Below are 69,969 nucleotides of genomic sequence, written 5' to 3'. Positions count from 1 at the left end.
TTTAACTACGTGCGTAAAATAAGGTATAACAGAGGTAACTTACAGGTAGCTGCATCAAACATTTCAGCATAGTTAAAAAAAAAAAGATTACTTGCAAAATTACAAAATAAAAGTCTACCCTAAGTAAGGTTATGTATATATGTATGAATCTGCTTTAATTTTTCCTTCTGAAATGTAAGGAGTTTATAATCTTTTTAAATGTATATATTTCTTTCGCGGTGCTGGGTTGAACTATCTGATAGTCTAAAAATGTCCTACTTGCTGTGAGGAAGACATGCAGCAGCTTTATGTTCCTCTTTTATGTCAGCCCTTGCACATTCCAAAGATAAAGAGTTCTAATCAAGAGGAATTTTAGTTTAAATAATTTTTCTGATGTGTGATTAATATCTACTAAAGTAGGTCTAAGCCAAGCTATGACCCTTAGCTTAAATTTCATATCACGTTATTCAGAAATGGTTCTGTTGAAATAGTGGAAGACCACTGGAAAATACAAATGTCTCTGTTTTATCTGAAATCTTATAACCTGATTCCCTTTCCCATCTCCTGTTAACCTGCATGGTGTTTTTTTCTGCAGTGCTCAGAAGAACCTTGTTTAATTTTGAGATTGTTTTTTTGATTGTGGACACGTGCTCTGACTGTAGGATGTTGTTTTTACTATTGCCAAATCCTTGTGTCTGCTGTTTTTTTTTTCAAAATAATGACATAAATGCCTATATTTGATGCATCTGCAGCATTTGCACCAGTGCTTCTGAGAGCTCAGGTTTTCATCTCTATGTAGAAAAATAAAGATCAGATCCGCCATCAGAGCTTTAGCATTCATGTTCTCAGCTTAAAGCACAGCAGCTGTTGATGTAACTGTCAGGATTATGAATAAAGTTTTGTTAAATGTAAGAATTCCTGAAACTATCGAATACATAATAAAATGATCTGATAAAAAGGAGCTACTCCAGAACCCCATGAGGGAGAGACGGACATGATAACTGAAGGATTATTGTTTTAAGCCAAGTCCTCCTCCGTTTAGTGTTTTATCTTGTTTTTAGATGCCTTGTTTTTACAGAAAGAAAAAGCGGATGTGAGGAACAGATATTTTTACTTCTTTTCCCCTGAAGGTCTCAAAATGACTCATAGTTTCCTTTCGTTTAGTTTAGTTTTTCACAGTTTGCAGAGTGAGATCCTATTTGGAGCAGCTATTAGATCAGATAACGAATGCTGCCTATTAATAAACTGTAAAATGTATTTTTGTCTACAAAAAGGCAAAAAAAAATAAACTATCCACTTATAACATGTTGATAATAGCTCAGAGTAGGAAGTGATGAATTGGAGACAGAGCTTATTTGTTATGAAAAAAAAATTAAATATAAATTTCCAGCTGGAATGAAACAGTTTAACTTTATGGTCAATGTAAGTAGTAGAATAAGCCCCCCCCCCATCCTCCTCTTAGCTCAAGAGGAAGTTTCTTAAAAACAAAGCTTCGAGACATGAAGCTTTATTGGGGCTGAAGAATCTGAAAAGATCAATTTAAATGTAGTTCCGATGAATTTTGTCCCATCTTGATTTGTTAGAATACAACTTCCTATAAAAAGGGGAAGCTACAGATTGAGTAAAATTTTGCAGTTCTGTCTAGGCCTCCTTGAATTTTAACGATTGCAGATGATATTGTGGTTTACACTGAAATCAGAAAGCAATAGAAATGAAAACTGGAGATTTAGAGGTGTGCTTTGGGCAGAAGAGATGTTAAACATGTAAGAAAAATCAGAAGATTCATGTCTGAATGTGAATGTGGATGGATTTAGGTGTGTTAACGATTCAAAGTGATGGGCAGTGCAGGAAAATGCTGAAGAAGAGGGAGCAGACAGGATGGATGGATGGATGGAGAGCAACACCAGCAGAATTTCACAATAAAAGGACAATTAAATTAAATCAATACTAAAACAGTGGCTGATTTAAAGGGTGAAATGGTTTCAACAAGTAAAACTGAGGTTTAAGATTATATTAGATGTAAGGTTAATGATTAGGACTTATAGGGAGGAGGACAAAATGATAACCATGGATTTATCAATCATGAACACTAAAAGATGTCGCTGAAAAAGATGTGTTGAACTAAACTTTTACTGCCACATTGGTGATAACTGTCTCTAGGAGCTTCTCCTCCCATTTGGCTAAATACTGGTGACAGCAAACAAACTACTAAATGTTATAGAATTAATATGCAGGTAACAATAATAATAAATTCATTTTTAACACTGCAGGATCTCTATTATTGTGTGATGATGAGATTTATATGAACATGGTCACATTTATTAAAATTTACTGGCATGTTTTTGTGTTTTAATTAGAGTTTTATACGATACAAACCGATCCAATGGTCCAAACCATGAAAAGGAGAATTAATATCTGAGGAGAAACCTCTCAGACTGTCAGGGATTGAAGGTGTGGACATTTTTTACATTGAAGGTCTCATTCAGATCCTTTGGTTGCATTTGGGATCTTTGTGGAACTAGAAGGCCTTATTGAAGTACAGGACATTTATTTTGGTTTTGTTAAAATGATCTGTTCTTCAAAAAGCACCAGATTTCCCTTAGGTAGAAGCCATAGAGGTAAAAACATTGATCTTTTTTTTATGAAAATAGAAGCCGGAACAACATGTGAACTACCCCAAGACGTGGGTGAAGTACTCTACATCAGCGGTCCCCAACCACCGGGTCATTTGGTACCGGGCCACACAGAAAAAAAAAAAAAAAAAAAAATATATATATATATATATATATATATATATATATATATATATATATATATATATATATATAAAAATTTATAGACGATTAGAGTCTGAGTGATGTTTTATTTTGAAAAATATAAAAAATTGCGGTATTCTCTCCCAATTACATCAGTCGGTGCTACGGAGCAGACTGGACATCAGGAGCACACTTCGTCTGTCATTTCCTCCGATGACGCCTAGATGGGACCGGCTTGTTGTTTTATTTCTATGCTGTTTGTATTTGATTTTATGCCAGTCGTATCAATTTACCTTTAAATACCCGTCTACCTTTGCAGACCGCCCGTCTTAACATCCATTTAGTTTGGTTGGTTCTCTCCAGGTCAGATCCTGTCAATCCCTTGTTGGTGAAAGGAGGTAACCTATGACCCTGCCCCAGTGAGAAGGTTACCACCCAGGACTTTCCCATCAGGTCCTAGACTCTGACCACCGGTGGTTTTCAACGCGTTGCTCCACTAGTCAACAAGTGGAAATGTTGGGATCCGGCTCACGGCACCAGGCTGTTAGGGTTACTGATAACGCCCCCTTATCCTAGAAAGGAAGCAACACAAAAATGCTTCTGCAGAAGAGAGTGGACCCAGACAGATCATTTCACTCCCCGAATGTCTGTGGTTAACTCTGTAAGAAGATTTCTGTCTTCTGCTTTTATTTTTTGTTTTGAAAGGACAATCAGGAGGGGTCAGAAAATTACACATAATAAAGCATGACAGTTCCTTGTGTAGTTTTATCGTGGGTATTGATCTCCCTCTGACAAACATTTTCTCACCCTGTTTGAATTTAAAACAACACAACATTCCTAGTGTTAGGACTCCAGTCTGTGTGGTCTGTGTTTTTGTGTGTTTGTCTTCCTTCCCCCACCAGGCGGCGCCTGGTTTTGATTCTCCTCCTCACACACCTGTAAGGGGTTACCTCGTTAACGGAGTGTTTTTAAGCTGCTGAGTGCCACTACCTCGACGCCAGAGTGTTTGCCAGTTTTGGATACTCTAACCAAGCTGAGGAAGTCATCCTGCAAACTGGGTTTATTGGACCTTCTCTCCCTGGAAGGATCACTGAGCTTCAAACTGAGCTGAGGATACAAACCGGAGGTTTGGATCCACTTTTCCTCGAGGAAACGTTTGAGCTTCACACTGAGAAAGGGATTCATCTGCAGAACAGTCCGTTCACGTACCACAGGAAATCTGAGTGGCATTCAGTCTTTCTCCGTTCATCTACAACCACGTTCTGGGTAACCCTGTCCGCCCTCCTCCGTATGAGACACATTCCTCACCTACTGGAGTCTAAGAGTATACCTAATCTCTGGAAACGTGAGTGCGCCAACCTTTCCTCCTCTTCAAGTTCGAGAATAAATTGTCCCACTGAACCTGAACTAACTGCAGTGTCTTCCCCTCACCTTTCAGTTCCGTTTGAGCAGTGTTCAGAGCAACACTGGAATACCCACAAAACTTCTCAATAAACCAGTTAAACCTTTTCCCTTGTCTCTCTGGATTGGTTTATCTGCATGTGGGTTTGAGCTCTTGATAAAATCATGACACCTAGCCGGGCAAATGTCTGTAAGTTAATACCAATAAAATGATTACCTTTACTTTTTTCTAACAGAAGCGATGCCCCTTTATTGCATCTAGAGTTGTGAGTGAAACACTGCCTCACAAAGGCTCTTTGTGTTTATGCATAGTTTATACAGGAAGCTTTGGTTGGTTGTTTGCTGTGAGTCTCCAAGTTCTGATCTGGTTCCCCTCTATTTGCATCTCGGGTGAAGGTGCTGCTAGAACCTCAAAGATATCATCAGGGAGATTAGTCCAGAGACCTGTCTCAAAAAGCAGTTGTTACATACTCTGAGTTTGTTAAAACTCTGAAAAAGGTGGTGTAAGTTAGTAATCTACCACTGCATGCATAACAACTATAAAAGGCATAAACGAGAGTCCTTATTCGATGAGTTACCGTGACAGCAGACGAGAGGAAGTTTCTTTAACATGAAGTTGTGAAACAAGAGAGTGACAGAAGCATTTTTTACTTAGAAATTCACTTAGGTAAAAGAAGAAACGGATGGTGAGTTTGGGTACTTTTGTTTCTAGAAAATAAACATTAAAATAAACAATTCTTTCTGGGGGGGTTTATGTTAAAAATGTCTAATGGTAGAAGATAAACTACTTTAAGTGGGTAAGTCATGCTGGTCTTCAGATGCTACAGAGACCCTTAGATGTCTGTTTTTCCTTAATGTTAACTATACTGTTATACATAGATGAGGAAATGTTATTTGTGTACTGCTTTCTCTGTATTCCTGTTGCCTTATGTAGACATGATGTGGTCTGAAGATGGATGCGGGAAAATGTGAACTTAGACTTTAGGTCTGATGGAGTCTGTTGGAGATTAGGGAGGGTAATTTTAGGATATATACAGTAGGAGTGTAAACTAAGTTAGGGGTTTCTTTCATTCTGCTTATGGAAGAGGACCAACTTAAGGTACAAGAATTGTTTCCCTGTATGATTTCTTCATTTTCAAATGTTCTGTTATACATAATTGGAATAAATTATTCTAAAACTTAAAATGCTTTTTTTCCTTTTTGCATTACATGGAGATTACTCCCTGCTGAATAAAGGACTGTGTTCAAACGGTTCCCAAGATGAGACGAAACTTTGAAAAAGGTAAGAACATGAATTTAATTCATTTCAAAGGTACTTTATTAATCCTACACAGGAATTAAATGTAAATTAAAATGTGGCAAATCCGCAGGAAGAAGGTGAAGTCAAAACGGGGTTGTCAAATAAATAAACAAATAACCAGACCAAACATTCACTTCTTTCTTTAATCATCTAACATGTGAACTTAAAGAAAACACATGGACCCAACTACTGTTATATCAGAGTAGCACAGGGTTGTTGTTTTTTTGTATTAAGTATTAAGATACAGATAGCATCCTCCATTTGTTATAACCAGAGTAGCAAGACAGTTATAAGAAAGTAGAACATAAAGATATTTTTGTTGTAGGGAAAAGTATTCAGAAAACGAGATACTTAGGTGAAGTACGAATATCAATAAAACTACTTAGTTACTCAAAATGTAATTCAACAACAGAATGAAGAAGTTTGTTTGAGGAAGAATATTTCTTGATGTTTTCCAATTGAGACAGTTCTTTAGCAAAAAGTTTTAAAACTTTAAAACTATTTCAACTTCCTGTAACTTGCAGCTGCATCCGAAAACAAATAAATCTTGAATCCGTATACTCCAGCATCAAATATCTTCTTGATTAATGACTTGTACGTAATTGCTTAAAATTACCTAAACGTGTTATTAGAAGAAAACACTGAAAAGACCAGAACTCAGTTATATCTTGACAGTAGATTTATTTTAGTTCATCAGATAATCACAACCACTAGAGACAAGGGTGGACTGGGACCAATACAATCGGCCCTGTCATTTTGGACTAGACTGGGCAACCACATTTTTTTTTATGTACTGATTGGTATACCAACTGTGCAATACCAACTGTCATGATTGGTTTAATATCAAACCCACATGCAGAACACAACGGAGGCTGGGTAAAAGTTTAAGTCCATTAGATCATTCAGATTCTACCTTGACTGGGTCCGGGCTTCTCTTTGAGAGAGAGGGAACTGTTGGGTCCAGAGACTGTTGGTTCAGCAGAGTACACGAGCAGCTGCAGCGTCTAGCTTCTGACTTTGAATGGCAGACCTTGATCAGAGTTTCTAGCTCTTCACAGAGAGCAGCAGGGGATATCCACATAGGAATCTTCAGGTTTGGCTCACCAGGGCAGATTGGCAGGTTAAGCTCACCCAGAGCTTCAGGCTAGAGACAGGTGTCCTGTGAGGCAAAAACAGAGGAGAGTTAGAATCTGTTCTCTCACTAGAGACAACTAAGATTCTTTCAGTATCAGAGGCTCTGGTTGCTAACCAAACTAAGGTCAACACTGCTGCGTCGAAGGAAGGTCTGGCAGCTGGTTATAAAGGGGAGGTCTCCTGATGAGTAGATGCGTCTTAGGTGTGCTGGAGGGCTCCAGCCCCAGGAGACCCACGGCGCACTCTGCCGGAGACAGATGGTAACTCTCCAGATCCCAACAGTAACTCCAGTCCTAACAGAAAACAACATAAAACAGAAGAGGATCCTCGGCGCCCTCTGGTGGGCAAGCCTGAGGATCCCAACAGAGCCCCCCCCTCAAGGGCGGATTCCAGACGCCCTCTGAATAAGTCCATGAAAAAGGAACAAACAAAAAACAACCCACCCAGGGCGGGCCGAGGGGGCACTAGGGCAAGGAGGGCCAGAAACAACAAAAATAGAGTCCAAAAAACAACCCACCCAGGGTGGGCGGAGGGGGAAACAGGCCATGAGGGCAAAAAACAAAAACTGAGTCCAGAACAAAAAACGATTCACTTACGGTGGATGAAAGCAAAAGAAATCCCAGACGATTTCTTAGGCAAAGTCTCAGGTGGCCGGCCGTGGGACCGGCAGCGGGACAGAGTCTCAGGTGGCCGGCCGTGGGACCGGCAGCAGGACAGAGTCTCAGGTGGCCGGCCGTGGGGCCGGCAGCGGGGCAGAGTCTCAGGTGGCCGGCCGTGGGACCGGCAGCGGGGCCGGAGGCATGGCAGAAGTTCTGGAGGTCGGTCGTTGGGACGGAGGCGAGGCCGATTCTCAGGTGGCCTGCCGCTGGGCCGGAGGCGAGACAGATGCTCAGGGGGCCGACCTCGGGGCAGAAGGCGAGGCTGACGCTCTGGAGGCCTACCGCAGGGCTGGAGACGAAGCAGCGTCTTAGGGGGACCACCGCCGGGCCGGAGGCATGGCAGAGGTTCTGGAGGCCGGCCGAGGGTCCGGCACGGAGCAGAGTCTTAGGTCTCAGGTGGCCGGCCGTGGGGCCGGCAGCGGGGCAGAGTCTCAGGTGGCCGGCCGTGGGACCGGCAGCGGGGCCGGAGGCATGGCAGAAGTTCTGGAGGTCGTCGTTGCGACGGAGGCGAAGCTGACGCTCTGGGGGTCTGCCGCGGGGTCGGAGGCGAAGCTGACGCTCCGGGGGTCTGCCGTGGGGCCGGAGGCGAAGCTGACGCTCTGGGGGCCGGCCGCGGGGACGGAGGCGAAGCAGCTTCTCAGGAGGATGACGCCCCAATTTCAGTAGGTACCCCCACAGGGTACCCCGTCCCCTCTTCAGCGGCTCAGGAACAGGCTCTGTAGCGACCGCCGACTGCGGCTCTGGAACAGACTCTGAGGAGACCGCCGACTGCGGCTCTGGAACAGGCTCTGAGGAGACCGCCGACTGCGGCTCCTGGACTGGAACAGGCTCTGAGGAGACCGCCGACTGCGGCTCCTGGACTGGAACAGGGGAGCCCGCCGACTGCGGCTACGGATCAGGAACAGGATAGCCCGCCGATTGCGGCTCCGGATCAGGAACAGGGGAGCCCGCCGATTGCGGCTCCGGATCAGGAACAGGGGAGCCCGCTGATTGCGGCTCCGGATCAGGAACAGGGGAGCCCGCCAATTGCGGCTCCGGATCAGGAACAGGGGAGCCCGCCGATTGCGGCTCCGGGTCAGGAACAGAGGAGCCCGCCGATTGCGGCTCCGGGTCAGGAACAGAGGGGACCACGGACTGTGGTTCAGGAACAGGCTCATAGGAGACCGCCACCTGCGGCTCGTGGACAGGAACAGAGGAGCCCGCCGATTGCGGCTCCACGTCAGGAACAAGGGAGACCACCCACTGTGGCTCCACATCTGGAACAGGGAAGACCTTCGACTGTGGCTCCACCGCAGGAACAGGGGAGACCACCGACTGTGGCTCCACCTCAGGAACAGGGGAGACCACCGACTGTGGCTCCACTTCAGGAACAGGGGAGACCACCGACTGTGGCTCTACCTCAGGAACAGGGGAGACCACCGACTGTGGCTCCACCTCAGGAACAGGGGAGACCACCGACTGTGGCTCCACCTCAGGAACAGAGGAGACCACCGACTGTGGCCCCGAATCAGGAACAGAGGAGACCACTGACTGTGGCTCCAAAGCCAGCATGGAGGAAACCGTCCATGGAGGCACATGTTCAGTCTCTGAGGTGGCTTGAAGTGCCTGCAGAGGGTCCTTGGCGGTGTGAAGTGCCTGCAGAGAGACCCTAGGAGGCATAAAACCACATATCTCGAATTCTGACACTTCTTTAAAAGTCTGCTCAGGGGTCTCTGGACGGCACAGAGCTAACTCAGGGGTCTCTAGACGGCACAGAGCTGACTCAGGGGTCTCTAGAGGGCACAGGGCTAACTCAGGGGTCTCTAGACGACACAGAGCTAACTCAGGGGTCTTTAGACGGCTAAGAACTGGCTCGGGGGTCTCTAGACGGCTCAGAGCTGGTTCAGGGGTCTCCAAACGGCTCAGAGCTGGCTTACGGCGACGCCGTTTCTTACGTCTGGGTTCTATGGAAACTGGACTAATTGGTTCAGAGGCTGAGTGAGACAAAAGGTTAACTGGAGTGTTAGCGGGTTCCGGTGCGGGTCTAGTTGGTTTATGAAGAGGTGACAAGAAGGGAAACAGATCATCTCTATGCCCGTAGTAGAAGTTCCAGAGTTCAGACTCATGGGAAATGGGGGCTCTGACTGCTTGGGTTGTGAGTTGTGGTTTGATTTTAAGTTTCTTAATGGACGGTGCTAACTGACGATCATGTAAGTGGTGGCAGAACTGGACTGAACTGGGCAGAAGCGGACTGAACAGGGCAGTACAGAGCTGTACAGGACAGGGCTGAGCAGGACTGGGCTGGGCTGGGCTGGACTGGACTGGACAGGACTGGACAGGACTGGTTTCCTAGATCTGGGCTTGATTCTTGCTCGTAGTCTGTTATCGAGATAAATGGCTGTGTAAATGAGTTCTTCCAGGGTCGCAGGTTCATTAATAGAAGCCAGTTTGTCTCTAATTTCTTCATTTAAGGATTTGAGGTAGATGTTTTTTACTATAGAATCACTCCAACCCGAAGCAGCGGCTCTGACCCGGAAGTCTATAGAAAATTCTTCGACGGTTCTATTTCCTTGTTCTATGTTAGACAGACCATGAGACTCAGCAGATTTACCGGAAAAAACTAGAGTGAATTTGTTTAAAAACTGTTCAAAAGTACAGGTAATAATGGATCCAGGAGAAAAACGGGTCTCTTTCCATTCTCGGGCTTTACCAGATAATTGTGAGAGAATAAAAACTTTGAGAGAATCTTTCTCTCATCGTCAGGGAAACAGGACGGATTTAATTCAAAAAATAATTTGCACTGCCAGAGAAAACTCTTACATTTACTAGATTCACCGGAAAACAGTGAAGGACGGAAAACAGGAAGTGACGGAACTGGTTCTGACCTTGGAGGCCGGTTTGGCTCCGGAACCGGAAGTTGAGCTGGCGCCATCTTGTGATTCCCCCGAAGCCTTGAAACGTTTGTTTTCTTTGACTCAGAATTGGTTTTTAACTCGCGGAGGGTCGTGTTCCTGGGTGTGATCAGCTTGCTTCTTGGTTAAGCTTCGTGGGGTGTCTGCTGGGTTTGGTGTTTGGCCGCAGTGTTCTGTCAAGATTGGTTTAATATCAAACCCACATGCAGAACACAACGGAGGCTGGGTAAAAGTTTAACAGAGTTTATTGAAGGTTCTGAAACACAAGATAATGTACAGGATCTGGAACTGGTCCAGGCTGGTTCACTGAAGTCTGCAGAGATGATAGTTTGATTAGCTTGGGCAGGCAGATGAGTAATGAGTCCATTAGATAATTCAGATTCTACCTTGACTGGGTCCGGGCTTCTCTTTGAGAGAGAGGGAACTGTTGGGTCCAGAGACTGTTGGTTCAGCAGAGTACACGAGCAGCTGCAGCGTCTAGCTTCTGACTTTGAATGGCAGACCTTGATCAGAGTTTCTAGCTCTTCACAGAGAGCAGCAGGGGAAATCCACATAGGAATCTTCAGGTTTGGCTCTCCAGGGCAGATTGGCAGGTTAAGCTCACCCAGAGCTTCAGGCTAGAGACAGGTTTCCTGTGAGGCAAAAACAGAGGAGAGTTAGAATCTGTTCTCTCACTAGAGACAACTAAGATTCTTTCAGTATCAGAGGCTCTGGTTGCTAACCAAACTAAGGTCAACACTGCGGCGTCGAAGGAAGGTCTGGCAGCTGGTTATAAAGGGGAGGTCTCCTGATGAGTAGATGCGTCTCAGGTGTGCTGGAGGGCTCCAGCCCCAGGAGACCCACGGCGGACTCTGCCGGAGACAGATGGTAACTCTCCAGATCCCAACAGTAACTCCAGTCCTAACAGAAAACAACATAAAACAGAAGAGGATCCTCGGCGCCCTCTGGTGGGCAAGCCTGAGGATCCCAACACCAACTGTGCAATACCAATTGTGCAATACCTTGAGGCCAGGTTAATGAAAATAGTGAGAGCGGACACTTATAATATTTCCAAAATCTTAATTTGTTAGCACTGTAAAATGTAAACTCCCCCACAGCACAGCAACAATTCTTAGATCAGGGAGAGAGGGAGAGGGAGAGAGAGGTCACAGTCAATCACACATATTATCATGTTATATCATCATAAGAAGTTATTGTAAGTTCTTTATCAGATCTATTCAGTGTTTCAGATAGTGTAGGGTAACATTGGACCACTGGGCACTCAATGTATAAAAATATGTAACAGGATGTTACCTCTTTAGTAAATATGACTTCACTTTTACGGTCAGATGTTAGTGGTATTTAAAAAAAAAAAAAAAAAAGGTTGTAACACTTTACAACAACCATTGTTTATAATTGAGCCTCCTAAATAATCCTAGACGAGGAGAAGCAGGTTTGAGGTCTATCTAGATCTGCAAGCGTGCTGAGTTTTCTTCTAACAACACTGTGAGTCTGACTCCAGGTTATGAAGTGGTTCTCCTCTTAATGCCCCTCAGCTGAAGCTGCTGCATCTCAACATGAAAACCCAACAAGAACCTCAAGGCTGCGAATAGAAAGAATAGTCCTGCTGGTTCTGGGCTTCCTGCTGGCTGCTGCTCTCATTGTCATCTACAGACTCGGTGATTCTATCCTCCTGATGTTTTTGTTTTCTCAAAATAGTTTGATGATGTCAGAAAGAAAAATACAGAGGATGAGCTGTAGATCATGATGAAGCTTTTTATTTAACTCTATTATCTGCTGTTCTTTCCTCCTAACAGCTTTCCAGATGATACAAACAAATCAAGCGGTCCAAACTCTGAAAGAGGAGAATGAAGTTCTGAGGAGAAACCTCTCAGGTGAGATTCTCAGAGTTGGAATGTTCACTATAAAACATGTTTTATCGTAGACAGCTACATAGACTGGATCTGGCTCACTTAAAGGGTACTTCTTGTTACAAAGGAGATCATCCTCTTCACTGTTGCCACATGCTTTTCAGTATGATGGATTTCTGCACTCCCTTAAATCAGTAATTCTCAAAGCTGTTTCTCAAGCATCACTACCCTGCATGTTTTAGATGTCTCTCTGTTGCAGCACACCTGATTGAAATAATTGCATGGCCTCCTTAGCAGCCTTCGAGTGCTGCAGAAGTCCGTCTCATTAATAAGCATAAGCCAGGTATGTGGCAGTGAGGAGAAATCTAAAACATGCAGGGCAGTGGTGCACGAGGACCAGGATTGAGAACCACTGTCTTAGATGACTTCTTGTCATGTTCGGATTAATGTGTCTAACCCACATGCAGAACACTCGGAGGCAGAAGAAAAGTTCAAAGATTTATTTACAATAAATGTACAAAGTTTGATCAGATCCAGGAGGGGACTTGACTGGTCATGAGGGGGTTCAATAAATGTACACAGTTTGATCAGATCCAAGAGGGGGCTTGACTGGTCACGAGTGGGTTCACTGCTGAGGAGGACAGAGTGATTAGTGGAGGTCCAGGTGTCTTGCAGGTTGAGAGTGTTCAGGTCAGTACCTGTTCAGGAGTGGAGCAAAGCTGCAGAGGGGGGGAACTTTGAGGGTCCAGAGGTTGTCGGCCGGCTGAGGGCAGAGGCGGAGGCAGAGCTTACAGAGTGCAGGGAGATCACAGATTGAGTTTCCCACCAGTAATTTTCTGAGAGCGGGCAGGCAGATACTTGACAGAGACAGCTCTCCAGAGTTCTACTAAGAACGAGCAGACAGATCACCGGCAGAGAAACTCTCCAGAGTTTCAGGTATTCAGGCAGGATCAACCTGGGAAGCAGAGAGGAGAAAACGGGATCAGGTTTGGTTCACAAAAGTCAGAGATCACAGACAGGCAGGTTGGCTCAGGCTTGCTAACCGTTACTGGAAAACACTCTGGCACTGGAGTGAAGCCCTCCGCCTCCTTAAGTACAGATCTCCTGATGAGCAGATGGGAGACAGGTGGCGTGGTCGGCTCAGGCTCCAGGAGATCTTGTACGCCCTCTGGTGGAGAAAGTGGACAAACCTCCAGATCCCAACACTTCTACTCAGTTATAATCATACGATGATCATGTTCTAATTTATCTAGAGATGAGTCAGACTGTAACTGGATTCGACTTGAACCATTTTATTGAACTTCATTGATACTATAAAAAACGGAGTTTATATCTATGGAGTTGACTTAATTACACCAGTTTTTCTTGTAAAGTACCTTTGAATTATATTTGTTGTAATTTATAATTATTGCATTATAAATAAACCACATTTAATTAATATCATTGAATTTTAAAATTGGACTCTAGTTAAAACCTGCATTGTTTTGCAGGTTTTTGAAGATAATAAAATTTAAGGGTGCCTTCTTCTTCATATACAGCGTTGACACCTTGGACAAGGTCATTAAATAAGAGGAAGTCCGTTTTTGAAGGTGACACCTCACCCACAGGAAAAAAAAACTCAGTAAATAGATTAAATGGTTAGCGCTTCATTTGAATAGGTTTATTGAGTTAAAATGATTATTTTTTTAAATGAAAAATAAATGAAGAAAAATAAAATAAAAACATGTGTGCTATGTTGCTTTCAGAGATATTAAAAAATATTTTTTTTCGTCATCCAGGTGAAATATCCCCCTATTAAGCTGCAACTTCAGTCACAATTATATAGCTTACTTTTGAAACTTTTTTTTTTAAATCAGTCATTTGTGGCTTGGTTTTTCAGTCAATGACGTTGTCATCCCAGCAGACGTCAGTGCTGCTATTTCAGTATATCAAGTTATTGCACAACATATTATGGCATTCCCTTGCTGTCATCAAATAAGAAAGCAGGTATGTTTACCTTATTTAGTGGCTGTAATGATTGTTACACAATACCCAGCATTTTCTCAACCCCTAGATCCTTCCTTTGGATCTACCGTTTACCTGTGGCAAACCCAGGAACTGCTGTCGGCACTTCACAATAAACGCTTAGGTTAAGCATAACATTACAGACGGCTGCTAAATTGTTCTCTATGTACAATGACTGAATTGGCCTGGAAATGGCCATCTGTTTTTGGAAAAGCATCAGAAGCATTAAAAAAGTAGATCAAATTGGTTCAAGTACGTTCGGCTTTCCTTCCTGTAGGAGTGGCAGCGTGCGAGAGGGCTGGCCCTCCTTAAATCTGTCATTATTTTACAAAGTTCAGACCCAAATGCAGAAAACCAAAACAGAGACCAGGGAAAAGGTTTAACAGGGTTTATTGAAGAGGTTAAACTGAGGGAAGACTCAACCGGAACTGTAAAGTGAGGGGAAGACACAGCGGTTAGTTCAGCCTCAGTGGGAAATTTGAGTTGTTTGACTCGTTTCCAGATAAGTTGTTGAATCCATGAGTCCTGTTTGTGTGCCGTGGTTCCAGTGTTTGTCTGATTCAATGGAGGGCGGAACAGGGTTTACCCAGAATGCGGTTGTTAGTTGGGGAACGGAGAAACTGACTGCCACTCAGATTTCCTGCGGTACTTGAACGGGTCGTAGTGGAGAATAATCCCTTTCACAGTGCGAAGCTCAAACGATCCAAACCTCCTGTTTGAACCCCAGCTCAGTTTGAAGCTCAGTTGATCCTTCCAGGGAGAGAAGGTCCGAGAAAACAAGTTTGCAGGATGACTTCCTGTCGAGAGGCAAAGACAAAAACAAAGTTAAACTCAGGTTGACAAAAACTCAGTTTGACTCAGCAAAACTCAGCTAGGCTAGAGTACCTAAAACTGGCAAACACTCTGGCGTCGAGGTAGTGGCAGTCAGCAGCTTAAGAACACTCTGTTTAACGAGGAAACCATCAGCAGGTGTGTGAGGAGGCGGACCAGAACCAGGCGCCTCCTGGTGGATGAAGGGAGACAAACACAGAAACACAAAGACTGTCATGGTTGGTTTAGGAATTAAACCCACATGTAGAACACCACTTGGAGACTGATATAAAGTTCAACAGAGTTTATTAAAGGTTGCACAAAGATAACATGCACTGGATTCAGGTAAACTGGTCCAGGCGGGATTCTCAGGCATCTGCAGAGACGGATAGTTTGATTAGCCAGGTTAACAGATGAATCGTTGCTTTTCAGATGTTTCTGAGAATACCTTGAAGAGGTCCAGGCTTTCCTTTCTGAGAGGGGGAACCGGTTGGGTCCAGAGACTGTTGGTAGAGCAGAGTGCTCAGCAGCAGCAGCGTCTAGCTTCTGACTTTCCAGTGACAGACCTTGGTTGGGGTGATTAGCTCTTTCCCTAAGAGCAGCAGGTGGATTCCAGAGTGAGATCTTCAGGTTTGGCTCTCTAGGGCAGGCTGGCAGGTAACAGGCTAAGCTCATCCAGAGCTTCAGACAAGAGACAAGTTTCCTGTGAGCGAGAAGACAGAAACTGGTTAGAATAGGGTTTCTCCTTAGAGACAAAGATTCTAGTAGTTCAGAGGCTCAGGTTCGCTAACCAAACTTGGTCAACACTGCGGCGTTGAAGGAAGGTCTGGCTGCTGATTATAAAGGCAGGTCTCCTGATGGGCTGGTGAACGTCAGCTGTGCTGGAGGGCTCCAGCCCAGGAGATCCACAGCGCACTCTGCTGGAGAAGGGTGGTAAATCTCCAGATCCCAACAAAGACAGGAGTCCTGACAAAATCATACCGGCCCCAACCCTCTCCGGCCAAAGCACCTACCTGTGACAGCAAATAACTCAAGGAGCTCAAGAATTATTACAATAATAACTACCTAAATGATTCATGCAGTATATATGTCTGTCATGCTCATCCTTGTGACGTTCGGCATATGGTGTAATTTTCTATTTCTTCAAACTGTAAAATCCTTGTAACAAACTAAATTATAATAAAACTAAAAAGCTTTTTTAAAACAAAAGTACGATGTTCCACTTATATTTGGCAAATTTATGTTTGAATATTTTGCAAAAATATGTTGGAGTACATGATAGGCTTTTATCATCTAAAGGCTAACATTTCTCATCTTACGTGCATTGTTGCTAGGTCTGGATGGTTCCCAATCTGGCTGTTTAGGATGGCCGTCTATGGGTAAAAAATGTTTTTCTTTAGATTTATGGCCTAAGAGATCAATAGACTTTGGTTCAAATTGGGTGAGATTTCGTATATCCAGGCGGTTTATGAACATTTTTTGCAGGGGGATTTCATAAGTTGACCAGCGTAGATAATAATATAAATGCCAGGGCTGAAAACCGTTCCCAGTCCGAGCCTGCACAAAACTACAACCAGGCCTACGATTCTTACTTGCTTGCCAGGATGCAATTTCACAGGAAAAGTCACCTTAAATTTTTTTTTTCTCTTCTCATATTCTAGAAAACAAAGGAATGTCCCTTATTTCTGTTCATGAACAAAGAGTTTGATTTGTCTGAAGTTGAAAACTTTTTTTTTCACAGAAATAAATCAATGAAGCCCATGTTCTCCACCTCCAAAAGTAAAAATTAAGTCTGGGATTTAATCTTTGTCCCATTTCTGTCCTCTAATGATGTTATATTGACATTGATGGAATCGACAGATACAGGAAGTTAGATTGTAACTGCAGGAAAGAAGACGCCTCCCGCTCTCTCCAAATAACACAAACATCTACAGAGATTTCTTCCTCCTGACTCAGTGAGGTCTTTGTTCTGATCTGTTTACAGATTATACATGTTGGAAATGTGAAGCAGGCTGGGAGCTACATGGAGTAAACTGTTATTATTTATCCACTAATAAATCCTCCTGGGAGAACGGCAGACGTTTGTGCAAAGACCTGAGAGGAGACCTGGTGAAGATAGACAGCAGAGATGAGCAGGTATGAAACACTGCTGCAGATTCATTTTCATGGTTAACTTTTTGAAGAACTGGTGTGGACATGTCCGAGCCAACTTTGGCCTGGTGGGGACAGTCACCACCAATCATTTCAATACATAGACCTTGGCAATATGGGAACAATTTTGCTGCTTTTGAAATAGGATATTCACTAATGTATTTTTCTAGATGGATTGATGGGTGGATGAATGAAACTGAAATTTTGTACAGACTAGGGAGGCATGATATATTGCTGTTAGCATTGGCAATTGGCTGTCATTCATCCTTTTTTATATACATTAATGTCTAACTACCTATAAGTCAGGAAGGTTTACCAGATGGGATCTTGTTAGATGCAGATAGTCTTAACAGGTCCAGTAACAGTAGCACAATGTAGTGATGTTAGGCTCATGCAGTCTGGTTGTTCCGGCTTCGAACTTTTTGAAGCAGAAGTGTCTTTGTGATGTGGTATGAGCACACCCCCAGTCAACCCCAGTGACCACTGCGAACGAGGCCTCATTAATATTAGCCTGCATGGGCCCAAAAGTGTTATTAATATCAATTAGAAAAAAAAAAAAAAGAAAAAATATAAATATATATATATATATATATATATATATATATATATATATATATATATATATATATATATATATATATATATATATATATATATATATATATATATATATATGTATGTATGTATGTATGTATGTGTTGGGATATTTTACTTGTAGATTATGAATATTAATTTAGTAGAACTGGAGTTGTACTTAATTATCTAAATCATTCAAAATCAAGGGTAAAATCAATTTAATGTTCTTAGTTGAATAATTATAACTATAACCAGTTTACTCACCTGGATTTTAGGCCTCTTACACTTAGAGTGGCTTCTGGACTGGCTGTTAAAATCCAGTTATTCTCACCAGTTTAGTGACTTAGGCTGGGTGATTTCACCGCTGTTTCCTGAAGTGGGCAAGAACAGATCTGGTGAAGGTTTCCCCTTGCTCAGTGTGACTCGAATTATTCCTTCCAAGGGGGGTAGAAGGACCAGGCTTGTCCAGTGGATCAGGAGGGCATCCCAATACTGGCAGACACTCTGGCGTCGAGGTGGTGACAGTCCGCAGCTCAAGTACTCCTCTGGTAATGACCCAACGAGCCGCACGTGTGCAGTGTGGCCCAACGAGAACAGGGCACCACCTGGTGGTGGAGAGAGGAATTACACAAAAAACAACCCACACAAACTGGAACCCTAACAGGATTATAAGTTGTTTTCATCATCTTCTACTTTTTAGATTTTCCTGGCACAAAGACTAAAAGAATTGATGAAGAATGACGACAAGTTCTGGATTGGACTGACAGACTCAGCGGAAGAAGGCAGATGGTTGTGGGTGGACGGATCACTGTTGAGTGAAAGGTATGACTGATGAGAAATCATGTCTATTTAAGAAAAACGAATCTGGCATTTATCTGCTGCTTACTTTTGACTCTTCTCCAAGTTTCTGGAGGGACCAAGAGCCGGACAACCTGAGTAAAGATGGTGCGTCTCAAGCTGACTGTGGAAAGATGGGGGAGAAAAAAGGAGTGGACGATCTGAAGTCCTGGTTTGATATATCCTGTCTTTATCTTCAGAAAAGCATCTGTGAGAAAGGTGCAGGAACCATACAGAGTTCTTCTGTTTGTGTCTAAAGTCAGGTTCAGTCTATAAAACAGTTTGAGGTCAGGATCAAGCTGCAGAGGTGCTGATTTTATCAGAAAAATGTCTGAAACATTTAGAACTCATTCCAGATTTGTTTAAATAATCATAAAATCAGGGATTTTTTTCTCATCTCTTATATCAACTCATTGTTACTGTCAGGATCAATATGTTATAGATTTTGTTTTGGATTTATTCAATATGCCCTTATGCCCTTCCACGTTCTATTATTTTTGCTACTTGGGGTTTACCATACTGTTTTTTTTCCATCTCCATTTTTTTTTTTTTTTTTTGCTCTCCTTGTGAAAGTTTTCTGACTTAATGTCCATTTTTTGTTCTTCAAATTTTTTTGTAAGTTTGTCATTTTGTGGATCATTAAAAGATTCTTCAGCTCAACTTCTCCAGTGGCAGTCTTCATTTTGGTTTGGAAGTTCAACATTGTGACAGTTACTGGCTTTAAGAAAATCCTTCCCTTGATAATTGGATGTCATTCTCTGGCCCCGCCTCTTTTTAATTTTTGACCCACTAGCCCCGCCCATTCCTTCTGCTGTGTTTTCTAGGTCTACAACAATAAAGAGAGTGAAATGTCTTCTACACCTGGCACCTACTGCTGGGGAGCGTTTTAACTACTTTGACAATCTCTTAGACCTAGATAGACTTTATTTGTAATTTTGTACACACATGTGTATACAAAAAGAAATTTCGTTTAGTGCAGCTCTCAAGACATTTTCATTTTTTTTTAAGTGCAGCCTTGATAAAGGTAAGCAGCAGTGATATTGTAAACATATAACTGTACAGTTCCAAAATTCAGCTTTTTTTTTTTCTTCATTACCCCATTTAATATAACATTCAGCAGTCTAACGGCGGTGGGGAAGAAGCCTGTTCTGGAATCTGGTGGACCTGCATCAGACGCTTTGAAGCCTCTTCCCAGAGGGCAGCAGGGAGAACAGTCCATGGTGGGGGGGTGAGGGGTCAATAATGATGTCACGGGCTCGGGACACGGAGCGCTGGGATGAAATGTTTTTAATGGAGGGAAGAGGAGCCCCCATGATCTTCTCTGCTGTTCTCGCCACTCTCCTCACCTTCTTCCAGTCTGAGGCGATACAATAGATTAGCACCTTGATACTATCGCTGAAGTATAAGTAGTATTATTTAATCTGACATGTGTACTGTGGTAGCTGAAGATAAGAATATGGGCTTTCTATATATAAGTGAATCTCTAAGCACCAGTGGTTTGTTTTTTAACTTTTTTGGAATGTCTTTCAATATATTTCAAATAGAGGAAGTTTCTGTGGTTTCTTCTAAATGAGTGATCTGCTGTCTACAGAGGCTAGTGCTGATTTTTTTTTTTAAGTTAACAAGTTAAAATAAATAGACATTTGATGTGGTTTGGCTAAAAAGTGTAATAACCAATTGTAGCTATATACTAAATTGTTTATATTTACTTATAGTTAAATGGACTCCTACAAAACTGTAAATGCGCTGAAACCCTATGTTACGGTAATTCATGATTAAAAACATATTTATTTATTGTGGCCTTTAACTGCTCTAATCATTATTAGTTATGTTTTTAGTCTGACTTTTATATCATTTTTGTTAAAATCTTTTATATCATTTTTTTTAATTATTGAATTGTTACCTTTATGCAAATGTACTTATTAAGTACTGCAGTGTCTTCCTTCTTGAATATGTTTAAATATTCATGGTAGGTCTGTAAAAGTAGCCTGATAAACCAGACTAAATGTGAGATTAAATGTGTAATTTAGTCTGGCTCTGATGAATGAGACATCGGAAGATTGTTGATGAGAACAACCCGTTGCTTTTCAAACCATGTCTGTGGCTGTTGGCCAACGCTTTGACCAACGAGCGCAACCGAAAGCGCGACAGAAAGCGCCCCACAATGGCAGCACACGGCTCCCAAAGGGGATGGGTTAAATGCAGAGGTAAGCTTCTCTGATGTGAGATCATAAAAGTTCAGTTATTAGTATTAAGAAGCATGCTGCATGGGTGAGCAGTTTGTGCTACTGTTGCTGTCACGTCTTGGTTGTGGTTTAGAGGACCCAAATGCAGAGGCAGAGAGGTTTAATGGTAACACAAACAATAGGGGGCAAAATCCAAAAATCCAACTTAAAGTGTTACACAGACCAGAACCATGGAGACATCAGGGGAAAACAAGCACAAGGAGCCGGGGAGAGACAAGTCGAGAAGACAACAGCAACGACAGGATCAGCAATAACAAGGAACCAACAAAGAGTGAGAGCAGAGGGAGAGTATGTAGCTGACTGAGACAAAGGGAGGGCTAACGAGCTGACAAGGAGCAGGTGTGAGAGGAGACAACGAGGGAGCCAAGGGGAAAGGAACACACACACACACAAGAGGGCAACAGAGGTCAATAGAAAAACATGAGAACTAACATAAATCTAGAAATTACAACAAAACTGGAATTAAACCAATAAAACTAGAAAACAAGGAGCAAAGTAAAGTACAACAGAACCAAGACCATAACAGTTGCCTTGTAACAGGAAGGTTATGGGTTTGATTCCCAGCCTTTCTGCATGAAGTTTGCATGTTCTCCCCATGCAAGAGTGGATTCTCTCTAGTTATTCTGCCTTCCTCCAACAGTCAAAAAAAAAAAAGAGACTGTTAGGTTAATTGTTGCCCTGCAACGGCAACCTGCAGGATGTACCCTGCTTGTCGCCCATAGAATGCTGTGAATAGCACCAGCCCCACCACGACCCTGACGGATTAAGCAGCAGAAGATGGAAGGATGGATGGACTACAAGAAGCAGCAGATTCTCAGTTTTTTATTAAAAAGTTGAATATATTTTTATAAAATCAGCAACAGCAGATGACTTATAACACTAGTCTCTAATTTCAATCCACCAATTTTTCTCAAAAATGACCAGAATGATGAGGAAGAAGACGACAGATGAAGTCTCCTCCTCTTCCTCTTTGTTCTTCAACTTAACAGGAAGTTTCTTTAACCCAGAGCAGATATAAGGGTGAAGGACAGGGTCCTTTATTTGAAAGGTCCACAGAGGGAGAGAAAACAGACTGATGGTGAGTATATATGATTTTCTGTCCCATTCACAATTAAAGATACTCAGGTTTTGAATTTGTTGCTGTTTTTGCTGTTGTTTTTGTCGATATAGTCAAAATTTAATGGAAAACATTGCAGCTATGCTTTAAATATATTAAAATTCGTGGGATTCTTATCAAACATATGTACTTTGTGAGAGCAAGTTTGATTCATATCTGCAGGTTTTAAATTATAAGAATCAAGATTTTGATCTGTTTAAATAAGTGCAGATTTAAATGAATAAATCTTAAAATCTTGTATTTATTCAATATTTTGCTTAGCATATTTGTTTTGCTTTTAGATATTGCTTGTAAACTAACTTATATTTTCTACTGTGAGTATTTAATGACCTAAGATTTAAAGGTCCGAATTTGGAAAGTTAACCTATTTTGGTCTGATCTAATTGACAACCTGTTGTGTGTTTAATGTTTAAGGTTTGAGGGTCCAGTATAGACATTACCCAATAAATAATTAGTAAAAATCTAATGTTTTTTTTTTTTGTCATCAAGTAGCTGATCTGTCTCTATGTTTTTCAGCGAAGAGGCCCCATGATGAGACGTCCTCAGAGCTGTGAAGAAGGTAAGATGAATATGGTGGTAAAGAAGAAAAAGCTGCAATCAGAGCCGAGTCATGTTCATCGGACAGACAACCAGATTCAAGAAAAAAAAAATTTTTTAGACAACATGTAACATTAAAACTGGTGGCAAACAGCTTTATCTACAACTAAAGGATAAATTTAAGGCAGGATTTGGTCAATAATTGAAGATCTCCCTGATCTGAAGATAATTTAAGTGTTTAAAATGGGGAAAGATGCTGACAGAAAGGCGTCAGGAAGTGGTTTAAGTGGTTTTCTAAAGCCGATGTTCTTGATAAACATCCTGTATTAAAAGTTCAGGTTGCCAAAATCTGTGGGGCAAATGTTAGACCTCTTTGTTCTAATAGGGAACAAAACTTCATCCAGAAACTGAAGGTCTATTCAGTCTAACTGCAAAATGTCCTGCTTTCTGATAGGACTTGTGTTATTGTACTGGTCTCCAGTCCTTCTCAGAATCCAGTTCACATCCGCATAGTGTAGACACCTAGAGATCACGACCAAAACTTGAACAACTCCACATACACAATCCACATCGATGGTGTTGAATATTTATTTCTTTTGAACACAAAACTGTGATGTTTGAAAATCAGAGCAGCACAAATCATTGTTTAGTTTAGAGATTCTTAGTTTATCCAAGTTAAAAAAATGTCTGAATGAGCCTAAAATATCTCTTTGGAGAAAGACCTGTACAAACCTCCCATCTTCCACTCCCAACAAAGATCTCCTTTAAATGTTGTTAAGGTGAAGCTGCTTCCTCTCAACATGAAAACCCAACCAGAACCTCCAAGCTGCCATCAGAGAGAGTCGTCCTGCTGGTTCTGGGCTCTCTGCTGGCTGCTGCTCTCATCGTCATCTGCAGACTCTGTGAGTTCTTCCTGATAAATCAATCTCTGAACTAAACATGATAATTACTGCTGTCAACACTTGAGAAGTATGCAATATATTTCAAAGTTTGTGGTATTCATTGATGATACATTTAATTTAGGATGTTTTTGACAATTAAATAAACTAAATAACCCAAAATCTTAAAAGGTGAAAGGTCTTTGTAAGCGGGTAACCCAAGTATGGGGGACCATTTAAGGTCAAAACCATTATTTTTTCTTATTTATACAAAGACGTGTTGGTAAATGAGTTTCACATCCCATCCAGCCGGACTTCATTCAGTCAAACCATTTATGTTTTCAATCTATTGCTACAATTCCAAAAATATTTTAAATCTTTGATCACTGCTGCACTTTTTGGAATAGAAATGCTCATTTACTGTCTGAAAAGCTGCACTAAACGAAATTTTGATGGCAATAAAAACTGTCCAAGTCTAAGTCTACACGCTATTTGACAGAAACCTAATTTTAATTCCTTTGCTTGCGTTTAAAATCAAGAAGATCTTGTTAATCCAGATATATCTTTATCTTTTTTCTCTCTCTCTCTCTCTTTTAATCAGCAACTTATATCATCCAAACAAAGGAGACCCTGCAGAGTCTCACGGAGGAAAACGAAGTCATGAGGGGAAATCTTCCAGGTAGGGCCTTTTAGGGTCAGAACATCTAAGAGCTCCTGAATGAATATTCAAAAAAGATTTAATTCTCTACAGCTTTCTTTACACCAGAAATAAGTGTCATTTGTAATAGTATCGGTATGCAGAAGGATGGGTTTACTATTAATGGGAGTCTGATGTATATGCATCCTGGACAAAATTGTTGTATCCTCTAGTGTTATGAGAGAAAACCCCACAATGTCACTGTCATGATGTTACAAAGTTCAGACCCAAATGCAGAAAAACCGAACAGAGAGATCAGGGAAAAGGTTTAACGGGTTTTATTAAAGCGGTTAAACAGAGGGAAAAGTGTTGCTCTGAACACTGCTCAACTGGAACTGTAAAGTGAGGGGAAGACACAGCAGTTAGTTCAGGCTCAGTGGGGAATCTGACTTGTGAACTTGGAGAAGAGGATTTGGTTTCCAACTCAATTTTCCAGAGAAGTTGTTGAATCCTTGACTCCTGTCTGTGTGCCGTGGTTGCAGTGTTTGTCTGATTTGGTGGAGGGGGGAACAGGGTTTACCCAGAATGCTGTTGATAGGTGGTGAATGGAGAAACTGACCACTCAGATTTCCTGCGGTACTTGAATGGGTCGTAGTGGAGAACAATCCCTTTCTCAGTGTTGTGCCTGAACGCGTTCATTGAACGAAAGTTCATGAACTCGTTCATATTTTGGGCGAACGTGAACTGAACGTACTGCATTACTGCCTGATGAACGTTATTGTGAACTCGTTCATTCTGGTGTCTTTGAACGGCACGCTCTCTCAGTTCAGCTCCGTTCAATAGGTTGCCAGATTTCTATAGAGTCCTCCAGGCGAAACCCCGGCTAAATCACACCGTAAACAAGCCTTAATATGTAGAGGGAAAAACACCCAATCTGGCAACAGCAGCTACCAGTGTCGTAGCCTACAGCCGCGTGCGTCATCAAAACAAAATGCAGCGTGGAAGCCACAGCAGCATGGAGGCTACCGTGGAGGCGACAAAGCAGCAGTATGATCACTTAAAACAGTTTTATGACCAGGTGGTCGGTGAGGACGATGGCAACAAGTTTGCCCGCCGGCTTTCAGTAAAAAAATCCGCACTTCAGTAACCTTAAATTCCTACCTCAGCCTGGTCCCTCAGTTTGTGTTGGTAAAATCTTCTTGAGCGGAGGACTTCAACAGGGGATCCGCGACCCCTAGGGGGTCTACGGAGGTACTGCATGAGGGTCTGCATGGTTAGTTGATATTTTTATATTCCCCCCCTGCAATTTTTTCCCCCACTAATTGAAATGTCTTTAAATACTCATTAACATGAAATCAACACACTGTAGTAAACAGATAAATGGAGACAAAAGATGTCTTTCAGTCATCAATGCACACATTCAGAAATTAATTTCTTTACATTACTCCATCTGTAATAGAGTGACTATAGGACACAATTTCATACAATATATATAAATAGGGGGTCCCCGCTCCATCTCGCCATCAGTTTGGGGGTCCTTGGTCTGGAAAACATAGAAGACCCCTGTTCTTGAGGGTTTTACTATCCATGTAACTTGTTTGTTAAACCTGCCTGGTATAATTTTCCAGGATTCCAGTATTCCTTTTTAGTATGTATTGAAATGGAATTTCAAATGGAAAAAATTATAAAAAAAAAAAAAAAAAAAACATTTGCACCTTAAAGACTACTTTCCTATTTTTCTTTTAATAATTACTGATAAAAAAGACCATTCAAGCAGCACATTTTTCCTGATGTTTTTGAGAATATACTGTAGGGGTGAAAGCTGCAGCTGCTACTAGTGTGAAGTGAATGTACAGCAACAAAGCGTTAAAGCAACAATGGGGAAATGCTGTCCCCTCAATGCTAATGTAAACCCTGGTTGGATAAGGATTCAAAACTGGATAGGAAGATGAAATCTGACGCACAGTTTCAGAGTTACAACTGATAAAATAATTGCTGTCTGTGGTTCTACAGTAGGCTATGGTGTAATTGAGCAATATATGGAAAAAAAAAAAGAACTATGAACTAGTTCATTTTTTGGTTTTGAATTATGAACTATGAACTGAACTAGTTCATTTTAAAATGTGTGAACTGAACTTTGAACTAGTTCACGTAGAAAGAGAACTTTCCCAACACTGCCCTTTCTCAGTGAGAAGCTCAAACGTTCTCTTGGGGAAAGTGGATCCAAACCTCCTGTTTGAACCCCAGCTCAGTTTGAAGCTCAGTTGATCCTTCCAGGGAGTGAAGGTCCGAAAAATCCAGTTTGCAGGATGACTTCCTGCCGAGAGGCAAAGACAAAAACAAAGTTAAACTCAGGTTGACAAGAACTCAGTTTGATGTGTGAGGAGGCGGACCAGAACCAGGCGCCTCCTGGTGGATGAAGGGAGACAAACACAGACACACAAACACAAAAACAGGAGTCCTGACAGTCACAAAAATAATCTTAGGAATAACAAATAAAAATGATATTTCCATGAACAGATAAAGGTCAGGCATCGCTTTTCAACCATGCTTCAGCTAAATAATATAAAACTATAAACTCCTGAAACAGACCTTGACTAAAATGATGGTTCCCCTAGAAAAGAATGAAAATCCTTTATTGTCCCACAATGGGGAAATTGAGCTTAAAAAAGGTGTATAAAAATATTAGAATAAGTGACAGAGTTAAGAAAATAAACAAATAAAATATTTTTACGGTATAAATACTGTGCATCTGGAGAGTAAATAATAAATAAACAGCTGTGGACATTTTTTACAGTAATGGATATGTGAAAAAAGATTCCCTCAGCCGGCACTCTAGGTCCTAGAGCAAGACCCTTAAACTCACACTGCTCTTGACGTGGCAACAGGAAGGAAATGAATGACAAATCAAAGAGACACCTAATATGAATGCTAACAAAAAAAACAGAAAATCATATAAAAAGATTATAAGTGAAGTTCGAACTTCAATGGACCTAAACACATCAGCTATATATTCACCAGTGGAGAAATTAAGCAGACAAAGAAGGTCCAGGGGTCCGTACCCAGTCAGGGATTTGAATGAGAACTGGAACAGGCGGATTCAGGGTTCCAGAATTCCTACAGAGGGTTCAGGCAGGACGTTCAGATGGGAACAGGGAAGCTCAGTGGTTGAGAGTGTCATGATTTTATCTAAAGCTCGGACCCACATGCAGTGAAGCCAAACAGAGAGACACAGAGTAAAAGTTTCAACAGGTTTTATTGAAGAGTATTTTGAGTTCGTTGCAAAGTTCCTCCGAACTCTGCTTGGCCGGGAAACTGGAAGACGAGGGGAAGACAGACTGTTAGGTTCAGGCTCAGTGAATTGGAGTTGTTAATCTTGAAGGAGAGGATTTGTTGCCACTCACGTTTCTGGGGAAGAAGAGACACGTAGACTCCAGTCTGTGTGTTGGTCTTCCAGGGTTTGTTTGATTCGGTGGAGGGCGGAACAGGGTTTACCCAGAACTCGGACGGAGTGAAATGATGCAGCCGCTGGTTGCAACTCAGTTTTCCTGTGGTACTTGAACAGGTCGTGGTGAAGATGATTTCCTTACTCAGAGAGTGATCTCAGCGTGCTGAAAGGTGGATGGATCCAAACCTCCTGTTTGGAGTCCGTCGCTCAGTGTAAGACTCAGTTGATCCCAATTGGGAGAATGCGGTCCGAAAAGGTCCAGTTTGCAGGAAGGCTTCCTGCTGAAAGGCAAAGAACAAACAACCAGTGTGGTGCAGTGCCAGGCAAACAAAGCGGTGGGTGTGTCTTGGAGCATGGATCAGGGTAAAAAAGGAAAACAGCTGATGAGAAAAGAGGATTCAAAGAATGGACGAATCATTTGCTTTCATTATCAATGTGGAAGCATTGCCTCCATTTTTGTTTTGTATGAAGAGGTTGTCAAAAAATAAAATTTGGAAAGGCATTTCCAGGGAAGGCAAGCTATTGTGCAGCCGATCAACAAGTTGGGAGTGAGATAAAAAGTGTGGTTGCAGAACTTCTGGATAAATTAGAGGAGAGCAAAGATAGATATAAGAAGTGTATTGCATCTCCAAACTCCACTACTGATGCTAGTATTGTTGCAGGGATGGAAAACCGTCAACAGATCAAACAGGCAGCGCTCTGATGCAGGGATGTGAACTTCTTAAATTGTTTTCCCCAAATCCTCAAAATATAAATCACACCAAGGGACGCTGGTGACGAAGGATGTGGGATTTTGGAGTTAGAGAGCTCTGCTCTGGTGGATGTCAGTTCCTGCTTGGTTTCTCATGATTCAATGAACTCCTCCCACGTCCACCATAGAAAGATTTCTTTATCGTGTTTCTATAATTTCATCAACGCAACAAAACCTAAACCGTGCGGTGAAGGGCGGTGAATCGGCGTGCGGTGAAAGTGTTCCCTGCTCCTCCCTCACCTCATGCTACTATGTGACATTTGCTCCAGGATAAACATTTCATCATGAATGCTTATTATATATTTAAGCCCATATAGTCCTTTTCTATAGTGGGCTAAAACACTTAGAGCCCGTGTTGCCATACAAAGCATATATAAGACTTTTACATTTTGCGGCCCCAAACTGTTTTATTTTTGGGGGTTTTTTGGTCCAATATGACTGAGCAGTTTGGGTTGCTGACCCCTGTACAAGGGCATCAGCAATGATTTCAACCTCAATAGCTGGGACTGGGCAGTATATAAAGAAGCAGGAACAGGTGGATTAGATGTGTGGTAACGGGAAACAGGGCAGAGTTAAGCAGGTGAATGAAATGAGCAATTAGGCCAGCTCTCAAAGCCTTGATCATGACAATCAAGGGATTTTATCAAGGGAAATGAGCTTGTCAGTGTTAGAAAGCTTGGTCTCAATCGCAGGTCATGGGTCTTCAACAGGACAATGAGTAAGAAAAACATATATAGAAGCTAATAGAATCACATCTAAGAAAACTGGAGCAGTTTACCAGGACCAGAATACCTGCTGAAAGGAGCAGAAATCTCATTAAGAGTCCTATGCAATTTCATCAGCAGATGGTAAATGGTAAATGGCATGTACTTATATAGCGCCTTTATTCAAGTTAGGAGACTTGACCAAAGCGCTTTACACCACATTCATTCACCCATTCACGCACACACTCACACACTGATGGTGGCAAGCTACATTGTAGCCACAGCTGCCCTGGGGCTCACTGACAGAAGCGAGGCTGCCGTACACTGGCGCCACCGGGCCCTCTGACCACCATCAGTAGACAATGCAGGTGAAGTGTCTTGCCCAAGGACACAACGACAATGAAAGTCGGAGTCGGGGCTTGAACCGTCAACCCTTCGATTTCAGGGCAAACTCCTACATGAAGATTCTGAATATGTTAAATAACTAGAACTGGAAGTAATAGTTAATGAATAGGTCATTCAAATCAAGGGTAGAACAAATTAATGATTATTAGTTAAATGATTGTAACTGTAATCTGCTTACTCACCAAGGTTCATTAGTCTTTTAACCAAGGTTGGACTGTTAAAATCCAGTTATCTTTCACCAATTCAGTAATTTAGACTGTGGTTATCAGTAAAGTTATTAACCTACAAAAAGAAATTGTCTCTGTTTCTTTGTTTTGACCATAAAGACCTCCACAAGTTAATGTATCTTTATCTTTATTACCTAATAATCCCTGTTACAGTATTATTATATATAAAACTATGCAAACACTACCTACTACTGGAAATACACCTTTTTATCTAGTTGCCTAGTTTTACTTATTAGACCAAAAGTCTTATATAAATCATGTCAAACATTGCGCAATGCTGATGTTCATCTTAACATGTTGAGGACCACTCTTTTAAAGATCCAACTTCTCATTTTATTTTTGGAGACCATCCGTTTGAAAATTTTAGGGAAAAAAATCACATAAAGACCCGAAAAAGACCCCAACCAGTCTGAAAGCTTCCCTCAAAGTATTCTTAGAGGTTAGCAGATTTTTTTGATAAATTAAAGTCAAAATTTTTATCTTTAATTGGTTGAGTTGAGGATCTCCACATTGAAGCCTGTGTTGCAGTGTTTGAAGAGGAGCCATCCTGTGAAAAAGACTGGGTCAGGTTTGAAGAAACCTGTTATTACTTTTCCACAAATAAATTTTCCTGGGAGGAGAGCAGGAATAGATGCAGGGAAGCAGGAGCAGAGCTGGTTAAGGTGGAGACCAGAGAGGAGCAGGTATGAAGCATGTTGGATGAAAAATATTTCACTCCTTCAGAAGAATTGAAGTAAAGCTTTAACATCTTCTCTCCAGTATTTTCTAAGGAACAACCTTAACCGGAAAATGAAGAGTTTCGATGACATGTTCTGGATCGGACTGACGGACTCAGAGGAGGAGGGGAGATGGGTCTGGGTGGATGGCTCAGAGCTCAGTGAAAGGTCTGACCTCTTGTGAGAACACTTTCTAAATGGGAAGGTACAAACTTTACGGATCTGGTACTGTTCTGCAGTTTGATGTTTTGGAACGCACTACAACCTGATAACTGGGCCAAGGAAAACCCTGCAGGAGAGGACTGTGTGAGGGTCGGGATGGAGGGAGGAGGAGGAGGACCGATGAAGAATTGGTACGACAAAGACTGCAGTGCTGCTCAGAAGAGAATCTGTGAGAAACTCAGAGACACCACAACTGAATAAAAGTGAAAACGTTTAAATAAAACTTAAACATGATAGAAATTTGTATGTTTCATGTTTCACTTTTTCTTTATTTCTGTTGGGATCCTGAGGCTTGCCCACCAGAGGGCGCCGAGGATCCCCTCCTGATTGTCTGTTCAACGGTTTGGTTCTGGAGATCCACCTTTCTCCAGCAGAGAGCGCCCTGGGTCTCCTGAGAGGAAGCCACCTACACACCTGCGGCTCATCCACCTGATTAGGAGACCAGCTTTATAAGCAGTGGCCAGACCTGTCTTCGGGGCCAGAGTGTTGCCAAGTTTTGGAAAACCCGTTTGAAGCCTGTAGCTCTGGAGGAGCTCATGTCAGGAAACCCGCCTGCCTACCCAGAGAAGCCAAACTGAAGATCCTCAGTCCGTGTCTCCCGGTTAGTTCTCTGGAGAGAACTAGGAGAACCACTCAAGGTCTGAACCTCGCTAGTCTGAAGCTGAACTCTGCCGTTGCTAGGCTCTCGGCTGAACCCACAGCCTCTGGACCCAACCGTTTCCCTCACTCCACCGATCAGTCTGAACCTCATCAGGTACAAGACTCTATCTGGATATCACTGTTACCTGGCTAACCAAACAAATACCTCTCTGCAGATTAATCTGTGAAACCAGTCCCGGACCAGTACCAGAACCAGTGCAAACTTTACCCTGTGTGTGTTTTACCTTAATAAACTGTTGAACTTTTCCCCCGGACTCCGTGGTGTGTTCTGCATATGGGTTTAATCTGAAAGCCTTAAAGACAATTTCTATCTGTTGGATAAGCTTTATGCCAGATCAGTGAAAGGAAGCACCAGTCAACCTCAGATAATATACATGAGATAAATAATCAGCTGATTAACCTCCATTTTAAAAGTGTGCAAAATCTCCCTGAACATATTTACATTTTATTTTGGGTTGTTTTTTATGCTAAAGTCTTCAGATTCACATGTGATGGTTAATAACCAGACTTTTGAAAAGGTGTTGAACAAAAGGAGGTCAGTCAGTTTTCTGATTCAAATGAGTTGAAGCATGATATAGGGAACTTTGACCACAATGGCATAGTCTGTAGATTGAAAGACTCAACCATCTTATGATTATCTTCTTAACAATCAAGGTTTCCCATGGCCTTATCTCCAGTACTTTCCCCCATCATCTAGTTTTCCCTTGATCATTTTGTGTTTCTTAGTCATCAATCTCTTTCAAATTCAGCTTCCAAGTTAGATTTAAGCACTGTTGTATTTATTGATTGCTCTTTGTCGCCCCCTAGTGCCACTTTCCTTTTCCCTCAGTCCTCTTCCAGCTCTCTCTGTCCAAACCTGCTCTAAAAAATAAAAGGAACATGTAAACAACACAAATTTACTTCAATTAATTCACACCTCTGTGAAATAAAACTGTCCACTTAGGAAGTGACACTGTGTTGTGCAACTCTACCAGAATTTTATATTAAAAATATTAAAAACCTAGAAATGGAAAATAAACCCAAACCATTGTATTTTCATCCATGGTGAAAATGAACACAAACATAACAGAAGGCAAACATTGCTGAGTGGAACATTTAAAACTAAAGATGTTTTAGGACACAAAAACATTCAAAATTAAGCGTAATTTTTAAGTTAAAGCAGAAAGGAAACAGTGTGACAGTAAAGACTGAGGGTGTTGCATCATTTTCTATGAGCTGATAAATAAGTTGATAAATAGATGTCTTTTCCTGTTCAAAATCAGAGTGGTTTCCTGTGCTTTCCCTTCCCACCGCCACTGCATTTAGAAGGCAAGAGCCTTTTTAAAGCATTGAACAGCAGTTCTGCATCTCCATAGGTTTATTATTAGTCTATGGGCTCAACTAGACCAGAGACCTTAAATTAATATCTGCTAAAGGACCACAAACATCCTCTGACAGGCTCTGTGAGATTATGGGTATGAAAAGATATATGACTTAAAACACCTACTAATTGGTCAATAAAAGCCTTAATGAAAAATGTAGAAAAAAAAGTCAACTCAAGGGCAGCAAGGAGGCTCAATTTGTAGAACTGTTTCCTTGCACACAACAAAAAATGTCTTCTAAAAAATAAGAAAAAAATATAGTGTTTTAAGTGAATAATTGCTTATTTTGAACAAAATAATCTGCCAGTGCAGCAAGGAAATGAGACTTGGTAAGATTTCTTAAAACAAGAACATAATATCCGAGTAGTAAGCATCCAAAAAAACTTAAATCAAGTAGAAAAATATATTCTTCTTTTACTTGTCAAGATTTTTTTCTCTTATTTTAAGCAATGTATTCTCATTTATTAGTCATTATTGCTTGGAATTAAATGTCCTCTAACTGATTATTGCTCAAAACAAGCAAACAACATGCTGAAAAACAAGGCAAATGTACTTGATAACAGTTCATTTAAAGGCTTAAAACTAGTCTGTTTTTCTTAGCTAGAATTAATTTAATTATTTAGGTGTAGTGAATGACAAAAACTTCAAAACATTTTTTTATTAATATTTTAGCAGAAATGCAACAGAATTAAGCGAAATACAATCTCAATGACCCTATCAATTTGAATGCAATCAGATTTGAATAGCTGGAATATCTTAATGAGATGGGGTCAGTTCTTAAAACAGGTTAATGTGGATTGTCTTATTGTCTTGAAACAAGTAAAAATGTACCCACAGTCTGAATGTTAACGCGACTCAGTCCGCAATGTGTGATATTTTAAGAAAAAAGCTGCTCAGAATTAGTTGTATTATCTAGTTAGGATTAAAAAAAATAATTTTCTTAAAACAAGTAAAATAATCTTAACAATATTTAGTCTTACTAAGAAAAGACATTGAAAAACAAGTGTAATAAGACCAAAATGCTTAATTCAAGTTTATACACTTGTATAGATTTTCCTTTTTTGCAGTGCAGTAAAAGGTCCTGGGTTTGAAACTCAGACTGGGTCTTGAATTTGATGGACTTTGCATACTCCTGTGTACTCTGAGGCCTGTACTATGAAGCTGGATTACTGGGTTAGCTAGACAACTTAAGCCTCAACCCTGACTTTCTGGTACCACGAACTGGATTAATGTTTAAAAGTGACCATGACAACATATTCTGAACTGCAAACCTGCTCCAGAGCAGGTTAGCTAGACTGAGACTGATTTATTTTGTCATTTTGTATACACGAGTGTAAACAAAAAGATTTTGTTTAAAACAGCTCTAGACCATTTTTACATAAAAAAAAATAGCAATATAAATATATGACTGTAAATTTACAGTTCTAACGTTTTTTTTTTCATCTCTACTGGACTGTGTGCATCAATTGGTTTATTTAGATTTTTTGACTGCACAGCCTTTGTCTGGAGATCTTGACCGCTCTTTTCTATTGTTTTGGTGAGTCTGATGAGTGAGTGAGTGAGTGAGTGAGTGAGTGAGTGAGTGAGTGAGTGAGTGAGTGAGTGAGTGAGTGAGTGAGTGAGTGAATGAATGAGTGAGTGAGTGAGTGAGTGAGTGAGTGAGTGAGTGAGTGAGTGAGTGAGTGAGTGAGTGAGTGAGTGAGTGAGTGAGTGAGTGAGTGAGTGAGTGAGAGATATGTTGTGAAGTTCTTATGAGATTGTTAAGTTCTAGTTTTGCAACCTATTTTTTGATACAATTAATAATTTCCTTGTTTCTTGGACTTACTGTTTATTCTCCACCTGTGCAAATAAAAAACAAATATCGCCCATCCTTTGTGTTTGCCTTGGTAGGCCTATATCCTCTGGCAAACTATCCACAAAGCGTTTGTGTTTCATACCTCCAGCTAAACTCCTAAACAGCTGCAAGAATCCATCAGGGAAGAGGCTGAAAAAAAAATAAAACACTGAGCAGATCGGATGTTTCGCCTGCTTCGCAAAATTTTGATAGCAAAGTGTTTCTGCTGAATCATTTATCAGACATGTTGCGCAAATTAAACCCACAAAGCATTGTCACCCATGCTGTGGTTGGCGCAACATTTCCGTTCTGAATATTCCATCAGTAAACATACACTCTTGTTGCTGCTGAGATCATAAAAAAAGCCAAATTTGGACAGAACGGCAACAACGCCATCAGTGGTAGTTTCAGGCGCTGCCGGATTTGTATATGCATGATCTATTTCCTCTTCCCCTTCCAGCATTATTTGGTATTTCCCCTTTTTTCTGTAGACATCTAAGTAGATCCAGAAAATTGAAAAAAATTCAGTTCATTCAAATACATTCAGACGATGGCTGTAATCCATGGAGGAGCTAGTTTCTCCTTTTGAACATAACACCCCACCCCCCCAGCTGGTGAATGTGTTTCTGTGATAGCTGCTTTAAATAGCTCAAGGAGGATCCCTGTTTTCCCTTTAGTACACTGTTAAATGAAATTTATTATTGATTTTTCATGTCACACTCGAAGAAATTGAAATCTAAATAAGTCATTTTTTCTTAAGATAAGTTTTAAAAAAAAATCTTGAATTACAATAAGGAGGTAAGTGAGAAACTTTGCCAATGGAAAAAGACAATTAGAATTTAAAATAAGAAAAAGCAATTGCATTGACTCAAAGCTATTTTTTTTTTCATATTTCGGTTTAAGCATGGCTTCTCATATTTGAAAAGATAATTGTATGCTAATAAGGTAAGGAACATGTTCCATGCTTATTTAATAAAGCTCTCCATCAGCTGAAAGATGCTATATTTGCAGCAGAAGGTAAACCAGTTGATTGCACAAATCATTGACTCAAAGGCAATACCTCACACCAAGCATGCTTGTTGTGACAGTGGGGAGAAAAACTCCCTTATAACGGGAAGAAACCTCCAGCGGAACCAAAATCAGGCTGCAGGGGGCGACTGGCATTCAAGACGACAAGCCGCTATAGAAAAGAAGCAGAGATAGCAAGAAACTGGCAAAAAAGAAAAGGCAACTGTCAACCAGCTCCACAGGCGGCCCCGTCCAGGAAACACACAGCCAGGCAGACGAGCTCCGAGCCAGCTCCCATGTCAGAGGATGAAATAGAGCACATCCAGTTAGTCAGAATCCATCAAGTTAGAGAACCAGGACTACGCTGAAATACAGGCCAAGCTCCTCACACACCTGCTGATGGTTTCCTTATTAACTGAGTGTTCTTAAGCTGCTGACTGCCACTACCTCGATGCCAGAGTGTTGCCAGTTTAGGGTACTCTAGCCAAGCTGAGTTTTCGCTGAGTCAAGCTAAGTTTTTGTCAACCTGAGTTTAACTTTGTTTTTGTCTTTGCCTCTCGGCAGGAAGTCATCCTGCAAACTGGATTTCTCGGACCTTCTCTCCCTGGAAGGATCAACTGAGCTTCAAACTGAGCTGGGGTTCAAACAGGAGGTTTGGATCCACTTTCCCCAAGAGATCGTTTGAGCTTCTCACTGAGAAAGGGATTATTCTCCACTACAACCAGTTCAAGTACTGCAGGAAATATGAGTGGTAGTCAGTTTCTCCATTCACCACCGCATTCTGGATAAACCCTGTTTCGCCCTCCACCGAATCAGACAAACACTGGAACCACGGCACACATACAGGAGTCAAGGATACAACCACTTCTCTGGAAACGTGAGTCGGCAACCAAATCTTCTTCTCAAAGTTCACGATTGAAATTCCCCACTGAGCCTGAACTAACCAATGTGTCTTCCCCTCACTTTACAGTTCCGGTTGAGCAGTGTTCAGAGCAACACTTCTACCTCTGTTTAACTTCTTCAATAAAACCTGTTAAACCTTTTCCCTGGTCTCTCTGTTTGGTTTTCTGCATTTGGGTCTGAACTTTGTAAAATCATGACACTGACAACTAAAAGATCTGCCTCCCATTCTATTTTCAGAAATTCTAGGAACCACTACTAAACCTGCAGATTGAGAGCGAAGTGCTCTGTTAGGAACATAAGGAACAATCAGATCTCTAATATCAGATGGAGCTTAGTGATTTAAGGCTTTATATGTGAGAAGGAGGATTTTTAATTCTATTCTGGATTTAACAGGAAGCCAATGAAGAGAAGCCAGGATAGGAGAGATATGATCTCTCTTTTTCATTTTCATCAGAACTCTGGCTGCAGCATTTTGGATCAGCTGAAGGCTTTTAACTACAGTTTGTGGACTTTCTGATAGTAAAGAATTATAATAGTCCAGCCTTGAAGTAACAAATGCATGGACCAGGGAAAAAGGGGTAAGGGAAGGGATCTGAAAGAGCTATTTTGAAAACAAAATGTCTCCCAAAATGATTCAATTCAAATTTAAAGGTAATTTCAAGAGGATTGTATGAAGAAAATACCAGATTAAAGCCCATAACCACTTTCAATTATCAATCCTACCAAAGTAAAGTACTCTATTTTCAACGTCTGTGTATTAGAAGTAGTGTTGCACCGATGCCAATACAAGTATCAGACGGGTCCCCCGATCCAGCACTAAAATGGTGGTGTCGGTATCAGGGAGTACCAACAAATAGGGCACTGATACCATTTTGAGAGCCAAAAGAACTATTGAACTTGAACTATTGTCATCCATTCCAGGTAGGCAATAAAAAGTTCTACTGGATTCACTTTGTATTAGTCTTTTTCCTGCTTCACAAAGGTAGGCAGCCGCTTGACAAAGCCATGATGGCAATTATTTTACATCCAAGTAGTATGCAGTTCTTCATATATACACACACACACATCGATTTCAAACAAATAGAATCGGTATCGCCAACACTGCACAGCCAGGTATCTGTATCAGATGCATTACTGCACAACGCCTTCAGTCCAGCTACTGGTCGTAAAGAAAACACACAACTGGTTTTCCCTTTATTTCAACTGGTGACCAACCACACATAAATCCCTAAGCATGAAAACATTTTTTACATCAACCTCGATCTGACCAGTTAAACTTAATAGCTTTGTGACTCATTTACAGTACAAATAAAACTGTTTAACACTTGAATGAATCTCTTATTTTAATCATAAGCAGGTAAATCTCATATCTTCAGCACAAAAAGAGACTGCGAGAGTCAAAAGTTGTTATGTCCTGCCTCTACTGTGCGTCTTCTGACGTCAGGAAGTTTCATAAGGCTGACAGGAACCACTGGGCTGTAGTTCATCTTTAGACTCACAGAAGGGAAGGATGCCTGAAGCTGATATAACGTACGCTGATGTGAAGTTCACTCGACCGAGGCCCAGAGGTGAGCATCAACCTGCCTTAACTACAGAGGTGTCAAAAGTATATATGTTTATTACTAAAGAAGCATAAATCCTACTATTAAAAATGGTTTTGTAGAAGTTAGAGGATCAACTTAAGCTTTTTACTCCAGTAAAAGTGTAAAACTATACATTTTTTTCCTGCTCTAGAATAGCGCTCTAGAGCCTTTATTTGTTTTTAATGCCACAAGGCCATAACCAAAATGAGCTCAAATTAAAACAAAAATAACAAGTCTATTTTCTAAGCAGTAGAAGTAAAAAGTTATCTGAAAAATAATAACTCTAGTATAGATAGTCAGAATTTTGACTGAAGGATAACGATGTATTATACTTGCTTAACTACTCATCCATCCATCCATCCATCCATCCATCCATCCATCCATCCATCCATCCGTCCATCCATCCGTCCATCCATCCTTAGTTAGAATGTACCTAGAATCTGTGCAGATCTCCTCCAGATATTTGTTTCTTTGCAGAAAATGTTGCTTCAAACGACATCACTTACTCTGAAGTCAGGATCTCAAACAAACAGCAACCAGGTCAGTAAAACATTCATTTCAATCTCCAAAAAGAGCAAATATGAGTCTGAAGTCAATAAGATTTATACAGTTTTATTAAAAAGTGTTTTAATTACATTTCTCCTGCATGTAGAAAAAAAATAAAATGTCATTATATTTATTATGTTTATGTTTAGGCAAAAAATTTTAATCTTAAGCTAAATCCCCTCCGTTTGACAGTTATCTGGAAAGATAACTCACATAGTAACAAAAATAAACCCCAGAGAGTGTCATTCAGAGTAAAGATAAGACCTTCATTTCTCAGAAAGTGAGAGGATAGTGTTTACTGAAAGACGGTCTGCTCACGTCAAAGCCCAACTTGATAAGATAACCACAAGATTTTTGATAAGTGTTTGATAACTAATGCATAAAACCTTAAAGGAGCAATAACCAAATTTGTCTGTAGACCAAACCCTTCCTTCTATCCTTTTCTGCTTAATCCATAAGGGTCCCGTGGAGCTGGTCCATGGGCTAAAGGCAGGTTACGTCCTGGACAGGTTACCCGTCCGTCACAGAGACACACAACCATGCACACATACTCAAACCTAAGGACGAATTAGAGACACCAATTAATCTCGTTGTTCTGTTTTTGGATTGTGGGAGGAAGCTAGAGTTAACCAAAGAGAACCCATGCATCTATGAGGCAAACATGCAAACTTTACGCAAAAAAAAAACCTTTGCAAGGAATCGAACCTAGGATCTTTTGGCAACAGTGTTAAAAACTGTTCCACCGAGCAGCCTTGGAACATCATGACACAAGAGGTGATTAGGTTACACCTGTAAATTATATTAATACACCTTTTACTATTTATGATGATAATAATAATTGTAAGCATGTTGTACTCCATCTGCTTTTCCCTCATAAAACTAATAAGTGCTAGATTAGATGTTTGTGTGAATTGCTTTTTGCCCTCTGTGTCTTGTTAAGGAAGAAATTTCTAAAAAGTTAACTTTGGAAAAAAGTTTGGCTCTCTCTCTTCCTCTGGATCCCAGGTCCTCTCGGCGGCCACGTGTGGCCACTAGGAAAACAACAATGCGTGTTGACGTCACAGAATTACAGAGTTTAATCCAATATAAGACAATGCATAAACTTAGAAGTAAGACAATGCACAAACTTACACCAGAAACTGCAGAACAACGGAGACATACATTCAATTACCTGACATAAATGGAGAGAAGGAAAGAAAGCAAAGACGTACAAAGACATCTTTGGAGAGTTGCAAGAGCAAATCTGATTTGTTACTTCTGTGTAGAAAGTTTTATAATGTAGGTGTGTCTTTCCTTTTAGTATATTCAGTTAAGGCGTCCCTCCGCTTGACCAATTGGAAGCTACCTTGGACACTCAGAAAAACTTAGAACTTCCCCTAATTTACGGCAAAAATCTGGGGCCATTTGCTACTTTGTTTTAACAAGAAAAAGCGGAGAGCTTGTCCGGGCCTCCAGGAAATCTAAGGTCATCTGGCTAAGGAAAACATAAGATAAGATTTCACAGATAGCTGTGGAATGCGGGGCCTCTCCTGCCATCCTGACAAACAACCGGAGCCTCATTGCGAGATCCCCTTTGATCTACATTTTCCTTCCTGTACTTTGAATACTTACCCATCAATAGTTTAGTTTTTAAATCATTAACACAAACTTGTTCAAAATTAAGAAATATGTTCAAAATGAGAGTGTTCAACATACCTTTTACACATGCCATAAGATTAACTGTATTAAAAACTAAAAATAATCATTTTTCTTTAACAGTCTAGTGTTATACCCCGCCTCTTGCCCAACAGGCACCAGCAGTCCTGTCAGATGGCCGCTTTGGACAACAAACTGATGGATCTATTCAATATCTCTTACCAGCTTCCTTCCCCACAGCATTTAACTGCCACCACCATGTTTTACTACGCAGATATTGGGTTCAATGTTGATGAGCGACAGTAATTTTCCTCAGCACATAGTGTTTTGTATTTGCCAAAACTAGTACTATTCAGGGGCGTTGCTAGGCACAAAGCTTTACTGGGGCACTGGCCCCCTAGTGCATATGCCCCTCCTTCCATACCCAAATACAGACAAGCACACTGCCCAACCCTGATACATTCCTACCAAAATTACCAGTTGAGATATTAATGAGTATAAGAGCATATTTGTTTTAACAAACATGAACATTTTCAACATTGCAGCTATAAAAAATAAGACATCAACAACTTTGACAAATAAAAAGTTTCCTTATACACATTCTGAAGTAATCATTAATTCCTCGGTTACAGAGTTTTAGTTCGGGGGAAATTTTAACTCATCCTGAGCTAAATTTTCCTTTTATTTTTTGAGCATTAAAGTGTACCTCCTATTTATCATTTTTGCAAAGTGGTCAATCACTTGTGACTCAGCTTAGAAAGTTCTTCCTTTTCAACTGATAAAATAGCCAGATGATGGAGCCTGTCTTGTCCCATTGTGCACCTCGGCCAAGTGTGGAGCTTTCTCAACACACTGAATGACCTTTCACAACTCCAGCTGTAGACTGGGATTGTGAGGAGATCTGGATGACCTGTGTTAGTGTTGGGAATATGATGTTATCAAGCAAGTTGAAAACACACTGCATATCCTTGATGAAAAGGCTTTCTTTTTTAACCAGGAAAAGCTCAAACCATTTTGAATTAAATGAACGTTTTTTTACTCCAAATTTGTGCTGGGGATGGTGGGACAACTTCACTTGTTTAGGACCATCATGCTTTCCCCCTAAGTCACTAATGTCCCCTTCTTGTTTGTGGACGCTGGTTGTTGCATCCTCATCACCTTCATGGTCCTGTCTCTCCTGTCCTTCTCCTGTCTCTTGCCTGTCAGTCTCGCCTCCTCCTCCCTTTCCTACTCCAGCACCTGCATTCTCATTCTCTACAGCAAACATAAAAAAAACGCAAATGTATAATTATGTAAATATCTATCATATTACTTATAATGTTCCTAATGTAACTGGTTACATTAAATCACTAATTCATTACGGGACCTTACCTCCCTCTCTCTCATCTTGTTTTACTGCTTCCCTGTCTCTGCTTCGTGTGAGGAATTTCCTGATATCCATCTACAAACCAATGCAGTAATTTTCAGTTAGTAGCCTATAAATCATGTGGTTTCACTGGGAAAATAATAAAATTGACAGGTAAGAAACATTACCAGAACTAAAAATGCGTCGCGGCCGCACAGTGTCCCATCCAACTCAGTTGAGAGCAGCGTGTTAATTTACCTGCAGTTCATGCAGTGACATGCGCTGACGTGGGGGCGCTAATACATCCTCAATTTGGAGTTACCAACACACTTGCTGCGCATTTGAGTAGAAATATACGTCTCCTTCCGTTGGAAATATCTAAATTGATGCGTTAAAAAAATGTATCACTGTTGCAAATATTCATGAGATTTATACTGGGGCACAGCTCATTTATACTGGGGCACGTGCCCCAGTAAATGGGGTCTGGCGACGCCGATGGTACTATTGGTCTACTCTGACTTTAACATTCACTCAGTGACAGGTACAAGAAAGAGATCCATGTTATGCACTTATTGGGTTTTACTCAACATATTAACAAGAAATGCACAAACTGGCATTTATTTTGGTATAGATATAGAACCACTGCTCAATGTGTATATTATGCAGAACCAGAACTTCTTTTGACAACACGGGAGGCCATTTGTCTCTGTCTGGCCACCTCTGTGAAAATGTTCTGGCTCCACCACTGATTGATACCCTCGTGTCTTTCTCCATCCTAACCTGTGCAAACTGTTCAGCAATCAACCAAACATCTGGGTCCATCAGGAGGTCAAAGGTCTCCTCAGAACAACTGGTTCTGCTGGTTCTCCTTTCATTGCTGGTAGCTGCTGTCATTGCTCTTGGAGTCACCTGTGAGTTTTAACATTTTGTGTTTTTTCTTAATATTATGCCTTTGCAACTTGCATTGTTTTTTTTCTGTAAAGATTTTAATACACGTGTTTAAGTTTGTTTTGCGTCATTTGTTTTAGATCAACTGTAGCAAAGGTGAATGGAAGATATTTTTGATGTGCAACTCACAAAACACAATTCATATACTTGTACTTAAGAATTTAAAGAGGTGTAATTTTTTTTGTAATTGTAACAGATTTAAAAAAAATCTGCAATTACAAAACAAAGTTAGAATGTACAAAAAGTTTTGCAACAATAGTTCTGGACAATTTGGAGCAAAACTGAGAACATAAGAGGTTTTTGATATTCAATTCAATTCAGTTTATTTATATAGCGCCAAATTCACAACACATGTCATCTCAAGGCACTTTACAGTTCAACCAGATCATACAGTCAAATTGATACAAAGTTTTCTATCTAAGGAAAACCAGTTGATTGCATCGACTCAAATACAATCCCTCACACTAAGCATGCTTGTAGCGACAGTGGAGAGGAAAAACTCCCTTTTAACAGGAAGAAACCTCCAGCAGAACCAGGCTCAGTGTGAGCGGCCATCTGCCGAGGCCGACTGGGGTTCAAGGAGACAGAAGCAGAGATACAAAAAGCAGCTGTAAAAGGCGGCCCCGTCCAGGAAACACACAGCCAGGCAGACAAGCTCCAAGGCAGCTCCCATGCCAGAGGACGAAGAGAGCACATCCAGCCAGTCACGGTCAGAGAAACAGGACCACACTGGAAAACAGGCCGATCTCCAACATCTATAAACAAGGGTGTTGATGGAAGCAGCACAGCTGATGTTTCTTTCCAGGATGACGTCACAGCCAAACAGGAACAGACGAGGCAAAGCTACTCTGAGGAAAAGCAGAGAGAGCAGAAGGTTAGAGATTGAACTAACAGATTCTGCAGTTAGGAGAACAGAGAGAGAATGAAGCAGAATGATGAAATGGGGGTCCCTATGTCCTCCAAAAGTCTAAGCCTATAGCAGCATAACTATAGAGATAGCTCAGGATAACCTGAGCCACTCTAACTATAAGCGTTATCAAAAAGGAAAGTTTTAAGCCTAGCCTTAAAAGTAGACAGGGTGTCTGCCTCACGGACTAAAACTGGTAGTTGGTTCCAAAGGAGAGGAGCCTGATAACTAAAAGACCTGCCTCCCATTCTACTTTTAGAAATTCTAGGAACCACTAGTAAACCTGCAGATTGAGAGCGAAGTGCTCTGTTAGGAACATAAGGAACAATCAGATCTCTGATATAAGATGGAGCTTGGCCATTTAAGGCTTTATATGTGAGAAGGAGGATTTTAAATTCTATTCTTGATTTAACAGGAAGCCAATGAAGAGAAGCCAGGATAGGCGAGATATGATCTCTCTTTTTAATTTTCATTAGAACTCTGGCTGCAGCATTTTGGATCAGCTGAAGGCTTTTAACTACAGTTTGTGGACTTCCTGATAGTAAAGAATTACAATAGTCCAGCCTTGAAGTAACAAATGCATGGACTAGTTTCTCAGCATCACCCCTGGACAGGATATTTCTAATTTTTGCAATGTTCCTCAGATGAAAGAAGGAAATTCTAGAAACCTCTTTGATATGGGATTTAAATGACAGGTCCTGATCAAAAATAACACCAAGATTTTTTACTTTATTATCTGAAATCAGTTTAATCCCATCCAAATGAAGTGACTGGCTAATCAGTTTCTTTTTCAGAGACTCTGGTCCAAAGACTATAACTTCTGTTTTATCTGCATTCAGAAGCAGAAAGTTAAGAGTCATCCAGGTTTTTATGTCTTCAAGACATGCCTGTAATCTATGTAATGGGTTAGCTTCATCTGGATTTATAGCCAGATATAGCTGGGTATCATCAGCATAACAGTGGAAATTAATCCCATGCTGTCTAATAACTCTACCAATTGGGAGCATGTATAAAGTAAAGAGAATTGGTCCTAGCACTGATCCCTGTGGTACTCCACAGGTAACCTTTGAGCGTGTTGAAGATCTATCATTAACATGAACAAACTGAATTCGATCAGATAGATAAGATTTAAACCAGTCTAGTGCTGTTCCTTTAATTCCAACAAAATATTCAAGTCTTTCTAAAAGAATATTATGGTCAACTGTATCAAATGCAGCACTAAGATCCAACAGGACGAGCACAGATACAAGTCCATTATCTGAGGCCATGAGAATATCATTAGTGACTTTCACCAGAGCTGTTTCAGTGCTATGATGAGCTCTAAAGCCAGACTGAAACTCTTCAAAAAGTTCATTATGGTGTAAGTGATCGCAAACTTGTTTGGCAACTACTTTCTCAAGAATTTTGGATAAGAAAGGAAGATTGGATATAGGTCTATAATTGACCAAGTCATCTGGGTCAAGAGACGGTTTCTTAAGCAGAGGTTTAATTACAGCAACCTTAAAAGCTTTAGGTACATATCCCTGTAACAGAGATAGATTAATCACATCTAAAATGGAGGAGGAGATCAAAGGGAATACCTCCTTAAATAACCTGGTTGGAACTGGATCTAACATACAAGTTGAAGGCTTAGATGAAGACAATAATTTTGCTAATTCAGAAAGTTCAACTGGATCAAAGCAGTCTAAACCCGGTTCAGATTCCATGACTACCTCAGGTACAATCGCGGATAGAGGAGTGCTTATGATTTTATTTTTAATAAGATCAATCTTATTTATAAAGAATCCCATAAAATCATTGCTGCTAAGAGCAGGTGGAATGGACGGTTCAACAGAGCTATGGCTCTGGGTGAGTTTGGCAACTGTATTAAAAAGAAATCTAGGATTATTCTTATTCTTCTCTATTAATGAGGAGAAGTATGCTGCTCTTGCTTTACAAAGGGTCCTCTTATACAGCATTAAACCATTTTTCCAGACTAGGAAGGACTCCCGCAGGCCTGTGGAGCGATATTTTCTCTCCAGTTTCCTAGCATTTTGCTTCAAAGTACGCAGCTCTGCATTAAACCAAGGAGCAAGCTTTCTATTTTTAACGGTTTTCATTTTCAAAGGAGCTGCGTTGTCTAAGGCAATACGCAGAGAACTAGCAACCCCATCAACAAAATCATCAACCTGTGAAGGGGAATAAGCCAAGCTTTTGCACTCTGCAGCACTGCTCAGCGACACAGAGGAGAGAGAAAGTGAAGCAGATTCTTTAAAATTTATAACTGCACTATCTGATAAAGATCTACTAAAATTGAACCTTCTTTTGGGGGAGGAGAACTCTGTTAAAGTAATCCTGAAGGTTATTAGAAAGTGGTCAGAGAGGACAGGGTTGTGAGGAAATACTGTTATTTCTTCACATTCTATGCCGTATGTCAGCACAAGATCCAAAGTATGAAAATGAGAATGTGTGGGACTATTCACATTTTGAACAAAGCCAATAGTGTCTAAGATAGCATTAAAGGCTGCTCTTAAGCTATCGCCTTCAATGTCAGCATGGATGTTAAAATCTCCCACTATGATGACCCTGTCAGTATTTAATACCAAATCAGAAAGGAACTCTGAAAACTCATCTAAAAATTCAGAGTAAGGACCTGGTGGACGATACAAAGTTACAAAAAGAAGAGGTTTTCTTGCCTTGAAATTTGGATCAGGGAAATTAAGGGTTAAATGTTCAAAAGAGTTGAAGGTATTAACTGTTTTGGGAGTAATCAGTAAGTCAGACTGGAAGATTGTTGCTACTCCTCCTCCTCGCCCAGAACTTCTGGGTATGTGAAAATTTAAATAGCTTGAAGGAGTTGCCTAATTTATGCTCACATAATCCTCTTGCTGCAGCCAGGTTTCTGTAAGGCAAAACAAGTCAATGTGATTATCACAAATCAAGTCATTAACTAGTAGACTTTTAGAGGAAAGCGATCTTATGTTAAACAGACCGCATTTAATTGTTTTAACTTTTTCCCCAATTGGAGTTATTTTGATTTTAATTAGATTATCATGATTTACTCCTTTGGGAATCTTTGCTAATTTATTAGATTTTGGTCGTGGACAAGACACTGTCTGGATGGAGTAAAGAGTGGGTAACAGTAGAGAAGCTGCAGAGATGTGTGTTAAACTACAACTCTGCTTCCTGGTCTGCACCCTGGGTGGTCAGGGTTTTGGAGGACTAATAAATGTGGCCAGATTCCTAGAAAGAAGAGCTGCACCATCCAAAGTGGGATGGATGCCGTCTCTCCGAATCAGACCAGGCTTTCCCCAAAAGGATTGCCAATTATTAATGTAGCCCACGTTGTTTTCAACTTGTTATGCAACTTGTAGAACAGAATTTGTTTACTTGTACTTAACATTTGAACAGGTGTAAATAAAAATGTGTGCTTTTATTCGATGAATACAAAACTTAAAGGAAAATTCCGGTTTTTAACACTTTTAGCCCCTTTTCTGTAGTGTCCAGGATGAAATCGAATGATCGACACCAAAATTTTGACGATTGGTCCTGTCTCTGCTATTTGGCTCATGCAGAATCCCCCCCTGGCTGCTTCAGAATGGCTTCCATAGTGCATGTCCGATAATGGCTCTGTTCGAAAACCTAGGACGGGTCCTCCAAGGACGCGGTCTACCTAGACTGGATCCTTCTAAGTCCTTGAAAATAAGGAGACCGGAAGAGTTTTGGCTGTGAATTCGACCAGGTCCACCCTTCGGCGGGTTTTACCGCCGTATGCTCTGTTGCTTAGCAACCGTGAACGTTGACACACAAAGCAGGAAAAGAATGAATACAGAAGTTTTCAAAACTGTTTATTTATTTCTTTTTTATTGTGAAGTGAACAAAGACTACACTCACAAGAATCCAGAGTGGAATAAAGGTTCATACCACCGGGAGCAGGAACAAATAAAATCAAATGTAATGATAGAAACCTTAGTCAGTTAAATAAAATGCTGCTGTCATTTTGCACATCTCTGATGCTGCTGCTATTTTCTAATATCCATTACTGTAAAAATGTCCATAGCTGCATATTGGTTATTTATTCCCCAGTTTTATATTGTTAAAACACTTTACAGTATTTTATTGTTTATATTTTAACTCTTCCCTATCATGTTATTCTTATACATTTTTCTAAGGTCCACATTTGTGTGACCATTTTCAATAATCTTTCTGCTGCTGTAAATTTTTCCATTGTGGGAAAATAAAGGGATTTTCTATTCTATTCTATAAAAGGGGTAGAAAGATATAAGTAAATCTAAACAATATATTTATAAAAAATATATCTGCAAAATCTCTAATATTCAACAACAAAAAATACGAAGTTAAGCATATTGTGCAAAACAGCAATAAAAAGATAAAAATCCTATCAGATTTATAGTCCCCACTCTGCAGATTTATTAGAATCTGTCCTTAAATTACAGCCAAACCCATTTACACAGTAACAGACTTAAACCTTTAGATAAACCAAACATTACCGCCACATATCTGACTCAGTAACCATTAAATAACTATTTTCATTCATTTCAGACGGAACTATTCACAGAGTTGTATTATATTAAACTGAACTTCCAATTTTCACCACTGTTCGGCGCCAAGTAACCTTTCCTCTGATCACAGCTTGCTTGGTCTCGCAATGAATCCTGGGTAAACCAAGGATAGCGAGGATACATCGGACCCGTCCTTCAGGCAAAAAGAAGGACGCATTTTAAGGCCGCATAACGAGGACTCTTGGAATCCGACCAGACCTCGGCGCCGCGCTATGACGTAATCAGCCTTCGAATCCGGTCTTCTAAGGATGCGTCCTAGGTTTTCGAACAGAGCCATGGTCCTTAAAACAACCTTAAACGTTCTTTTTTTAAAATATGCTACTCACCGGGTCGTCAGCGCTGTTCAATGACGTTCCAAAAAAAGTTTCGTGAAGAAAAACCGTTCCTGTCTTGTTTGACACCTAAATGTACTGAGTTGCCGCCATGTGATTGGCTGCTTAGAAATTAAGTGTTAACGAGCAGTTGGACAGGTGTACCTAATAAAGTGGCCGGTGAGTGTATATTTCTCCACCTCCTGAAGCAAAAAATAAGTCCAGGATTTATTCTTGGCCTCATTTCTGTCCTCTAAAGATGTTAAAGTGACATTAATGGTGTCATGTTGGGGTTCAGGTTTCTAACCCACATGCAGAACACCAAGGAGTCAGAATAAAAGTTTAACAGTTTATTGAAGATAAACACAAGGTTAGTTGACAGATACTGGAATCAGATCCGGGACTGGTCACAACAGGCTCTCTGCAGAGAGGGACAGTTAGGTTAGCCAGGCAGCTAATGATCAGATAGCTGAGAGAATGTGCAGATCTGTACCTGTTCAGAGATTCAGGCTGAGCGGCTGAGGGAGGGAACCAGGAGGGTCTAGAGACTGATCGACGGCAGAGGGCTTGGCAGCGACAGGACCTGGCTTCAGGCTTGTAGTGTTCAGAGCTTCTCCAAGACTTTCTTGGAGGAAGGTAGGGAGATCCAGACAGTTTGATCTTCAGGTTTGTAACTGAGAGCAGGCAGGCAGGTTTCCAGTAGAGATGCTCTTCCAGAGCTTCAGGTTTCAGTCAGGTTCTTCCTAGGAAGCAGAGAGGACAAAAAACTGATTAGGTTCAAGTCAGGCTTTCGGGGAGTCAGAGAATCAGGCAGGCTGGTTGGCTCAGGCTCGCTAACCGTAACTGGCTTAACACTCTGGTGCTGAAGAGTAGTCCTGTCGCTGCTTATATGCTGGTCTCCCTGATGAGCAAATCAGCCGCAGGTGTGGTAGTCAGCTTCAGCTCCAGGAGACCTAGGGCGCCCTCTGCTGGAGAAAGGTGGACAGATCTCCAGATCCCAACAAATGGGCAGACAGACACAGTTAGTTCAGTTGAGACTTCTTCATTCTGACTCAGTGAGGTCTTTGTTCTGATCTGTTTTAAACTAAGATGTATTCACACTTACAATGCACAAATAGTTTTGAAACAAAATAACCTTCATAGATTTTCCTGTTTCAAACCTTCCAACAAACCAGACTTGTTCAATATCTGTCTGATTTTCTCATTTTGTTAATCTTCATGATAAGGCCTATGCAGATTACATGAACAACTTTCTAACTGACTTACTATGATTTTAACTATTTTGGTTTTGTCTTTTTGATCAAACAGGGTCCTTTATGAATCAAAGAATCCAAACCTTAACTGAGGAGAATGGAGCTCTGAGGAGAAATCTCTCAGGTGAGATTGTCAGGATTTTACGGTTTCTTAAATGTTTAGACTGAACGTTTCGATTCAAAACCTTCAGAACAGAGGCATTTATTATTATTTTAGGTTAAACTGTGAACCAGTTATTTAAAAACTGACCATTTGTTTTTGTTTTATGATAAATCCCTCATTAATGTTTTAGTTTTGTTCTATGCAACTGCTCTGCAAAAGCAGAATGCAATTTAAACTTTTACCTCTTTCATAAAAACAGACTCTGAAACTAACAATTCTACACGTATATTTCTCCACCTCTTGAAGCAAAAAATAAGTCCAGGATTTATTCTTGGCCTCATTTCTGTTCTCTAAAGATGTTAAAGTGACATTAATGGGCAGACAGACACAGTTAGTTCAGTTGAGACTTCTTCATCCTGACTCAGTGAGGTCTTTGTTCTGATCTGCTTTAAGCTAAGATGAATCCGAAGTGTGAAGCAGACTGGATGGCACATGGAGGAAGCCTTTATAAGTTCAACACCATGAAGTCCTCCTGGACTGAGAGCAGATATTCCTGCATAGCTCAGGGAGGAGACCTGGTGAAGATCGACAGCAGAGAAGAGCAGGTATGAAACACTGCTGCCGGTTCATGTTTTCACGGGTTTTCCCATCATCATGTTTCTTCATGATGATGCTAAAGACAGAAAAGTCTCTTAGATACATTTTCATCAATTTCTTCTGTTCAGATGTTCCTGTTAGAAAATCTCAGAGAAATGCTGAATGAAGGCAAGGAAAAGTTCTGGATCGGACTCAAAAACTCAGGGACAGATGGGTGGTTGTGGGTGGATGGATCACCTCTGAACGAAAGGTTGGATTGTGGTGAAAACATGTTTGTTCATTTCCAGTATAAAAGCCACAGTTTTTATTTCTGCTGTTTCTGTTCTTTATCTTTTAGTTTGACATCTTGGACTAAAAACAAGCCAAATAGCAGAAAAGATAACAGTAAAGCTGGAGAAGACTGTGTAAAGATGGGACTTAAAGGAGGAACTGATGATTCAAAGTGTTGGGGTACTAATCCGTGTAATTCTTCTTACAAGAGTATCTGTGAGAAACCTTGTCAATAATCATCCATCTGTGTATAAAGTTCACTTCGTTCTATAAAACTGAGAGAAACACAACAGCAGCTGCAGATGCTTGTTTTATAAAATGATGGGTCCATTTCAAGAAGCAGTTTCAGCAAAGTCAGCATCAAATGATTACTCTGAAATCTTGATGGGTTCCTGAAGTTAAGGCAGCTCTTTTGTTTCCCGTCTTCCTCTACTGAATGAACTAATTAATCCAGGTGTGCCTGGCCTCAGTAACAATGAAGAAATTAGTCAAAGAGCCCATTTGATCCTCATGTAAAGGACATCCCATGTTTGTGTTATTAACATCTAATGTGTCTAACAGACCGACTGATCTTTTTTAAACTACAACAGAACTCAAACCTTTGGCTTTAAGGAGGGCAGAGACAGAGGACACTCTGTTAATTTAGGAAAACCCGATTCTGACCAGTTTAGCTCAGGCGAGAATATTACAATAGTACGGTAATAATAAACACAGACACATAGGTTAAAAATGCTTCCTTTGTAATACAGAAAACTCAGTTTTCATGATTTCATGGTTAACAAACTTAAACTGAGACTGGATTTCCACCCAATACCTGTAGAGAACTATATAAGGATTACGCCATATTATATCAGTTTCCCAACATCTGTAAGATGAAAAAGTAGTGGACTCAGAATTTTCCTAAATGCACATTGAACAGTATTGTACAGATATTATCACTAGAGGAGCAGATATGTCCCAGAATGTTTTAGACATGGTCTCCCCAAAAAGTATGATTAAGTTTGTTTTGGAGGCGAGAGAAAACAAAGATGGTGCAGGAATCATGCAGGGAGCCAGAGTCATGTGACCAACTGGAAATGAAAAGTAGGGGTCATCTGTCCAAGCGGTCAGTTAACTGAATGCCCTAAAAAGTCCACTATATATTCCCCCGATCTATATGGTAATTGAAGGTTTATGGTTCAGGGTGGATAATCAGACACTGCCTTTGATTTTTCTTTAAATCGGCTTCGTGAAATTGACCTATTGTCACAAACATTTAAAGATCCCTTCAGGCACATTAAAGATCAAATTCTCCAGTTTTTGTATTATTATTGCTTTAGTTGTTCCTGAGGAGGAGAACACCAAGAGATCGGCTCAGAAGCTCTGCGTTACAAACAGGAACCGGATCTGGAAGAACCTGCAGCAGAACATGTCTGTCAGAGTTTTACAGAGGATTAAATCCTGCTTCAGATCTACAGGAGAACAGTTCATATCTTCCTCTCTGTTTCCAGCTGCAAACTGAGGTTCTAACAGGTTTGGATCCTTTATAAGAAACAGAACAGCTTCTCCTCTGGTTTCACTGCTTTAGCTTCCTGATTAACAGAGTTTAGAGAAATCCTCATTAACAGAAGTTTAAACTGAATCAGTTCATGTTCACAGTTCACCTGCTGAACATTTGGAACTAAAGTCAAAGTCCCAACAGGAAGTAGTTCCTGTTCATTCATCCATTCATCTATAACATAAAGTCACATGTATAAAATATGTAGGTGATGATGTCATATGGATCATGCTAACTGCAGCATGACATGTATGTACTTCTGCAGCATTTGCAACATGGCCTCTGAGAGCTCAGGTTTTCATCTCCATGTAGAAAAATAAAGATCAGATCCACCATCAGAGCTCTAGCATTCATATTCTCAGCTTAAAGCACAGCAGCTGTTGATGTAACTGTCAGGATTATGAATAAAGTTTTATTAAATGTAAGAAATTCTAAAACTGTTAAACTGAATTGCTTCATAATGCATAATAAAAATTATCTTATAAAAAAAGAGAGACTCCAGATTTAATGGATGGATGGATGAATGGATGGATGGATGGATGGATGGATGGATGGATGGATGGATGGATGGATGGATGGATGGATGGATGGATGGATGGATGGATGGATGGATGGATGGATGGATGGATGGATGGATGGATGGATGGATGGATGGATGGATGGATGGATGGATGGAAATAACATTATCAACATAAAAATCAAGAAAAAGGAACACACTACAAATTATTCATTTCCAGCGAAGAAAGATAACTAGTCTTGTTTTAGATGTTAGTTTCTACTTTTAATTATCCAAATAACACTAGAATTTTAATTAAAGAAACCTTGTTTACTGAATTAATTTCGCTTCAAGGAGACACCCCCCTTCCCCTAATTGGCAATTCAGAACACAATTTTGTCCTCTAAAAGTCTCAGCACACCCCTTTTGTCAAAAGACAGCCAGCAACAGCAGGCTCCATTAGGAGATGGTCTCCTGAGATTGAGGAGGTCCTGAGACACTGCATGGAAACCACATCCCATGAGGTGGTTTCCATGCAGTGATGGGCATTGAGGGGCAGTCCCAATGCATAACTGACAAATTTAATGTATTTATATAGCACCAATCCAGAACACATGTCCTCTCAAGGCATTTTACATAAATATTACAATCAGATTGGTTAAAAGTTTCCATCAAATAAAAACCATTTGAATGCACAGAGTAGGGATGGGCGATATGGACTAAAAAATTTATCACGATAATTTCTAGGTTTTACCACGATAACGATAAGTGACGATAAAAAACAAAACAAAAACACAATATCAGCCTAATATATCAAACCAATCAAACAAGCCTGAAATATGAGTACAAATTTCACATTTATTTAAATGCTACACAGCAAATACAACTTGGCTTATAAAAGTTTCAAAGTAGTGCAACTGTAAATACAACCTGATAAATTGAGAAACAGAACTTAAAAGTATTTCACTGAAAATTAAAACTAAAAAATGTGCAAATGGCAGGATAAATAAAGGGAAAAAACTGAAAAATTTAAATACTAAAATAGAAAAAAGGTCAATAAATTCCAACAAACATGTAAAACCTGAAATACTTTGTGCAAAAATTTAAAAATAAGACTAGCAGCATCGTCGGCATGTTAAACAATGAAATAAAAATAAATAATTTCAATAAACTTAAAAAGAATATAAAAACTGAAATACCTCTCTGTGCAACAGTGTATAAATAAGGCTGACAGGAGCATCTGTATGTGCCTTACACCTTTAGATTTTTGGTTAGAAAGACCAGCATATCAACTGTGGCTGGTTTCAGAAGAGATCGCTGGCAAGTTACCACATTACCTCCAGCACTGAAGACCCTTTCTGAGGCTGTACTTGTTGCAGGGATGCACAGGTACCTCTTTGCTAACTGACTCATCAGAGGGAAATTCACCTCATGCACTTTCCACCATGCAAGTGGATCGCTCTCACTGTCTGCCAGTTGTCCAAATAAATAACTGCTTAGTTCGGCCTCAACTCTGTCACTGTAAGAGACACTGGTGGAGGCTTCAGCAGCAGCTGCTTGTTTCAGAAAGCTTCCCAGACTCTTCCTCTGTTTCTTCCTCTGTTGTCTGTCCTCAGTTTCTTGACCCTGGCCTGTTTCAGCAGACTGAGGTGATGTTTCAGAGGCGGCAGCAGCAGCAGCAGCAGGGCCACTTGGCATGGCAGACACAGGTTCCCCCTCTGTGACCACTTTGGCTTTGATGACCTGGATCTCTTCCTGACTTAGGTGCTGTGTACGAAAGCGTGGATCCAGAAATGGTGCCATGTTGATCAGCTCCACAACATCTGGGTCACTGTATTTTGTTGTAAGATAGTCCAGTACTGACTTTTTGATGGTTTCGATGAGATCAGAATCTTCATCCTTCTCCTGTAGAAGCTTGCTACTGAAAAGGTAAAGAATAGGCGTCAGGCATGACACTGTCACATAACTCTCTGAGGAGAGGGCATCTGTGAAATCAAGCAGAGGTCCTAATGCCTTGCTGACAGCATCTTGCCACTTCAGCACCAGATGCCTGGTTGACCGTTCAGCAGCCAGGACTTGTGTGATGGCCTTTTCTTGTTCAAGAAGCCGCTGAATCATCCTCTGCCTGGAGCCCCATCGTGTTGGAGATTCGGTCACCAGTTTATGTTGAGGAAGTCCAAGCTCCTCTTGTGCAGCTTTAAGAGCACGTTGCCTTTTCCAGCTATGTGAAAACAAGCTGACTATCTTCTTGCTGACTCCCACAGCTCTGTCAATCCTGCTGTCCCTCATGCTTCTCTCAGGGGGAAAACACACACACAAAAACCAAAACAATGAATGATAATTCATACATGCTTCCAGAATTTTGAGATATTAATCATGTCTGTCAGTAGATTGATTTCCTAATTTCTGATTGGGCGATATGTTGTTAAACATGGTAATATTACACATCACGATTGTAAAAAGAAATGTAAAAAGGGCAAGCAGAAATGTAAAAAAAAAAAAAATAAAGGACAAAAAAATAAATAAGGTAAATATTACAAAAGCAAATAAATAAAGAAGCTAATTAAAAAGAGTTATATACAGTTATGTCTCACTGTATAATTTAATTTCTACTTATATTTATTTGTTGATTGTGTTTTTGTTGGCAATTTATTGTATGCTTATATATTTATTGAGCATTTATTTCTGTATTTATTTTTAAATATGGCAGAGTTGGTCCTCCATATGTACCAGCGTCCCAGTGCAATGGAATTCTGCTCATGAGGACACAGGTTAAAAGAAAAAAACTTTTAGCTTCAGCAAAAATGCTCTTAACAGAGGCTTTGTTAAACCTCTCATCTTGCTGTTGTTTAGCAACGGTAGATGCCAAGACTAGATTAGAACTTTGGAGTGCGCAGGAAGAATGATAAAAAAAAAGAATCGATAGAAAACATAAGCTGTGACCTTAAACGCAATTAATTGCAAGTAGTACTGTTGAATAAAAATAATGCAAGCACACAAATTAGAACACTCAGAAATAAGAAGGAAGGAGACATTACGAGATTTACTCACCAACAGCAATGTGCAGATTATGTCCGAAGCAGGACAGCCTTGTCCACTTGTTCAACGCGACTGCCTTGACAACGTTGGCCCCACTGTCCGTGGTCAGGCACACCTGTTTGGCCTCGTCAAGTTTCCATTCTTGTAAAAATTGTTTCAAACCACTCGCAATATTTTCACCCGTGTGGTCCTCCGGGAAAAAACTCGTCTGTAGGCAGCTGCTATTTAAACTCCAGTCATCTGTTATGTAGTGCACCGTAAGACTGATGTATGGCTCAGTCGCTCGGCTGCTCCACATGTCTGTGTTTGAAGCAAAAAACGTCACTGTTGATAGCTTCGCTTGTAGCCCATCACGCCACTCGTCATACATCTTAGGCAAGGCTGTCTTGGAAAAATATTTCCGTGAAGGCATCTTATATCGTGCGTCCATTTTGTGGACCATACGCCTGAAACCCTCCTTCTCCACAGATTGAAGCGGCAACATATCTTTAGCCAGGCAAAACGCAACGGCCTCTGTTAACTCTTTCCATCGCTTGCTTTGGCTATCATACGGTGTGGAATGAGAAAACGCGTCGGCAAGTTTTGTTTGATTTGAAGTTGGTTTCTTAAAAGAGGTTTTCGTCTAGGCTTCTGCTGCATCGCAGCGCATCTTCTGACTAGCTTCATATTCCGGTTTGTGTTTGTGTTTTAGGTGGGGAAATAAATTTGTAGTGTTGCTGTCCTTTGTCGTCACAGGTTGTCTGCAAACTTTGCATAATACGACTTTCTGCTCCGTATCAGACTTTTTGAATCCAAACCAGTTCCAGATAACGGAGCTGGAGCCTCTTTTAGGAACCAGGTCTTGCGGCACTTCTCCTCCACCTTCCGCCATGTTTGTTGTTTGCGCATGGATCGCACGTGGGTTGGACTGCAGGTGTGTCACGCCCAGTACACGTCACCGGCGGGAGTTTATCGTTTTTATCGCGAGATGACAAATTGTTACCATGAGGAATTTCTTTGACGATATATCGCACACGATAACATATTGCCCATCCCTAGCACAGAGTCAGCATCATGACTACCTGAATGTCTGGTGGATGTAGTCTCTTCTGCTAAGACTATCCGTTTTACCAGACAAAGCTTTACTCAGTAGGAAAAAGGTGGTCTTCCAGAACAAAGACAGAGAGACAATTAGATCAGCAAAGGTGGAGGTGAAACAGTGACTTAAAGAGGCTAAACACACCTACAGGGGGAAGGTGGAGCTGTAGCTTAGGGTCAACAACAAGAGGGAGGTTTGGCAGGTTTGAACAACATCACAGCCTTCAGAATAAAATCCGGAACAAAGACTCAGCCTTCTCCTCACCGAGTACATCTCTGACTTCTGTTACAACTATGAGCTGTTTCACATACACTAGTATGCAGATGACAGCCATCATGGGGTGTATCCAGTATGCCAGGGAGAGCTAGAACAGGAATCTGGTGGACAACTCTGTTGTCTGGTGTAGAGAAAACCATCAGCAGCTCAATACCTCTGAGACAGAGGAACTGGTCATAGACTTCAGGAAATCTGGACCATTCCCAGTTCTGATGGAGGCAGAGGAGGTTGTTCTTGTAGAAAAGTATCCCAGGCTGTCGCTGGACAACAAGCTAGATTGGGCATGCAACACATCTGACCTGTACAAAAGCTCCTTCCTTCAGAGGCTCCGGTCACTTAACATCTTCAGGAAACTTCTGCAGATGTTCTGCCAGCCGGTGGTTGGGGATGGGGAGCAGCAGAAGGGTAGAGGTGGACGGTAATGCTTGCGATACAGCAGCCCAAGAACATCTCAATACCTGCCCCCCTCCGCTGGCTGGTGCTTTGGCCCGCCGGAGCATTGGTGATGCTCTGTGTTTGGGGGTAGATGCCTGGTTGGGTGCCGGCGTATTCCTGGCAGCTGCTTCACAGGATCTGTTCCCTTGGGTCTCGGTTGGGCCTCCCACCGGGGGGCAGGACGCCCCTGGAGTATTGGGGCCCATGGCTAGTTCCACTAGAGGGTGACTGCCGGCAGAGCCCAAGGGGCTCCCCCCTCCTGGGGGCTTCGGCATTGAGGCGGCAGGGGGATTTCCTTGGGGCTGTCTTTCTTCTTCCCTTGGTGGGAGGGCAGATTTCCTGTGTTAGCCCCTTCTGGGCGCCTTTGCTCTGGGGGTTTATTTGTGCATCTGGGGTTTTGGGTTCCCTGGCATCTGCCTCGGTGCACTTGGAAGGCTGGGTTTTTTTACATATTTTTTCCTTTTTCCTGTTATTCCTTTCTTCTTCTTACAATGCAGTGTCCATATAATCTGTAATACTCCCTGCATGAATTATAATAAAGATATTTATATGCATAAATCAAGCGGAATACCATGGCAAAAGCCGTACTGCTCCTCTTGTGAAAGCAAAATCTGTTGGGTCCTTTTTTGGCATCAAGACAATAATTCTTATTGCCACATTGCCAGACAGGACACTGTAAAAAATAAAATAAATTTAAAAAAAAGAGATCTATTATCAAGCTTTAAAACCTGTATGCGATGATCGCTTCAAAAGGTTGTCGTATTGATACACAAAATTTATACTATGACCACATTTGTGTCCCATTTATTTATTTTATAACAATTACATAACAAATATATAACCTATAAACAAACTATCACATTATAAAGCATAGTATTATTATTTCAAAATAATAATGTTATGACTACTACACAGTAAATGTTGCAGTGTAAAACACTTGAAGAGTACATTTTGTCCCACACTAATTCAGAGTGGGACCAAATGTACTCTTGAGTGTTACTTTGTCATTAGTTGTGACTGTGAGTGCATGATTGTATCTCTCTGTGTTACCGTGCGACAAACTGCCAATCTAACCAGGTCTTGTTTTCTTGCTCTTCGTTTATAGTTTATTTAGAGTTCCGTAGGAGTGATTGTGTCTGTCTTTGCTGTGTTGTTTATAGAAAAACTATTTCCAAGCTACAAGCCAAAGGTAAGTTACATCTGAGTCTGAGTTTTTTCTTGTTCTTACATACCTCTTTTTTAAAAGATGATGCAAGGACCAGATATATTTGCTAATTTACGCCTCAAGGCATCAGATAAACCCATCATTTCGTTTTATAGAGTTTAGAATCTTGCGGTTTGCAAAGTAAGATCCTGTTTAGAGCAACTGCTGCTTGATCAGATACCAAATTCTGCAAACTGGAATCTTCTGTTAACTGCAGAGAGCAAGGAATAAACTAAACATTTATTGCATGTTGATCACAGCTGATGAGCGAGATGAGATAAAGTAGAGGTAAACACATATTGATGAGTTGAGTCCACAGGAACATTCAGGATATATAATGTTAAAACCTGCAATTTTATCAACAACTTACTGGAGATAAGCAGCAGTTTATATCAAATTCTAGGACTAATATTCTAGAATGTATAAATTGTAGAATATATTGATATATTCTAAAACTACGCTGATCAATATGACTGCATGTAAGAGTAGCTTTGCTCTTTTAAAGTTACAGCAAAACATAATTGAAACTTTGATTCAACACTATTTTAAATCATTTCAGATTATCAGTATCTCTTGAAATGAAACGCAGCACCATTTTTATTCTGACTGTTTAAAACCAGCTAATCTTCAATGATTAGTGTTCATTAGTGTTCATTAGTGTTTGAATTCAATCAAAGATTACCTGAACTGAATGTAAAACAGTTCAATGTTTGTAAATTATTCTTACAAAGAGCCTCATTATAAAAACATCTGACTAGGAAGAAGACATAAGATAATCATATAAACCCGCCCCCCAAACCCTGCCGCCCTTAAAACTCTAATAGATGAAATGGCTTTGACAAAAGCTGTGAACCAGGAAGCTTTCAAAAAGCTCGTATTAAAGGTTCAGAGAGAGACAGGAGGCCTTTGAAAAGTTTATCTGACGTCCAGACAGGGGAGAGGACCCACCGATGGTGAGTTTAAATTATTTTATTTTCCAAATACTTAAACTCTGCGCTGAGTATTCATCTTTTCATTCCCTCATTTGACTCAGGAAACTGATTTTCTAGTTGAAACTTTTTTTCGACTATTTATTAATGTAAGGCATCGGACTGAGGACCCAAAATTCAACCATACACATTGTAGGCTGTTAAACTATTTATTCACTGAGCTATACAGGCAACGCAGGGAACTGATCAGCAACAGATTCATGAAGCTATGGAGACTAGAGATCAGGTTAGTGGCTGAACTATCCTTAGGTTTTAATGGATCAATAAGAAAATAAGACTTTAACCTTCTCAAAGTCCCAAGGGAGGAAAGGGGACTAGATATTGGCTCCTCTGTGAGTCTCAGAGAGAGGGTATAGACAAGGCATTGGTCAGGAGGCAGAAACAAGGTCTAAGTCCAAAGATCAAAAGTATTTGTATGGTCCAGCAAGAGCCAGACAACCATGAGGCAGAAACATGCTCAGAATCAGGTAAGGCAGAGAAGCAATGCTGGATATCTACTAGCCGAGAACTTTCAGTTATCTAGCACTGTCAGCATGCTAGAGACCTTCTTATAAAGGCTGGGTGACAGGAGCGAACAATGACTGTTAATGAGGTTAGGATTGAGTGGTGCAGTGGAATGAGTTTCCAATCACATCCGGAGACAGAATATGGAAGTGAGCAGAATGATGAAATAGGGCTTTTTATGTCCTCCTGCACTCTAAGCCTATAGCAGCAGAACTATAGAGATAGCTCAGGATAACCTGAGCCACGCTAACTAGAAGCTTTATCAAAAAGGAAAGTTTTAAGCCTAGCCTTAAAAGTAGACAGGGTGTCTGCCTCACGGACTAAAACTGGTAGTTGGTTCCACAGGAGAGGAGCCTGATAACTAAAAGATCTGCCTCCCATTCTACTTTTAGAAATTCTAGGAACCACTAGTAAACGAAGAGCGAAGTGCTCTGTTAGGAACATAAGGAACAATCAGATCTCTGATATCAGATGGAGCTTGGCCATTTAAGGTTTTATATGTGAGAAGGAGGATTTTAAATTCTATTCTGGATTTAACAGGAAGATAATTAATCCAGGAGAGAGATATCTCTCTTTTTATTTTTTTTTTATCAGAATCATGTAATCAGAACACAGGAACACTCAAATAAGTCTCACCAATCGCTCGAAATTATTTAGTACTGAAGACTGGTCTGAAGGCTTATCTGATCCACCACTAATGCTGGGGGATCAGATAAGCAGGTTATGAGAACTGGGCGGAGCTAAGCAGGTGCGGGAAATGAGTAATCAGACCAGCCATCAGTGCCAAGATCATAAAAGTTACATTAATTTTGAAAAAATGCAGATTAGGATAAATAATTTCCTGGCTGAAATTTAAAGGCTAAAACTGTTTGAAAAAGTATAAAGGATGGATGGGGCCAGATATTAGGATAATGACCCACCTGTTCTCAGCTGCATTTACGTAGATTTTGTTCAAAATTTAAAATTTGCCGCGGCAGACCAAACCAGATGAAAGTGCGCATTCAGCTCGGCAAAGAACTCATGCTCTTCCTCAACACTGAAGTCCTCAGGCATTTTTCTTTCGTTGTTTCTTTCTTTGCACAGGTAAACAGCAAATTTCTTCTTCTACGCTTGCATTATCGGCAGAGCAGACGCTGAATGCGCACTTTTGTCTGGTTTGGTCTGCCGCGGTTTCCGTAGACTCGTGAACTCGCAGGTGCGCGCTTTTAGGAAATCCTATACACTACTGTTTATGCTCTAAAAACATTCTAAATGACTTCGTTTCGAGTAAATTATGGACGCTACCCACTCAGGACACTTGGAATACATTGGACGAGCAGTATGGAGGAATATTGACACGTTTTTTGTGGACTTTTATGGACCTTTCTGCCTCGGGCACCATAGACCTCCATTATTTGAATGTCAGCAGACAGCAAGAAGCCTCACAGATCTCCAGATGCATTTGAGATATCAAAAAAGTACTCCAGAGTGTTATTCAGCATGGGGGTGATTAGAAAATGAAGGCTAATCATGTTTTGGGTGTACTATTCCTTTAATTGAGGTAATATTGCATTAATTCGTTTATATACTATACGAAAAAAGAATAACTTTTTTCAATTTACATTGTTTACATATCTAATTAAAATATTACTATCATTATGAATCCTGCCATAATACTGGCTTCAGAGTCAATGGTAACAGTGACCAAGATTGATAATTAATTTGATAGTTCAACAGCAGTAGCTCTCATCGTACTCGTACTCCTCATCTCCCGCTTCATCTGGGATAGGGTTGCAGGGTTACCAGTCTCAGCAGAGACTCCCAGACTTCCCATTTCACAGACACCTCCTCCAGCTCTTTTTGGACAAGCCCAAGGCACTCCCGGACCAGCAGAGAGACATAGTTCCTCCATTCGGTCCTGGGTTGTCCTCTAGGACTCCTCCCCATTGGACGTGGCTGGAACAACTCCCGAGACTAGGGTTCCAGAATGACTGAGTTCCTCACCTCATCTCTAAAGAGTATCCAGAATCTCTTTTTTGGGTCATGATCCAGATTTCATGACCATAGGTGAGAGGAATATTGAGAGGACAGGTAAATCGATCACATGCCTTTTAATCAGCACTCTCTTTACCGCAATAGAACGGTGGGGCAGCCGCACCAATTAGTCTATTAATCTCCTGCTCCATTCTCCTCACAGTATTTAACAGAACCCCAAGATACTTGACCTCCTCCACTGGAGGCAGGAACTCTACTCTAACATGAATGGGACAAGCCACCTTTTCCATTCAAAAACATTGACCTTGGACTTGAAGTAGCTGATTCTCTTACCGGCCACTTCACATGGATGCAAATCGCCCTAATGCCTGCTGTAGGTCTTGGCAAAAGGGAGCCAGACCACATTATCCGCAAAAGCGTAGACAAAATCTTCTGGCCCCAGAACCAGACCCTCTCAATCCCTTGGCTGTGCCTACAAATATTGTCCATAAAGGTTATAAACAAAACCAGTGACACAGGGCAGCCCTGTCGTAGTCCAATATGCACCGAGAACATGCCCGACATAATGCCGGCAATGTGGACCAAACTCCTAATCTGCTTGTATGGAGATTGGATCGCCCCTAGTAAAGGGTACGAACACGAAGGGTAAGAACACAGTCTCTGCCCCCCGTTCTTATGCAGAGGAATCCCCAGCCAGGTCTGCCAATCCAGGGGAACTGTCCCCAAACTCCTCTCAATATTGAAGAGGTATATCATCCACAACAGCTCCACAACATCCAGAGCTCTAGGGTACTCAGGATGGATCTTGTCCACCCCTGAAGCTTTGCCACCATGGGGGTTTTTTAACCACCTTGGTTACTTCAGCCTGGCTGATGAACAAATGCAATCCCAGGCATCCACCATGCCGGCTCATCAGTTTGTGGGATGGCTTCGCATCAGTCCTCGGGCACAGCCGGGTCCTATGAGGAAGAACCTGACCACCAGCCACACACCAACAAACTCAAACCCCAGGCCTGGCTGCAGGGTGTGGTCCCAGCTCTGTAGTATCAGGTGAAATCACACGTTGCAACCATGGGCATTTAAGCCCCTGACAACATACCCTCTGGGATTATCCAGGCACTAAAATCCCTCCACCATGTTAAGGTGGCGAATTAAGGAGGGACTCTATTATTGTATTTCCAACCCCATAATTGCTCAATAATGACAGATGTATATTACAATTTCTTCAAATTTACTTTTGTTACTGTATAGTTAAATATCCATCAAAAAAATGGTGTAAAACCCAAATTTTATTGGTAATACCTGGGGTTTTTTAGCATTTGGGATTTCTAATAGAGGGAACGAATTGATTTCCTCTAAATAGTCTGTCTCTGTGTTTGTCTTCAGAGTGAAGTGTCCCCATGATGACATCTCCTCAGAGTGAAAACGGTAAGAAGATAAATGTGGTGATAAGGAGAAAGATGAGGGAGAAGCTACAGATAAAGCTGAGTGGGCATCATCGAACAACGACAAGACTGAACTCAAACTGCTTATTTAGCATCTGACCTGATAAAATAAAAAGCTTTATCTGAAACTAAAAGACTGTTTTACTGCAGGGTCAGGTCAAACCAGTCATATTTCCGTAAAGGAGAATGACTGGTTCGTAAACCTGCTTCGTGAAACAGACCGCAGATCAGGATTTTTTCTAAAGATTCCATGAATACAGGTATCAGCTTAAGGTGGATGTCAGTATATGTCAGAGAAAATGAGGTACCTGGTGGAGGACTTCACACTCCAATTGCTTTTCTAGTAGAGATAAATCAGGTACAGATTCATTGTTATCAGATGAGCCATAGTGATCCACTTGAACTGTAGCACTAACACAAGAGTGATGTCTGAAGCTACCCATTAAACACTGCAAGACTAGACAAGACCCAAAGTCAATATCAAAGCCATTGTCCATGAGCAACAACAACCTGTTGCTTTGTCTCATAGTGGTAAAGACTAACTGTCTCTGCTGAAAAGTGGCAACTAAACTGGTCCTAATAAGACATAATGGAGAAACTGGGAACATTGTGGGAGCGCTGAAAGGAGAACCAGTGGAAATCACCTTGAAAGATGATGAAAAATCATACAATGTAGCAGAGCCATGGCCAGTTCTCATTCTCCTTCTATCTAACACGAAGTCAAAACGAACACGAAACGTTAATATTTTCCAGAACGTTTGTCGTAAAGACGGAGACGTAAAATAAATGTGATCGTCCACACGAATGCATGAAAACGCTGCAAAATGTATGCCAGGCCTGTAAGTGGCGCTGTGGTGCCAAAGCAAAAATAGGCGACGAAATGTTGGGCATGCGCACTAATATTTATACATGGTTGCCCTGTGGGTCCATTTTCGTGGTTAAGTCAAATTCAGGTGCTGAACTATGTGGTCGATATTGCTCTGTTCTTCCTGGAGATATTCCAGAAGAAGAAGATTCTGTTGTAAGCCCGACAGCAGGGTGAGTAGCATTAGCAGCAACCATTCAACACAGTACGGCGCCATTGTTGTTGTGATTCTGTGTCGCGCATGCGTGTTTAGAGGCGACGCTATGACGCATGCGTGTAAGAAAAAAAATGTGGTTAGAGCTTAAAGATGGAAACGCGAAAACGGCGTTTCAAAATCTTCCCACTCTGAAGGCTTAATAAAAAAAAGATCGTTTACAGACCCCCGAAACGCCGGCTTCGTATGGATGAGAGGCTGGTTTGGTGAAAAATGTGTGCGTTTAGGCCAGGGTTTGGCTTCGTGTGGACGGGGTCTTAATCTTCCTCAACCTTGAAGTCAATTAATCACCAGATCTATCTGAACTATGAAACCAAATGTTAGTTGATGGAAATTCTGAGAAGAATATGAACCCATGTCCTGTTTTAAGGGTCCATGTTAGTCAATAATTATTTAAGCAGTTAAGCAAAAGGAAATTATTAAATTTATAGGAGGATTGTTGTGGACTGACTAAGAGTGAACTGGTGTGAAACGACATGATGGGATGTGTCTTTTTCTCTTAAAATCAGGGGCGTGCATACATAGACACTAGGTGGTGCTAAAGCACTAGGAAGTTTGCCCTTTATCAAAGAAAATGCCCTTTTGAAACTCGTTTTTTTTTTATTATTATTATTAATATTAATAAGATTTTACTGAGGTCGGTTTTGAAATGATCTTTTGAAAACCTGAGCCATTAAAAACGACTGAAACAATGCCCCGAAATGAGCTACCTACTTGCGCACAAACGACCCTCTCTCACTTCCTTTGTCACGTGACCTCGCGCGGTCGTCCGCAGGGCATGCCAGATGCGCAGCATCATAGCAGTTCAGTAGCATCTTCAGATAGCAGGTCGCTGACAGGCTGCTTCTCCCGTGCCCCATTAGCCAGGTAATATACAGATCAAGCAAAATCATTTTGTTGTGCATTAAAATGTCTCATTCAGCAGCACCAAACACGCATTTTTGCCGACTGGTCACCTCATAAACTAGTTGTCTCCTTGTAAGACGCTATTTTACTTTTTATATTTTATATCCATATTTTTATCTTAAGTGTATATATTAGTCTATTTTATTGCATGCTATATACCCACAGTTTTTAGATATTTTTATAATTTTATTTACCTATTCCATATTACCGTATATGTTTCATGTTGCACGATTGTACCACAAAAAATTCCTAGTTTGTGAACTCCTTCACTAACAATGGCTATAAACCTGATTCTGATTCTGAAAGTTTTACACTGTAGCCCAAGTCAATGACAGATAACGTGAGGACGACCACATAGGCTACAAATAATTTAGGTAGAGTTTGCAATTGCAAATACGGAAGAGGATTAGGGCCACTGGAAAAAAAAAAATTAACTGATTTTTAAATTTTATTTCAGTTTAGTATGGGAAAAAAGTCAGAATTCTGACTTTAATCTCAGAATTCTATTGTATAGGTTTTGTTAGGCAGACTAAATTAACACATTTTGGTCTCTTTATTGTCTTAATTGTATATTGATTTAGTAATTGCAGTACAATGCCAAGAAAGGAGGGTTAATCGTTTTGAAAAATCTTAAAAGCTGTTCACATTTTATTTTTAAGTGGTTTGTGAAGCAGGTATTAAAATAGCTATTATTTTGTAGGCTACCATAAGTCATATCCACGTGACAAGCCTTCCAGTCATGTTGCCCTAATAGCCCATTATTTAAACTAATGTGGCATATTTGTTAAAGCTATTATTATTATTATTATTATTATTATTATTGTCATGATGGTTATTATTATTATATTGTAGCCAGTCACAGCAGGGAAGCTCTATACCATCAACATCCACCAGGACAGGAGATGAGGAAGAGTTCAGGGAAGACACAGAGACAGAAAAAGACCAGGATGAGGGAGAACAGCAGGATGAGGGAAAACGGGGAGATGAGCCAGATGACAGAAAAAGAAAGATAAGCTTTAGTCTGTTCTGTTGGTGGTGTGACTTTTTTTCATTGAAAACTCACGTTTAGAGAATGTTACAAATAAAAGTCAAATTTCATTCAACATGCGTGTATTTTTTTTATAATTAAGTGTTCCACGTGCGCTAAAAAGTGCCCCCCCCCCCCCCCCCCCCCTGAGCACCTGCCCCCCAAAATGTCTGTGCACGCCTCTGCTTAAAATGAACTTTTATCTGTAGTGCAGAGTAAATCTACTCAGAGCTGCAGATTCATAGAGTTGATGTCAGATTCAGATGTTTATTATTTGCTGTGAGTCTGTCTCCAGGTTCTGATCTGGTTCTCCTCTAAATGCTCCTCAGCTGAAGCTGCTGCCTCCCAACATGAAAACCCAACCAGAACCTCCAAGCTGCCATCAGAGAGAGTCGTCATGCTGGTTCTGGGCTCTCTGCTGGCTGCTGCTCTCGTCATCATCTACAGACTCTGTGAGTTCATCCTGCTGATGTTTGACCTTTACTGGATTTTAGATTATGAGATTTCACCATAAAATTTATTAATGTATGTAGATATTATTAAATGAACATCATCACATTTATTAAAAAATTACTGACAGATTTGGATTATTTGTTCCAATCAGTTTTTGATAAGATCCAAACCAATCAGATGATCCAAACCCTGAAAGAGGAGAATGAAGCTTTGAGGAGAAACTTCTCAGGTGAGACTGTCAGGCTTTGAAGCCGTCTATCAGGTTCGGCCTGAAGGTCCCATTCAGAACCTTTGAGAGATTTGGGTCTTTTTTATGGAGCAAACTTTGGGCCTTTTTTAAACTTCAACTTCAACTTTATGATGCTGATTTATTGTTTTTTTTGTTTTAATCTATATGAAGGTTTTGGTTTTGTTTTGGTCAATTGTTCAGTAAAAAAAAAAAAAAAAAAAAAAAAAAAAAGAAAAGCAGAAGTCATATAAAATTACAAAACTTTTCATCAACTTTTTCATAGAAATGGAACCTGGAACTAAAATATCTGCACCTACACTACATGTCCTCAAACATCTACATGTCCTTCACCGCCGAAAGATGAAAATAAGTCCAGGATTCTATCTTCTGTCCTCTAATGATGTTAAAGAGACATTGATGGACTGACAGATGCAGGAAGTTAGATTGTAGCTGCAGGACAGAAGACGCCTCCTGCTGCCTCCAAATCTCTCAAACTTCTACAGAGATTTCTTCCTCCTGACTCAGTGAGATCTTTGTTCTGATCTGTTTATAGAGGAAATGCGTCTGAATAACAGACCAGAATGGGAGAGATATCAAGGAAAGTGTTATAAGTTCAACACCAGGAAGTCCTCCTGGACTGAGAGCAGAGATTCCTGCAGACGTCTGGGAGGAGACCTGGTGAAGATAGACAACAGAGATGAGCAGGTATGAAACACTGCTGCAGGTTCGTGTTCTATCAGATTTTATCATCATCATGTTTCTTCATCTAAGCCCAGAAAAGTCTCTCAGAGTCATTGTCATCATCATCTTCTGTTCAGGTATTCCTGGAGATCAGACTGAGAGACTGGATGGAGGAAAGTGAGGACAAGTTCTGGATCGGACTGACAGACTCAAAGAAAGAAGGCAGATGGTTGTGGGCGGATGGATCACCTCTGAATGAAAGGTTTGATTGTAGTGAAAACATGTTGGTTTATTTCCAGTATTAAAGTCAGTTTTTATTTCTCCTGTTTCTGTTCTTCGTCTCTTAGTTTGACGTTTTGGAGTAAAGGTCAACCTAATGACGGGAACAAAAGGAATCCAGCTGGAGAAGATTGTGTGAGGATGTGGCTGAGAGGAGGAGCTGGTGATTTGAAGCGTTGGTTTGATATGTCCTGTGGTGCTCATTACAAAAGTATCTGTGAGAAATCAATAGTTCCTGGTCTAAGACCATCTGTCTGTAAATAAAGTTCAGTTCAGACTATAAAACAGTCTTAGAACAGGATCAAGAAGCTGCAGAGATACTAGTTTCATAAACATAATGTCACAAACATTGAAAGATCCACTCCAGACGTGTTAAAGACCAAAATTCTTCACTTTTCGTATTATTTCTGTCAGCTTTAGTTGTTTCTGATCTTTGGATCTTCACTGGAACAGCAGGAGAACATCAAGAGAGTTTTACAGAAGATTTATTCCTGCTTCAGATCTACAAGAGAACAGTCACAGGAGTAACAGAAAGTCAAAGTCCCAACAGGAAGTAGTTCCTGTTCATTCATCCATTCATCTATAACATAAAGTCACATTATAAAATATGTAGGTGATGATGTCATATGGATCATACTAACTGCAGCATGACATGTATGTACTTCTGCAGCATTTGCAACATGGCCTCTGAGAGCTCAGGTTTTCATCTCCATGTAGAAAAATAAAGATCAGATCCACCATCAGAGCTCTAGCATTCATGTTCTCAGCTTAAAGCACAGCAGCTGTTGATATAACTGTCAGGATTATAAATAAAGTTTTATTAAATGTAAGAAACTCTGAAACTATTGAACTGAATGAGAGAAATATGGAAACGTGTTTCTGTCTGGTTTTATATGCAGACCAGGCGGCTGGAAGGTGGAACTAATTTAAGATGTTTGTTGATATTAAAGTTGATGCTGATCAGAAATAAACTATTCCAGTTAAATTTTTTAATTTTGTCTGACCTTAAAGGTCACACTCATGTTTATCAGAAAGACTATAGATGAAAAACAGAAGTCCAGACATTATTTTATTTTAAATACATACATATAAACTGCCTAAAACCTGCTTGCTTCTTTAAACCAGGACTGAAAACGTAAATTTTTACTGCATCATAAGACAGAAGTTAGAGGTACTATCAGCTCTTAGTTTGTGAAATGTCTCTTATTAGTTTTCAGTAGGTTTTCTATTCAACATTTTGAATTATTTTCTGTGTGAATTGAGCTTTACTAATTCATCTCCTTCACTTAAAATCCAGATTGTTTTTATTCATTTTTATTCCTTTGAATTAATTGTATTTCCTTTATGCCACTCTAATATACTTTTCTTTGTTGTCATGTAAAGCTCTTTGAATTGTCTTGCCTCTAAAATGAACTATATAAATAAAATTTCCTTAAATATTCTGTTTTTTTATTTATTTATTTTTAATAGCATAAAGAAGGATAAATACATATCTTACTGAACCACAAGGGGGCAGCACATCTCCAATAATTTGACTGTGAGAAAAATATTTCACATAAAATATGAACGAGCAATAGCCTTTTTATAACACTAGAATCTAAGAATATTTTTCTTCAAAATAAAGAGAATTGTTTAAAAGCAGGCAGCAGATGAAGCTTCCTCTACTTCCTCTTTGGTGATAAACTCAGTAGGAAGCTTTTTTTTTAACACAAGGCAGTGAAACATGATGGTGAAGAACAAGATCTCTAAGAAAGTTCATCAGGAAATATATTAAATCTCATCAAGAGAAGAATTAAAGTCAGATTTTAACATTTTCTCAGCAGTTTTTTCTGAAGAACAAGCTGAACTGGAAAATGAAAACCTTCAAAGAAATGTTCTGGACTCAGTGGTGAGAAACTTTAATCAGTAGAAGGTCTGAGCTTCTACTGATTGGAGTTTGGAGGCAAACTGGAACCAGACAGCTGGACTGAGGAGAACCCAGCAGGTGAGGATGGAGATGGAGGGAGGAGGAGCACCGATGAAGAACTGGGAGGAGGAGGACTGCAGCTCTGCTCAGGAGAGAATCTGTGATCAGGCTTTTCAACCGATGCTGTTTTGAGGCCGTTCTGCTTCCTGAAGGTGTTTCTGAGCAGGTTGTAATGTTACTGTGAAATGGAGCATTGATCATGTTTATCCCTTTCTGCCTGGTAGAGCAGAAAGTCTGCATGAGGCTGAAACAAACATGCTGGTCATCACTGGAAGGTTCAGTTAAGTAGAAAAGATCATTTCAGTTTTGT

The 69,969-nt window shown here is 40.6% G+C and overlaps 2 protein-coding genes across 2 annotated transcripts; both read left to right on the top strand.

The window, feature by feature from the left end:
• The first annotated feature begins 21,602 nt into the window (after positions 1-21,602).
• Positions 21,603-30,437, top strand: LOC119790491 (CD209 antigen-like protein E). Its single transcript, XM_038296035.1, has 7 exons — positions 21,603-21,672; positions 22,228-22,270; positions 23,028-23,150; positions 23,728-23,805; positions 29,827-29,981; positions 30,058-30,194; positions 30,254-30,437. The coding sequence occupies exons 1-7, from the start codon at positions 21,670-21,672 to the stop codon at positions 30,435-30,437; spliced, it is 723 nt and encodes a 240-aa protein (XP_038151963.1). The 5' UTR covers positions 21,603-21,669.
• A 6,986-nt stretch (positions 30,438-37,423) lies between these two features.
• LOC119790490 lies at positions 37,424-68,047 on the top strand. The gene is made up of 12 exons (XM_038296034.1): positions 37,424-37,570; positions 38,063-38,125; positions 41,909-42,022; positions 49,148-49,216; positions 49,649-49,800; positions 53,712-53,815; positions 56,619-56,893; positions 66,381-66,503; positions 66,656-66,733; positions 67,287-67,438; positions 67,552-67,676; positions 67,762-68,047. The coding sequence occupies exons 1-12, from the start codon at positions 37,513-37,515 to the stop codon at positions 67,955-67,957; spliced, it is 1,509 nt and encodes a 502-aa protein (XP_038151962.1). The 5' UTR covers positions 37,424-37,512; the 3' UTR covers positions 67,958-68,047.
• The last annotated feature ends 1,922 nt before the right edge of the window (positions 68,048-69,969 follow it).

Source organism: Cyprinodon tularosa, unplaced genomic scaffold (assembly GCF_016077235.1).
Source record: "Cyprinodon tularosa strain WSP-4 unplaced genomic scaffold, ASM1607723v1 ctg366, whole genome shotgun sequence".
Taxonomy (NCBI): domain Eukaryota; kingdom Metazoa; phylum Chordata; class Actinopteri; order Cyprinodontiformes; family Cyprinodontidae; genus Cyprinodon; species Cyprinodon tularosa.
The sequence above is the reverse complement of the archived record's forward strand: the minus strand, read 5'-3'. Positions and strand labels throughout refer to the sequence as shown.

Coding starts and splice junctions, on each gene's coding strand:
- LOC119790491 (XM_038296035.1), top strand. Junction 22,271..23,027: donor TCCTCAGAGCTGTGAAGAAG/GTAAGATGAATA, acceptor AATGTTGTTAAG/GTGAAGCTGCTTCCTCTCAA. Junction 23,806..29,826: donor CATGAGGGGAAATCTTCCAG/GTAGGGCCTTTT, acceptor CCTGTGTTGCAG/TGTTTGAAGAGGAGCCATCC.
- LOC119790490 (XM_038296034.1), top strand. CDS start 37,513: ATGCCTGAAGCTGATATAACGTACGCTGATGTGAAGTTCACTCGACCG. Junction 42,023..49,147: donor CATTGCTCTTGGAGTCACCT/GTGAGTTTTAAC, acceptor TTGATCAAACAG/GGTCCTTTATGAATCAAAGA. Junction 67,677..67,761: donor GGATCACCTCTGAATGAAAG/GTTTGATTGTAG, acceptor TTCGTCTCTTAG/TTTGACGTTTTGGAGTAAAG.